This window comes from Amborella trichopoda, chromosome 13, assembly GCF_054954075.1.
Source record: "Amborella trichopoda isolate Santa Cruz 75 chromosome 13, AtrichopodaSantaCruz75HAP2 v2.0, whole genome shotgun sequence".
Taxonomy (NCBI): domain Eukaryota; kingdom Viridiplantae; phylum Streptophyta; class Magnoliopsida; order Amborellales; family Amborellaceae; genus Amborella; species Amborella trichopoda.
The window spans coordinates 35,834,407-35,906,495 of record NC_142348.1 but is presented as its reverse complement, the minus strand read 5'-3'; the positions used below and the strand labels follow the sequence as shown (position 1 = coordinate 35,906,495).

The following is a 72,089-nucleotide window of genomic DNA, read 5'->3' as shown; positions in this document are numbered from 1 at the left end:
TTTTATAGGTGCGTCCCTATGAGAAGATGCCTCATAACAAATTTCATATTCATATAATTTGTATAAAAAAAAACTAAAAATAAAATACTTTGAGATGTCGATCAAACGGTGAGTGGCTCTCTTGATCAAAATTGGACGGCTGGATGGTAGGGGAAGCATATATCGTCCATGCTGTAGGGGAAGTATAGAAACCTTTTCCTTTTAATATATGTCTTCTTTTTTGTAATAAAAAATTGACACCTTGTATAAACTTTTTACTTCTTTGAAAAAAAAAATATTTTTGATCATTTTAATACCTCACCAAGTGAGGTTTGTTTTTACATTCATACCTCACCAAGTGAGGTTTCTTTGAGGTTTGACAACATTAATACCTCACCAAGTGAGGTTTCTTTTTACATGTTAACTATTGGCATCCGTTTGACTACAGCCGGGGGTTAAAAAAAATTTATTTTTATGACACTTTCTAACATCAAACTGCATAACCAAACACTAGTTATACCAAACCATTAATTAAAAAGAAAATATGTGAGTCTTTTTTATAAACATAATAACTACATTAAATAAGGTAGAGAAATTATCATAAATGACAAATATACTTTAATTTTTATCTAATTAGAAGAAAAAAAAAATCCTCAACTTTCATTAACCTCACCCACATCTTTTTTCTTTAATTTTGAACGTTTTTTTTACCAAAATAATATTCATGGAATACTATTACGGTACTTTAAGTACCGTAAAAACTACCCTATATTATATATTATATGGTATTTTATATCCCTCAAGGAGTTGAAGTAATAGTATGTTGGTATTTATCTCTCATTTTACCCTATAAATTTTACCTGAAACTCTTTTTTCTTTACGATTATATTTATATTTATCTCTCATTTCTCTCTCTAAGTCTTTTTAATCTCTCTATAAATATTTCTCTCTCCGGCTATTTAGAGAGAGAAAGAAGAGATAAATATTAAAAAGAATTACAGAGAAGAAAAAGAGATAAATATAAAAAAAAATTAACAAGATAAAGAAGAGATAAATACAAACAGAAACGTAAATGAGAAAATGGTTTCGGGTAGGGTTTATAGGGTGTCATACTATTACCGCATTTTGAGTGCCGTAATAATACTTAAACTCCTTACTGCAATTAAAATGTTGTATAACATATGTGAGTTTGGGTATTTAAAGTACCATAATGGTGTTTCACGGTCATACGACTATCGTGAAGGTTTTTTTGGTAAAAAACATTCAAAATGTTTTTTTTAAAAAAATGGTGTGGATGAGGTTTATAAAAATTAAAGTTTTTTTTTTTTAAATAGACTAAAATTAAAACATATTTGTGATAATTTATCAATAAAGTATGGAAAAAGTTTATATAAGGATGCCCCTCAAAAATCCATCGGAAAATATAGTTTTAATGTTGAAAAACCCTTTGATTGATCATCTCGATATCGAGATGTATGACTATGAAAAATAAAAAGATTTTAAGTCTCAAAAACAGTGCATTTTACAACATATTATCTACACCGTCTATTTTCAAGATTTTCATATGTTTATAGACTACTTGATTTTATCCATTGTTGAAGTTTAAAATTTTATAATTAGATATAAAAATAGATTTTGAAATAATTCTAATAATATTTTACATCAAAATTATATACCATGATAAACTTTGAAGGGCACCGTACCTCTACACATACGGAAGCGTCCGTATGCCAACTGCACCCATAAAGTATCGTGTTGCTTATATTTGGGAGTAGATTAACTCCGATTTGAAACTTGCCGTGTGATGAAGCCCAAATTTAAGCCCAATTCCTAATTTGAGACATGCTGAACCAAACCACTGAGGAAAATGTACTATTTATCCAAAGATATTTTTATGCGTGAATGCCACGTCACTGTTAGCACGTTCTAGGGTCAAAGGTCTAGTGTTTTGCCTTCTATGGGGAAATAGACTGAGGTAGGTCGGGATTATATTATTGGAAAAGGTTTATATATAGCCGAGGATCTAAACAATCAAATTAGAGCACACTACAAAAATTAAACCAGGACATATTATTTTGATGCCTAGATATCATCAAATTGATCATCTCGACATCAAGATGCATGGATATGAGAAAAAAAACGGGTTTCAAGTTTTGGAAATAGTGCATCTTGTAATGCATTTTTGGGCCATCAATTTTTAAGATTTTCAAGTTTCCATAGATATGCTCAATATACACTATTTTTTAAGCTTTAAATTTTTTGAAAATATATTTTAAGGCTATCACAAAGATTTCCAGTATTGAAACCGCATTTCTCAACACTATTTGAAGGTGTGCTCTACTTTGATTATTTAGAGCCTTAGCTCTACAAACAGGGCCCCTATATTGTTTATTCTGTCCCAACACCTCATTAAGGTGGCAATGAGAGACAACCCAGCGTCGTGTGATTGGCCAAACCCGGAAAAGATAGGGCTTCGACTGCAAAATATAGTTTAATTGAAGCTTCAAGCATCAAATACTATCTAATTGTTGTTGGTGTCAAAAAAAAAAAAAAAGTTAGATAAGATGGCCTGGACTGAGCTAGGCCATACAAGTTGAGGGCCGAGCCGAACTTGGGCCAGGGTCATGGCAAGGCCAGCCCCTGTATTTCCCCTTAGGTTTTCCTCTCCATTTTTTAAGAATCAATTAGGACCCGCCAGACCTCACAATGTTAGGCATGGCCCTAGGCCATGGCTCCTTCACCCCAATTTGGGTTGGACTGAGCTCAAGGTAGGGCTGGCTCAACCTAAGGCCAAATTGTTGCCGAGCCTTGTTAAGGGATTTGATTGTTAGGAATTTGATCAACACTAAGTACCTTCATATTTTGTTAGCAATGTAAGAACTATTTCAAGAAATGAATATAGAGCTAAAAAAAGGGTCACAAATCAAAATCCACTTCAAAATGTGGATCGGTCATCAAATCTATGAATTTTGAGCTAAAATCCTTCCTTTTTAGATAAAGGGTTCTATGCTTTCATAGAAGATACATACTCTCCCCCCCTCCCTCCCCCATCCACCCATCCAATTTAGATCAAGTGAGCCACTCATCGTTTGATCTAGATCTGACACTTCAGAATATTTTATTTTTATTTTTTCTAAAAATTGTATGAATATGAAATATGGTATGTGTCATCTTCTCAATTGAGTGCACCTAAAAAAAATATTAAAAATATTTTTTCAATAAAATATAATGACCAAAATACCTCCTGAAAATTTTAGGGGTATTTTGGATATTTTATTTTATTGAGAATATTGTTTTTATATTTTTTACATTTGTGAGTTTAAGAGAGGTGTGGATGCCCAAAATTTGGTGTCAAAATATTTTCTAGAAAAAAAATTTAAAATAAAATAGTGTATAGATGCCACATTGTGATTGGGGCTATCTCAGCCGTCCATTCAGAATGAACGAATGGATAAGAAGAAGTATATAAGTTTTATGCTAGAGTAAGCATAAAAGCTGCCCTTCATTTCATATGTAATCTTAGGATGCATTAAGTTTAGAGAAAGTATTATTATGCGAAAAATGGCAGCAATTTTTTTTTATGCGAAAAATATCATCACCCAATGCAATGGAAAACAAAGGGTACTGTGGAGATAACCTCTTTTTTACCAAACAAGAGACAACACGGGATAACGAGTACACCCATATTTATAGAGAGAGTTGGTCATGGAGCCATATTTTTTTCACTTTAGAATGACTATTGTTTTCAGAAGAGTCCTATTATATATATATATATATATATATATATATATGGAAAATGATACTAAACACCCATTCGTGTATGCCTTTGTTGTGCGCTCAACGGCAAGGATAAGACCTGCCTATTTCAACGGTGATGCATTTATAGGAAGCCCGACATCAACCTGTCATTCTTGCAGGCTATGGGAAATAGACAGCAGGCCCCTATCACAAGGCTCTCTCTCTAGGATAACAATGTAGTGAACTTTCTCTCTACTAGACATTGATCGCAGCGTAGCGAACACTCTCTCTACTGGAAATCGATCGCCGCTTTCTCTCTACTGGATGCAGTCCTCTATCTCTCTCTCTACTGGACGCAAACCATATGTACTCTTCTCTCAACTTGAGCTCCTTTTATAATGAGGGTAAAGCATGCAATAGGGATTCTTTCTCTATGACCAGGCTTGAAGGGGATTCTATCTCTAAAACGCCCGGCAAGTAAAATAAGTAGTGAAAATTTCCCTGACTTTCTCTCTCTATCAGGCAATTTCTCTCTTTTCTCTCTTAATCCCTCTTTCTTCTCTCTCCTCTCCCATCCATCTTGTTATTTTCCCGATTTTCTGTCTCTACCCATCTACTGATCTCTATCCTCATCCAACCACCAATTTTTTCAAACCCTAAAATCCTCTCTTTCTCATATCGAAAGCAACATGAGAGTGCATCTTCATCATCATCATTAGGGTCATTGACAAGAGTCACAAGACAAAAAAAAATGGTACACCGCATAAATTTCTTTTAGAATATTCATTAAGGTTTTCTAACATCACCAGATGGAGTAACTCATTAGGCATACATTCTTTGTTTGGGCGCTACAGTTTGATATTTATGGTCACCATCTATTTTTTCTAAGGTTTTGTGATTTTAATTTTTTATTTGGCTTTTGACAAAATGATATTTAACTAGTTTTTTTTTGGAAACGTTTTTCTGCTTTCCTCGTTTATCCATTTATATATTAATTCCTGAAGGTTAGCAAAATTTCGAGATTTTTTTATTATTCTTTTGATTTTGCTCTTTCCTGGCTCGACATAGCCTCATGAAAATTGATTAGCAGTTTGGGACTTGTCAGGGTAACAAAGCCAAGTTGGTTGCCGAGTTTTGCGACCAAGCAATCTAAAACCTCGGTTACCATTGTCCTATTGGTGCTCTAGGTAAGATTCCTATGATTGCATATGTTCTTCCTCTTATTTTGATTTATTATTGTTATTAGTGTTTTTGGCATTACATTTCAATTATTTTAGAGAAATTTAGGGTTCTAATAATTTTAATACGTTGTATGATTTTTGTGATATGTGATATGCTCTTATTGTCTCTCTATAACATGTTCGTTGACTTATGTAAAATGTTTAATAGGTTTAATCCACTGTGATATGTGATATGGTTCCTCAAGTAGTATGATTTCTTATTATTATTAGTGTCTTTGGCATTACATTTCAATTTTTTTGTAGAATTTTAGGGCTCTAAGAATTTTAATATGTTGTATGATTTCTGTGATCTGTGATATGGTTTCTGCTCTTATTGCCTCTCTCTATAACATGTTCGATGAGTTATGTAAAATGTTTAATAAGTTTAATCCACTGTAATTTGTGATATGGTTCCTCAAGTAGTGTGATTTATTATTGTCATTAGTGTCTGTGGCATTACATTTCAATTTTTTTGGAGAATTTTAGGATTCTAAGAATTTTAATACGTTGTATGATTTCTGTGATCTGTGATAATGTTTCTGCTCTTATTGTCTCTCTCTATAACAGGTTCGTTGAGTTATGTGAAATGTTTAATAGGTTTTATGATTTATGTGATTTGTATTATGGTTCCTCAAGTGGTGTGATTTATCATTGTTATTAGTGTCTTGGGCATTATATTTCAATTTTTTTGGAGAATTTTAGGGTTCTAAGAATTTTAATACCTTGTATGATTTCTATGATATGTGATATGGTTCTTGCTCTTATTGCTTGTCTCTATAACAAGTTAGTTGAGTTATGTGAAATGTTTAATAGTAGAAATCCACTTCTCCCCACTAAATCATCTTTGAAAATCACTGCACCAACCACCACAATCTGATATGGTTCTTATTCTTATTCTTATTTTCTTTTTATAACAAGTTTCGTGATGTGATGCTTGAATAGTGATACTCTGCTCATAATCATGTCTCCTAATATATTATTAGCTATGTTCAAACTTCGAATATCGTTACACTACTACCCACTCAAGCAATTTTGTATAAAATTGTCAAATTTTTTTTTTTCCACCATGTATTTTGTATAAAATGCATGAATTCAACATATTTCAACTAGTTGCGCTCTTTATACAATTTTGTATAAAATTGTCAAATTTAGCTTTGTATTTGCAATTTGTCATGATCTTTCCATTTTCAATGTACTCTGTTCATTGACATATTTCCAATATGTTATGATGTGCTTGAAGTGCATAGTTGTGTAGTTCTTCACAATATGTTTATGATGCGATTATTGTAGACCCTAACAATGTCATCTCATTCTATAAGTAATCGAGGATGTACAGCTCGGCAATGTTCTAAGTGTAATATAGATTGTGCTATGAAAGCATCGGCAAGCCCAAATATCCTCAACAGGATGCACTACAAGTGTCTACTATGTGGGTTCTTCCAATGGTATGATGAATATGTTACCGCCGTGTAAAATGTCAAATTAAAGCATCGCAATACACAACAATAGAATCCAATGGATGAATCAGAAGAACGTGTCATGGTCAATCAAGAAAGAAGTGTTGGCGATGATACAATACTCGGTGCCATAGGGCGTTTGTAACAATTCTTATTATGTGCCTTTGGGCTTTTGAAACAATTATCGTATATTTTGTGTATAATAAATGTGTACTTGCTTGCGCTCATCTTTTTTATTTTTGTAGTGCTTATTCGAAACATGTGACAGTTTTTTGGGGTTGCCTTTTTACTAATGTAATTATTCCCATTGTAGAATTCAAGTCGTTCATATATTATGGTTCATGTTATAGTTGTGGAATTCAACTCTCTCCCTCTCTCTCTCTCTCTCTCTGTATTACTCACTTTTGAAAATTGTGCGTGTGATGATTCCAAATATCTTCGCGAGAGAGAGAGATAGAGAGAGAGAGAGAGAGTGATGAGTCCAAGTGCAGCATTTGTGTGAACCTATTAATGAACTTATAAGGATGCAGGGAAGATGCATATTTCTTTCCAAGAACGTATTTGCACACTTCTACCAAAAGAACAAAAACAATAAAAACTTAAGAAGAAAATAGAGAAGGCACAACAATTTTGCTATAATTTTTAGCATGTTTGAAATATGAATTTTTCGAAAACAAGAGAACCCCAGAATCTAAATGCCAATGTTCCAACAACTGTCTTGAGCCATTTTACACAACTGCAAGTATAATGATGTACCGCCAAGTTATAACAAACAAACTTAGACACATACAACTAATTTGAAATGAAAGAATCTAGCAAGTCAATAAACCTTGAACAACCTTCGTCCATGAGCTATAATGATACAATCTTATCACCAAAAAGAGCTAACCATGACTTTTGACATAAGCCACAGAGTTTCCCAGCGCACTTCTAATTGCACATGAGTGCACAACGTTGTCTAATCTCCAATGCTTGTCACAATTCCTGCACTAGATCAACAAGTGTCTGTCGCCAAATTGCTACAAACAGGCCCAAGAAGTAGTTAGCATGTTCACAATGGGGTCATTGTCCAAACCTGTTAAAAGAAAACAAGGAAAACGTATCAAAACCAAGAAGCAACAAATGTAAAACCAGTAAGCAACAAATGTAACTTAAATGATTCACTATAACCCATTCTGACTGTTACAAGGAAAGAATGGCACATCTCTCTCTCTCTCTCACTCACTCACTCACACACACACACACAGGTGTTTGCTGGGCTAACTCTTCTAACATTAAACACATCTTTGTGATTTCTTGTTGTGCTCTACCACCAACTATAAAGGCATTAACCATGCCATCCACTATGAAAAAACTATACTCTGGTGTCATTCTAATTCGTCTCTTTCTAAATACACATCGATTTTTAGAACAAACAACAAATTTGTTTATTGACATCGAGATACACACTTACTTCAACTGCATATCATGTAAAGATATGAACCACCAAATTGATGCAATTTCATATATAAGGAATGCTATCACAAAAGGAATAAGTGATTGCAACAAAAGAAATGCATTATGTTAAGAGAATGATCTAATACAATATTATTCCAAATTTTAAATAGGCTTAATTCCACCAAGAAATTAAAAATAAAAAAAAAAAAAAATACGCTTAAATTGAAAAACAGGTGTTGAAATCAATACTGGATGTAAGTTTAAAGTGCACCAAGATGGAACTTACATCCTGCAAATCCACTTTACACTGCATCAAGTGACCAAATTGGCTTTGCATTAAAAATTATGTACCACTAATCAATACTATACAAGGATTTTATTATAATGATCAATTGCAATGTCTAGTTTCATCAAAATTTAAAATCCACTTTACACTACATCAAATGACCAAATTGGCTTGGCATCAAATATTATGTACGACTGATCAATACTATACGAGGATTTTATTCTAATGATCAATTGCAATGTCTGGTTTCATCAAAATTTAAAATCCACTTTACACTACATCAAGTGACCAAATTAGCTTTGCATTAGAAATTATGTACCACTGATCAATACTATACAAGGATTTTATTCTAATGATCAATTACAATGTCTGGTTTCATCAAAATTTAAAAAACCGATCAATTACAATGTTTGGATTTTATTTTAATGATCAATTACAATGTCTGGATTTTAATCTAATGATCATAAAACCTAATGGCAAACAATTTGAACAAGAACTGAGCAAATACTCATAAAAGCAAGCCTCTCAAAACAAACCGAACCATTTCAAATTCAATGCAACAAATACTTGTTTACTGATTACAATGCAAATGACTATAATTTCTTACCATTACTCATCGTATTCCCCATTCTCACTTGACCCATTCGTGCATCTTATATTGACATTTAACCTAAATGAAGAAAACCCATTTCAAATATTTATAATTAAGGAATTCATATTACCATCACAAAAAGTATGAAAGATGGAGCAATAGTTCAATCATACTTTAAACGTGCGACAGCTGGACAATTCCTTCTGTCATGTCCACTCCCTGTGTAAACTGCGCACTTTCGGGTAACTTCTTTCTCTTTTGCTTTCGCTTTCACTTTTTCTACCTCTATCTCAACACAAGGTACATATCTATCATTGGTAGGTCTCCTATTTGTTCTTGCCCGGAGGGGCTCATGGATGTTATGGCGTACATGTCCCTCAACCTTAGCGCGGTTGCTACTTTCAGCATTTATATTCTCAATGCAATTGCTGCAAGGGGTCTAGCACTAGGTGGTAATACCAGACCCCCAAACTTGGCCTCAACCTTTGCAATTGTAATTGTTATCTCAGACATTATAAATGCAAGAAGTTCTACTCTTCTGAAGCACGCTCTGCTAGTACTCTAGTTGTTTGACAAACCTCATTAAAATGAATGGAACGGGTAGATTAGAAGTACCTTGAATTTGTTTCCCGTTCGCATCAACTACAACACCTTGCATCACATTTTTCCTCCAACTTTGCATTATGTAATGCGATGGGATTTCAAAAATATTTCTTACCATCAACGCCCTAATCTCATGCCTACAAATAACACCTAGCCTTTCATATATGTGGCAAGTACAAGAAAAAGTTTGGTCTTGACTATTGAACTCTACAGTACAGGCCCTTGTTTCAGTTTCACGTTTTGATATCTTAAAGGTTGTAACTGTGTCATTCTCTTCAATAATGTCACTCATGTAATTGATGCCTTTTGCAACTTTTTCCCCAAACAACTTCATAACTTTGTATGTATATATCTTCGAAGCGTGAGCCTCGATATCACACATGGTCCTCAAAAAAAGCGTAGATGTAATGTTCTTTAAGTCATTTTCTCTCACCTTAAGTAATTTTTTATCATACACTTTTAGACTAGTTTTCAACAATGTGCACAAGCTTGTATTGGAAGTCCCATAATTTTTGAAGTACTTATTCATTTCTTCACTTCTCTGAGTCGATGACATACCGGCTGTGAATGCATCTGTCACGTATGCATCGATCCACTGCTCTCAATATTTGTACAATCTATTGAGTCATTCATTCTGTTGAATATCATATTTTTCAATTAGAGATTTCCATTCTGACTCAAATTCTTCCTTAGTTTCACTCATTATACAGTTCTTGAAGTGGTCTGAAAAAGATGGGCTCCTTTGCAAGACATGGCATAATTTTTCTTTGACCTTTGAAAGTATGCAACTTATAATAATGATGTCTGCTTTTATTTATAACTTGTCTCACTGCAGCGGTCATTGCAGAATCATGATCGATGATAATGACTGCCGATTGTCGTCCACCTATTACCTCAAGCCAATTTTCAAATACCCATACAAAAGACTCCACTTTCTCATCAAATATAAGTGCAACCCAAAAAATGTTGTACTAAGGTGGTGATTCACTCCAAGTATGGGCCAAAAGAGTTTGTCTTATATATAGTATCAAAGTTGACTACATTCGAGAAGTGGTTGTAGAACACCCTTGACATGGCATGCACCCATAATAGGCTGATAATATGATCTGCTTCATCTAATTTCACCTTATAGAAAAAAGATGGATTCAATCTTTTCATATCGATTAATCATTCCATCCCACGGTTTCCATCTTCCCCTTTGAATTTTCTTATCTTCTTTCCTAATTAGTTTTCGATGTCTTTTTGTAAGCAAGGGATATTATCAATCCCTCCAGCCTGCTCTAAAAAGATATCATAAATATTCCGAGACTTTACCAAAACAGAGGTCATGGAGTTTATCATTCTCTTTGTAGCATCCGATATTATTCGGTGCGATCAGATGAGTCGAGCTTTCCTTGGAGATACAAGGTCGTGATTGTGATCCTTAACAAACCTTGTGACAACCCACTTATTGTTGTCATTCATACTTACACACATCTTTGTTGCACATCCACACCTTGACTGAGGGATTTTTTTTGTAGGTAACACTTATTTTACTCTACGAAATCCTTCCTTGAAACATAAAAAATCCCTAACGGTTCTCTTTCCATCCTTAGTGTTGTGAGTAGTTCTCTTTCTGACATCAAACCCATTCATCAATGCAAAAGTCTTGTAAAACTCAAATGCATCATGTTCAGCACTGAATTTCATTCTTATGTAGGGTTCCTCTATTTCTGCCACCCTGGATGGCCATGCATGTTCCCTATTTTCGGGATTTGTGAACTTATTGGGGGTGGGGTTGCAACTAAGGGATCTTGCTCCATGGGCTCTACAATATCTCCCATATTGTGCTTCTCTAACCATGTGGGGGATGCCACACTTTTTGAAATGGTGAGGTCCACCTCAGGTACTAAAATTACCCTACACAAAACACATTTTATTTGTCAATTAATGACTTCAACACTTCACATATTTTTAAATAAATGATTTGACAATTTGCATATATTTTCTTTTGTTCGTTAAGTTTAGTTGGTTATCAAGCCTTATTATAGACACCTATCACATTCCATTTTAGTTCCATTTTAAGGGACTTTATCATAGTTTAGTTGTGTATATTATGTGCAAGGAGATGTTTCATTCTATTAACATAACTCAGTTGATGTTCCAAACACTTATATAAGTCAACAACCTGACAAAAGAACAACAACTCCTTTGCCTCTTTATGGTGAAGAATGTGATGTGATAAAAAACAAAGAACAGACTAAATGAATTTGTTCATTCTACACTACAAAGCTCAATTTTTTTAATTTGTTTTGATCATGTTTGTACAATAAACTCTAGGAATAACATCTAATTTAACCAAAACATGGGTGCTACAATGAAAGCCCATACAATAACTTTTTGTTAAAACTCTAAAACACACTATCTTTGGGGAAAAAAATTTTTACAATTTTATACAAAATTGTACCTGAGTGAGTAGCACTGAAACGATAAACGAAGTTTCAACATAGCTAATAATACATTAGGAGACATGATTATGGTCAGAGTATCACACTTTTCATGCACCAAATTTATCAACTATCAAATGAGAATAAAGGGTTTGCTTCTACTTTTCCATTATATAAAAATGAAGGAACTATGAGAAAAATGAACTCTTATGTAGAATATCACTACAGCCTCTTGTATAAAACGAATGCTTAAATTCCAAATTCTCAGACTTGCAGCCTCTTTTCTACAAGATTACAGATTGACATCACATTTTTGTTTTTTCTATACTGCACTTAGGGCATTACCGAGTTATATATCCTTAATTACTTGTAAAATGAGATGACATTGTTAGGACCTACAATAATCGCATCATAAACACATTGTGAAGGACTACATATCTATGTACTTCAGGCACATCATAATATATTGGATATATGTCGATGAACAGAGTATATTGAAAATGCAAAGATCACGACAAATTGCAAATACAAAGCTAAATTTGACAATTTTATACAAAATTGTATAAAGAGCATAGTTAGTTGAAACATGTTGAATTCATGTGTTTTATACAAAATACATGGTGGAAAAAAAAAATTGATAATTTTATACAAAATTGTACTTGAGTGGGTAGCACAGTAACGATAACCAAAGTTTGAACATAGCTAATAATACATTAGGAGACAGCAAAAAGAATAAATTGGAAATGGATAGATGAGGAAAGAATAATAAAAAAATCTAGAAATTTTGCTAAACTTCAAGAAAAAATATAGAAATGGATAGAGAAGAAAAGCAAAAAAAACTTTCTCAAAAAACAAAAACTAGTTAAATATCATTTTGTCAAAAACCAAATAAAAATTAAAATAACAAAACCTTAGAAAAAGTAGATGGTGACCACGAACATCAAACTGCGGTGCCTAAACAAAGAATGCATGACTAATGAGCTACTCCATCTGGTGATGCTAGAAAACCTTAATGAACATTCTAATATAAAATTTATGTGGTGTACATTTTTTTTTTTCTCTTGTCAATGACCCTAGTGGTGATGATGAAGATGTACTCTTGTATTGCTTCTGGTGTGAGAAAGAGAGGATTTTGGGGCTTGAAAAAATTGGTGGTTGGGTGAGAAGAGAGATCAGTAAATGGGTAGAGAGAGAAAATCGAGGAAATAACAAGAGGGATAGGAGAGGAGAGAAGAAAAACGGATTAAAAGAGAGAAGAGATAAATTACATGATAGAGAGAGAAAATCAGGAATATTTTCACTTGCCGAGCGTTTTAGAGACAGAATCCCCTTCAAGCCTGGTCATAGAGAAAGAATCCCTATTGAATATTTTGCCCTCATTGTAAAATGAGCTCAAGTTGAGAGATGAGTACCTATGGTTTGCTTCCCGTAGAGAAAGAGAGAGGACTGTGTCTTGTAGAGAGAGAGCAGCGACCGCTTTTCAGTAAAGAGAGAGAGAGTTCACAGTGTTGTTATCCTAGAGAGAGACATGCGATAGGGGCCTGCTGCCTATTTCCTATAGCCTACGCGAATGACAGGTTGATGTCAGGCTTCCTATAAACACATTACCGTTGAAATAGGCAGGTCTTATCCCTACCGTTGAGCACACAACAAAGGCATATGTGAATGGGCGTTTAGTATTAATTTCCTCTATATATATATATATATATGGGCAATAATTTCATGCAACCGTTGTATAATAATATGATGCAACAACCTTAAAAAACCATCTTATGGCTATTTGTTTGATCCAAATTTTGAAATATATACTCTTTTCATTCTAATGAACAATCACAAAGAAAGAAAAAATTGAAAACACAACTTAGAAATTATTTGTTTAGCCCAATTAACATAGGCCGTTTATTTTGGTGAGATGCTTAGATCTAGACCTTAGAAGGATTTTTTCATTTCCAATTTTTTTGGATGGCTTTATTATCATTAGATGAACCATTTTAAAAATGAAAAAAATGATTTTGTATTTATAAAGGCAAAGATCTTGAAATTCACAAAATGAATGGTCTAGATTCGTTTTTAGAGGGGACTCATTTTGACCATATCTAAGGTTCAAATTGAATTTTTTTCTTTTGAGGGATTGATTATTGAGATAAAGAAAATATGTGTGTAAAATTTGAGGTCATACAAATACTACAAACATGGTTTTCTAGAAGTGTCGTTACATGATACTATGACACAAGCGTTGCATTGGATCATTGCTATATATATATATATATATATATATATATATATATATATATATATTGTAGATATGGCATTTGAAATTGGTTAATTCTCCATATTCCTAAACTCTAAATTCTTTAAAACCTATAACCTTGTACCCTAGTCACCTTCTCAGGCCTAAAACTGTAATTACCTAATGACACAAACTTACCCTTTAGCTTAATAAACATGGAAGACTAACCTAAATATCAATCATACACCAGGAAACCCGAAACCAATGCCCTAAAGTTCTAGCCTTCTAAACCCCTTAAAACTCACTCAAATTAGTGCAAACTTAAATTCAAATCGTAGATGAGGTCATAAGCTTTCCTACAGTAAAGTGTTGCTCAAATGTGACATATAATTTGGAAGTTATGGCCTACACATGTTTGTTTATAGACATTCCATTTTAGCCCTTGTGATGTAGAGGGCATCACTAGGCTGCCGCTCCTTTGACCCAATACGCATCGTTGCCTATTCTAGGCCTCCAAAATTCTTGGTGATTCTTGGAGGATGAATCTTTGACCGTTTAGATGCATCTGGAACCTTCTAGGTGCAGTTTTGACCACAGATTTGACCCAATCTAAACTCCTTGAAACCTTATGTAATCCTGAATGAAAAACTTAAACAATTTCTAATGCTATTAGATTTACCTAAACTGAGTCACATATAAACCTCTAGCCTTTCATAATTCATCACTCAAAATTCATAGAAAAATCTTTGGAAATCCTTGGAAATTAAAGAAACTAGAAAATATGAGAAAATCATAGGAAAATATGAGAAAATCCTTTAGGCATGCCTAAACCCTATAAAGCCTAGCCTATACCCTAGAGCTAGGAAATCCTAAAAAAAACCTTAGCCTATTCTCTACTAGCTGATCTCTAATTCTAAATTCAAAAACCTTAATATAAATATGAACTAGGTGAAGCGAAGCTCTGGGATTAAACACAAAGGCACTTCAACTACCTGTATAATCCAAGTCACCAACTCCAGGTGTTGGGCTAGACTACATTCAAAGTAATTTCTCATTAATTCTTAATTTATTTATTTTCTTTTGTGTTTTCTTTATTTCTTTATAGATTTTGCATGATTTTCAGCCTACTCTATTGCCGTTCTCAAAGAAAATTGATTGTTTGAAATTAGAATTCTACTTGAACCGCAATTTGAAGGCCCACAAGATTCTCTAATGGAATTTAATTTTTTAGTCTAAATCACAAATTTGGTGGTATTTCATCTGAGATCTCATAAGATTTGTGCTTTAAATAGTTTATCCCCGACCATGGAATTCTCCTCTAGAGCTGTTTTTGACCGATCAAAAACCTACTGTACAAAAAAAATTGGATTTTTGGAACAACCAAGAGAGAAACGATGGGACCTGCATAAAGACTCTTTGACAATGCACTGTACATCGTTAGAAGTTTTTAGGCTTGCCAGGCCTCCAACAATGCGCTCTGCATTGCAGGAGATAGCCTGGTAAAAAATAAAACTAAAAGAAGAAAATAAAATAATAAGCATTTATTCCTAGAAAATACCCATGTGTTGTTTTCTAGACCTTTGCACACACTTCTCTCAAAATCAAATTTTCCATTTTTTGAAAATCTGTGAAGACTGCAGTGCCGCTGAGAGGGCCACCTAGCTTTTGGGAGTCGGAATGGTTGGCCGCACAACTTTAATTATGAGAAACCCTCCGCAATTCCTTATCCACAAAGCAGCCCACATATAGTAAGAGTTGGCTGATCCCTTTAATAGGTGCACAAGATTAAAATCGGTACTTATTCAAACCTAACCGCATTTCAAATTTTCATAATAGACATTTAATGGCTATTGCTTAGTAAAGAAGAATTGATACAGAGGGTAGCCGAAAAGAAATTTTCAAAATTTGACGGTAAATTAGGATATCATTGTATCAAGATTTCGAAAGAAGATATTCATAAGAACATTTTCTATCCTAATGGTCTATTCGAATGGCTAGTAATGCACTGAAAAATGCTCCCTTACTGTTCCAAATGGGAACGGATGCCATCTCCAAACCATATGTAAATTTCTTTGTAAATCATAAAGATGGCTATTTGGGTTTTTTTTTTTTTTTTTATAATGTGCAGGATCGTTTATCACATATAAATATATTTGTTCAGCTAGTGACAGACCATGGTATTGGACTTTCTTCGTCCCAAGAGATATTTCATTTCGCAGTTAATTTTGCCAGATGATAAGAGAGATATTTCTATGCAATAATTACCCGAATTTAGATATTTTTCTTGTATCTTCTAGAAGAATCAGTGCTATTGTTAATAATCTGAAATGGACTTCCATTCAATATTATCTCTGATATACAATTTAGCTCATGTTTTCCAAGTTTTAGGGATGGTATGTAATCTTAAACATAATTTTCACATCCCAAAAATTTCTATTATCATTGCAATTTGTCATGCAGCTAGTCTCAGAACTCATCGATCTTTTGGAGGAACATGAAAAATTCAGATCTACTATTTTGGAGGAACATGAGAGCCAAGTTTCGTCCTGAACATGTCTTGTACAAAGAAAGTCCAATACCATGGTCTTTCCCGAGCTGAACAAAAATATTTACATATAAGAAAAAACCAGAAAGCCATCCATGTATTTTGCAATAAAATTTACCTATAGTTTGAAGATGGAACCTATCCTCATTTGGGACTATGATGTGAGAATTCTTCAGCCCAAATGGCATTACCAATCATTCCAATAGATTATTAGAGGTAGAAGGCTATCCTATGAATATATGATATTATGATTTAAAGTCAAATGTTGGAGAAAAGAAAGAAAAAAAGTCGTTTTGGCTACCCTTTATATCAATTCTTCTTTTTCAGGCAATATTTATTTAATGTCCATTGTGATATTATTTAGAGTGATATAATTTATCACCATTCGGCTTTTCTTCTTTTCTCCTCAATGTGATTCATAGCTATAAATGCAGCAAATGAATAATTATAATTAGATTGTGGTAGACATGTGAACCCCTTTTCTAGACCTTTTTCGTTTACTTCTATAAGATGTCATTTCCATAAGGCCCTGGCCTTAGGAAGAAAAGTAAAGCTTCCCATCGAAACCTCGTCTAGAAAACACTTCGAGCATGGAAAATCACTATATTATAAAATTTATAGCTCAAAAAATGTAAAGATCTTGCATATCCATGAGCACTTAAAAGCAGATAGTCTAGATAATTTAATACAATATACGTTATTTTTGGAGCTTCAAATTCTATTTTTTCACAACCATAATGGCCAAAGCCGATATGATTGACTTGAAGGTTTTTCAATGCTGGAACTGAAGTGAGGCCCTTATATTCTCCTTTTTCTAATTATGCTTCATCATCTTTGTTCATTCGAATGGGCTTACTTTGAACTGGTATAACATTTATAGTCTGGATATGGCCTTATGAGAATACTTATCCGATTTTTCTAGAGGATGTTTTGCACAACAATTTTTTAATTCTTCTAGTATTTCTTTTATTATAGTCATTAATTGTGATCCAGCTTCTAAGGTAATTTGCTTAACTCATATTTTTCTTGTTCTTCTGCAATCTTTAGCATGTTTTTCATGATTTTGGTAAGAGGGGCTTCCTGGAATCTTATTAGGTTCACTCTGAAGGATCGTAAGTTCCTGTGTGCTATTTTTTCACCTTCAATGGTAAATATTTACATGTTCTCAAAAATTGTTTGAGGATTAATTTCGTCAAGAGTCATAGTACCTAATCCACCCTCGTAACCACCACTATATTTCGTCACAAAATTTACCAAAACAATTTTTTTCTCCAATTTTTAATAGGACATTAAAGCAAATTCAGTTAGCTTCCTTTGCCCATTCATCGTTTCAACAAATCCTCCTTGAGAATATTTGATCCAATTTTCCAATAAATTTTTTGTAAAAATTTTTAGGGAAAATTTCATATAGAACCCTAATTCCTCATCTTATTTCATAGTAGACCTTCTTTTCTTTTTTCTTTCAAGCGGCATAAGAAAACCTCTAAATATTTCACTATACCCTGTCATCTATTATCTTTCTATTTATTTGACTTTTGATCATAAAAATTAACCCTAAAAAATCTTTTTATACAATTTCAACCCAAAAACTTTTTTTAATGCGTAGAAAGGTAAAGAGCGTTAAAAAAGTTTATGGGTTGAAATAGTTTGAGGCTAATTTCTATTATCAAAAGTCAAAAAAAGATGGAGATAAGAGATGAGGGGGTGCGGTGAAATCTTTAGGAGTTTTCTTATACAGAAAAAACGGAAAGAGGATTTACCATGAAATAATATGAGAAATGAGAGTTCTATATGAAATTTTCTCAAAATTTTATAGTTGCTCCACTGTCTAAACCAAATCCACTGCTAATTTTGTTGGAATTGACAAACATTTCAAGCTTTTATTTTGTTGATTAGATAAATCTGTTGTTTTGGTTGTTTTTTTTTTCAAGAGGTTTATCAAATAATCTTCAAAAATCTCCCATATAAATCCTTTCGAAACTTTGCCTTATCTCCTAGATTTGTAGTTCCTCAAAAAAATACAAGTGAGACATCATCTGATGTAGAGGGTGAGGGGGAACTCGTACCTTCTACTACTTGAAATGAACAAGAAGGACCGTCACATTTTTCTTTACGCATTTCTCCTCTGCTCGATGGAAGGCTCATATTTTTCTTTCTGATTATCCGAACATTCTTCGTTCGTTTTCACGCCTTTCTATTAGGGAATAAAAATTGGACAAAGGTGTTTATAGTTTTTAATTTTTTTTAGGGAATGAAAATTGGACAAGGTGTCTATAATTTTTATTTTTATTTTTTTCTCATCGACTAAAACACTTATAAATGTCCAAATACAATAAAATTTTAACACTTATAAATGTCCAAATACAATAAAATTTTAACACTTACAAATATCCAAATACAATAAAACTTACCTGAAATAAACAAATAAATCATCAAAAATAGTTCTCACTTGCTACTACTAATTACAATTTCTTTTATTCAATAAATAAAACTTACAAGTTTATGGGATAATAAAGCATAAAAGATAAAATACTACAAACCACAAATCAAGATGTTGGAAGATTATCTCAATCGGACTTAGTACACCCCACAATAGGTCTCCTCCTATATAGAGCCTGGGATGAGTGGTATATCTTGTGTGTGTGTGGTGTGCCCCCTCTTTACTCCTAAGTTGGGGTGTGCCCCTATTTCTAACTCAACAAATATTTTTTCTCGTAGCTTGGGGTGGGCCTGTATTTCTAACTCAAGAAATATTTTTTTCCTAGCTTGGGGTGTGCCCCTATTTCCAACTCAAGAAATATTTTTTCTTTTTCTCCTAGCTTGGGGTGTGCCCCTATTTCTAACTCAAGAAATATTTTTTCTCTTAGCTTGGGGTGTGCCCTTATTTCTAATTCAAGAAATATTTTTTATTTTTCTCCTAACTTGGGGCATGCCTAATTTCTAACTCAAGAAATATTTTTTCTCCTAGCTTAGGGTGTGCCCCTATTTCTAACTCAAAAAATGTTTTTTCTAAGGGATAGAGATATCTTAGAGAGAAGAGAGAGAGAGAGAGAGACGAGAGGTATAGAGTATGAGAGAAGAGAGATGCCCTGTATATAAAGTTTTTAGAAGGTTCAACTTCTGTAGGGATAACCATCCTTGTGCAAACTAGATTCAGACCATTGATCATAAGATACCAATGATGTGAGATATTTGAGTCATTCAATTGGTAGATCAGTCATCATGTTTCAAAAGATAATGCTGAATCTTATCCTTTAGTGTCTTAAACATTTATCTCATCAAATATAAAATATGAAAAATATCAGATAATATCTGTATTTATATAAATATTTTTATTTATACATATTCCTTTTAGAAGTCCAATCTTCTTAGGATTCCATAAAATATATCATGTTAATTGTTTCCATGCCTTGCTCATCAAGGCATATCAAAACAAAAAAGGACTACCCACTTTAAGTGGGGCGTGCCACCCATGTAGATCGTCGGTGGCTCCCACTCACATCCACATAATAATTTATTGTGGGGTCCAACATTTTTAAAATTATAAAGCTGATTTTTAGAAAATAGAAAATAAACTTTATTTTTCTCCAAATATTTAAACAGTAAAATTTGAATATATCTTAATTTACAGAATCATTTTGTAAAAATAAATTATCTAGAGACTATAAAAATTCAAATAATCAATCTAAAAATTATATAGCATCAAAGTAATTAAAACATAATTTTGATGGGAATCAGATCCGTTTAAGTCTAGAAATTTATAATATCATTAAAGCATTTCATCTTCTACTGTAGACTATAATCCACACATGTTTTATCAAACTGACCCAGCAGTTCCCATGACCCGTAGGCTACTGCAGAGATTCATGTCTGAGCTACCAAAGTCAACCAATAGGCAATAGAACACAATCTCAATCTACGGATTACAGTTTCTCCCTTAGAGATGAACCCATGGTCATCTTGACCGGATGCAAGCATAGTTCTATAGTACATAGGGATAATCTCTCGCACATGTACACGCTTTATATTCAATGATGGTTCATTTTTCCGATACGGCTATTATATATACATGTCGTGTAATAGTTCAGTGATGAGGCTTTCACCTTCGTCTCTAGAGGCCAACCATCATACAGGGATAAGAGACATAAGGGTGAAGAGAGAGCCAAAAAATGATCTTTCGTGTATAGTCTTGCATACTCCCGAATGTTATCAGTTCTGGTACGTGGATCAAATAATACAATGGGAGCAAAAGTTCCTAGATTCATGTAGATATAGAATATCATATACGTCGTCATGCTTGTATATCCATCATTTGAATCTCCAACAATTATTCCGATAATTGCATATCCGATTTGACCTATGGACAAATATGCAAGCATCTATCATAAGTACATGTCATGTGATACTTCAGTGATGAGGCCTTGGCCATCATCTCTAGAGGCCAACCATCACACATAAGGTCGTACAGCCCTTAGCTCATTCTTCTTGATAACTTCAACCTCATCAAGGGATAACTCATAAACCCTCGTTGATTTTGTTCTATGCTCAGGTAATATGGGTTTTCCAACTCAATTGACCTAGTACATAGCTAAGTCTCGGTCCCTCTAGACCATAATCTCTTGGTCTCTCTGTGTAGAAACGAAAAGCAATCCACGAAAACAAAAAAGAAGAAACTAACACAAAAGAAAGAGAAAACCAACCACAACGCAAAGATATACGTGGTTCGACAACGTGCCTACGTCCACGAGAGATGAGAATTTCTTTACTGGCAATGGAAGATAGGGTTACAATAGCTCTCTTCCTCATGTATCTATGTTCTCTCTTATTACAAAGAGATTTGCGTCTTTCCCTTAACCCTAAACGCCCCCCATCACAACACTATATATCGAGTCTCAGATAGATTGTACAAATTACCAAAATACCCCATATACATATATATATCGAATCCCCATGTATTGATATCCGAATTTTGCCCATGTACGGTTATCTTTCGGGCCTCAAGCCCTTTGAGCTTTTAATGGCCTTCCGGAATCGTCCTCTTGACCTCACCTTGGCATATCTATTTCCTCATAATACAAGACATCAATCATCAACACTATGGACAACATTCCCACGGGAGTTCTATTCTTCTACTATATCACCTATTAACTATATGCTCTCATAAAGTCTTTAATGGCCACGGATACCCAACAGGGAATATTCTTTTTCTTGTCCATTTTCATAAAAATTTAGGCCTTTTTCAAGATCAAATTCAATAAAGAGTTCACTTTAGGTAGGCTCTAACTTTCCTTTTTAGGAAAATGGTTTGATAGAGCTGCAAACCTATCAACATAAGTAAATCCTCACCTCATAACTCGTCGAAAATTGCAATTCAAGCATTGGATCATCTCGGGTTGAACATTATGGTTATGAAAAAAATTAGGATTTCAAGCTTTAAAAGTTGAGTATATTGTAATAAATAATTTAGATCGTCATTTCGTCCTAAAAATAAGTGTTCACAATTCCACAAGTTTTGTGCCTTTATTTGAGTTTCAAAATTTATTGTCAGTGTTGGAAATTGAATTTAGAGCCACCATGGAGATTTCTATTGCCAAAATACTTTCCGGAAGAGGATTTGAAGTGAGGCTCTATTTTACTTTCATAAAGCCTAGGCCTTATAGAAACTTCATCCTTCTTTTTATTTATGTAGTACTCATTTTTTTTCTTTTGAGATTATAAAAAATGTAGGAATACAAACCATCTTTTAGGATAAGTTGCCATTGACATAAGATATAAAATAGCTATAGAAAATTGGGGTATTAAAAATCTATCTTTTGAGTAGCTATAGAAAACTGTACCCCATTTTTGGACACCTGCAAATGAATCTGTTGTCTGATACCCACCAATTTTGCCACTCTCTAGGAAGAAATTTAAATTTAAAAACGTCTTGGACATTTAAAGGCATAATTTTATCCTCGTTCACTTTAATCTCCTACTGAGTATCTGAAATTTTGACGCTTTCTAGGAATCAGATAATAGGAATGTGTTCATTGCCACAACAAACTGGCCTATAAGTAAGCCTCTGAACAAGCTTTCGCAATCACGAGAGACAGATACAGATTAGGAACAATTCTAAACGAGAAAGTAAGACGTGCAGACAATGGAGCCGGAGAACACGAAAGTACATGAAAAGAACACGGGAAACACAAGAGAACCTGTACCAGAAGAGAAATTTGAAATGAGAGCCATGAGGATCAACTTAGTGTTATCAGTCATAGTTATGCAAAAGTTTTTAACGGAATTGGGAAAAACTGTCCAAGTTTATTTGGGAAGCCTTTAAACAAACTTTCAGCAAATAATCGGAAGTTGGGGAGGCTGCAAAGACGACAGGAAAAGGTATGTGTGCAGCCAAGTCGGTTCCTGACATGGACAAGACTGGTGATATTCCATTGCATACAGCTCCAAAAAGATGCATTTTAGGAGAGCAATGAGATGTTTTCTTATGATGACTGAACACATGTTTTCCTTTCATGAAATAGAGAGCAATGACAAATTATCCTCTAAAAAAGTGGTCTGTAAAAAAAGAAATTCCTTCTAACAAAATGACATGTAAAATAAACTATTGGTTGTGCAAACCATTTTGATCGGTGAATAGATATACGGTAGGTTTGTATAAGGTGTCAACCTTGTAGTATTGAAGTAAGGTGTACCTCAAAACTATGCCGAAAATGCAATTTTGGCGCCGCAAAGTCTTGCAATGATATAAAAATCTATTGTATCCCCCAATTATAAATTTTAAAGTTCCTGAAATGGTGACAATCTATAAACACTTGAAAGTCTTGAAAATGGATGGTCCCAATAATGTGTTAGAAGATGAACTATTTTTAAGACTAGAAATCCCCTCTTTTTCATATCTATTAATATCAAGGTTGAGATGACCAATTTGAGGGTTTAGTGGGTTTTTAAGTGCACCTTATTTCTATGGTATAATGTCGAGAACTTATATAAACTTTTTCGATAGTGTAACACCTTTCCTTCGAGCGTGTAAGGGCAAAAGGGATCTAAAGGTACAAAAACAGAAAGACTTGGTGCTCCATAATCTTTTGCTTCATAATTCATATCATTCCATAACCTATATTTTCATATAATGATACAATCATACAACAATATTTCTATATAATGATACAACCACAAAGGCATAGATGTAAAAGTAGATAGTATAAACAAGAAACTAGAAAATACGAAAAAGAAAATATAAAACACCAAAAGTTAAGTGTTTTCGGTCATCATAAGAAAAATCAAGGTAAGCCACATTATATGCTTCATAATAGATGCCATCATCATTATAGTCATCTCCCTCTTTAAGATAGCACTCGTCCTCCTCTGTTTTTTCTGAATATGCCTCTTTTTCATTCTTTTCCCTTCTTCTTCTACCTTCATCTTACTCTGTAGATGAAGCCCTAAGAGTTTTAATTGCTCTTATGCCAATGAGGCCCTAAAAGCATTGGTTGTTCGGGTGCGTTTTCACCTTTTTCATGCTTTTTGTGCTTATTGGGCTCAAACATTGCTTAATCTCTTCCTTTCTGGTAGCTTAAGCCAATGAATACCCCTATTAGTGTCATTTATACAATAATTACATCTTATACTTTTGTCATTAAGATTCACATTATGAATCTACTTTCAACTTAGATCACCACTTCTCGAAGAACCATAAATGGACTTATCCAAATGACAAGACTTTTGTTTCTATTTGTTTTCAAAAACATTTGTTTGTTTAAAAACATTTTTACAAGAGCCAACATTTGAATTTAGGTTATATCCATAATTCCAACCCAACAAGAACCCTTCCTAATATAAATACTTCCTAAAAACCCTCTAATAAGCTTAAAAATTTATCAAAAATCCAATAAAACATCATCAAAATCAAATACATATAAAAAAAATCAAGTTTGGATTAATTTTTTGAAACTCTAAAATACCACATCGAAAGATATTGTTTTTATTTTATTTTTTTTCACTCTAACAAAGGGGTTTAAGTGTCACAATAACCTCAACAAGGGGCCATTATTTTCATCCCTAAGCAAGGCATATTCGAACCTATTTAATTACATTAACTTAAAAAAAGGAGATCCCTTTCCCGAACCCATACATGTTTCCCCTTGTTTAATTACATAAACCCAATTTTCAAGAGGTCCCTTTCCCAAACCCATACATGTTTAAGTAAGTCTTACTGTAACAAGTTTGTTAGGGAATATATTTTACACATTTTTCTGCCACGACAAGCGTATCATTTCATTACTTATCTACCCACTTCAATTTGTCTAGATGTGATTCATCTACCCACGTCAATATTTCATTACTCATCTACCCACTTCAATTTGTCGAGATGTGATTCATCTACCCACTTCAATTTTGTCTAGATGTGGTTCAAGCGCGTTCAAGTGTATGAAGGTCGCATCCACCAAAAACAAATATGATTGCACCGAGAAGATACTCTTGATTGATCTCAATGAAAGTTGGAAACCGGGCGTGTATAGATTCTTGGCTTGCACGACCTCATCGAATGACAATGTTCCCATTTCCCTTTTAGTTCTGCAGCACAATCGTGTGGAAAATAGGTTGCCTGGGCCATACCACGGAACTCACCATTGCGATTGAAGCAAGGTGTACTTAAATGGCACCTGATAACTAGTAACCGTGACTAGCATACAGAAGCAAGAGGCATCCAAATATATTCATTCATGGCAGTGATTGGAGACTCGACACCTCAGTTGTTTGGACCTGGCAGAGTGCCAGGCTTCGCTCACAATTCAGACTCCCGAGATTACCATGTTAGATTTCAGATACTGGACGAGTCTTGTAGAGACCATGCCGATCTTAAACTGGCTGATTCACAGGCTGAGTGCCGCGCACAGTTTCAATCAGTAATTCATAGAGTTAAGGCTAAAGCTTATGGAATCACAGAAAGATCTAGCGAGTTGTAGAGGTACAGATAGTGTTAAAAATATAAAGTTAATATACTTCGCTAGATGAAATCTTCCAGCCTCTTTCTTAAGACTGCAACTTTTTGAACTGTTCTATATTTCCTTCATTTGAATCGAACTATTGAAGTATTCTACAAAACTGAGTATGACCCCCTAACCATGCATTAACCATATAACCATATGGTTGTGATCAATCTAAATTATACTTTTTCCTCTTACCCAGCTCTAGTATTGCTAATGCTATCCTAGCAAGTACAAAGTCAGAAATAGGATATCTTAACCAACACATCTAACTCCACCAACTCACATTCGACCTGGTAACATCTGAAAATAATACCACTAAACATAATTTGAAATAAAGTGAGGATCCCTATAAGAATGACAGTTAATACATGGTCAAAAGAGTACACAAATGTCAAAAACACTAGCAGAAAATAAAGAAGAGTAATACAAGACGCTTTAGTGGCTTCACTGTCAGCACTGCTAGTGTAAACTTCGAAAAGTATAAAACTTCAAAACCTAATCATGAAAACCAGAGAACGATCTTAAACCTATATACGATTCACAAGATGATTGTGAGATGCAAAAAAACTAAAATTGTAAGACTGACAAAATTATCCACATACATCACTCAGAGACACTGATAAAAATCAAGCTACAATCTACACAAGAGGTCAAGGATGTATGAGGGCTATGCAAGGGTGCTAACATCAACCACATCACAGTTCAGAGTTAAGCTCTAACACATACACTGACATGCAAATATAACATAGCACCTTTAAGTATCTTAAGTGTGTGATCAAATAATTGTCATTCCACTTTCCAAATATGACATGCATAGATATACGGCAAACTTTCAACTTCTTCTTCATTAGGCAAAGCTACAAATTTTATTGAAATAAACACATCAATTAACGAATAGGACAGTTGCAGGAAGTATTAAAGAATGAGAATGACTTAAAATGTAGCTCAAAGGCATAGCCAGTTGATAATGCAAGTTCTTCTGCACTAAACAAACAACAGTTCACATGAATATAAATGGATTGGAGAAACACGCAAGAAATGATCATCACAAAATGTGAAATAAAAAAAACAGCAAAGAAGATATAACCATCACAGCACTATCAACACCTTATCTTCAATAATAGAATAGTAGAGCTATATAAAAAGGCTACTTCACATACAATAGTATACAAACAAGAGATAATAACATATAACTTATTCACCACATACAAGACAAATGACACAACTTGGTTAGCATATACAATAGCTACCAATACCATCAAGTTGAATTTTCTTCTTAATTAGGACTCCTGGAAGCCACTAAATATTGCAATCTGTACTCTATTCCTCATATTTTAGCTAGGGGATATGTTCTACTCCAAAAGTCTCCCTTGATCCATAACCCTAGTTTAGCACCGGTTGACCTATTCTACCATATAAGACCACCTATAATGCCTACGCTTAGTTCTCTAATGTCATCCTTACTAGTTAGATTTTATAATAGAAGTGATTCCATCAGGAGATAATACTCAGCAGTAAAGATTTTCCAAGGGAACATCAGTTGAAGAAATGCTTCAAGAAATATATATCAAATCTGAACACCTATTAAGAACAGAGAAGAAAAAGATTGTGTATTGCCTCTAATATAACCTGACTAAATACAGTGAACAATTCTTCTTATCATATATTGTCACCGATTGCCCAAGTATGTCTACACCCAGTGGCATTGATCCAGAATAGCAAGTCGACCATAACTATGGAACTATTAATAGAATGATGCTTTATGAGTATCCTCAAACGGGAGGCATTTGAGCAGTAACCATTCTACATTACTTGAAGTTCTTCTTGATCATTATCAACCACATAACCTTCTTCCACAAGTATTGCTTTTCAAAATTTTCATGTCAAAAAACAAAACTCCTTCAATATTTCATCCTATTCTGTTATAGTTTTTCCCCCAAGCACTTATTTCTAAATTTATTAAACCTAGTATTAAAGGAAAAATTTAGGTGAGCCAGCTGACCGGTGAACATCCATCTTTAAGGTGGATGTTGCATAAAGTGCACGGCTGTGTAAAGTGCACAGGAGCAAAATAACATATGGACGATGCAAAAAAATTCCCCCAAAAAAAGCACATTTTAAATTTTGATTTTTTTTCATATTCATGATCACCTAGGCTTAGATCATGAAGCCCTAAAAAATTGGACAAACAATCCATCTTTAGGATGGATTTTAGAGGCGGAACACGTGTACATATGAATCCGTTGACTCATAGAAAACCTATCCATTAGTAAATGAAGCAGAAGGACAATCCAATGATGATGAACATATCAAATGTCTAATGAAATCAGCATACTAAGTGACAATGGAACTCTTGCCTACCAATGAACAAATTGGCAGATTATACTTCCAATTAAACAACAAGGATACAACCCCTTAAAATCGTCAGAGGTAACATAGAATTGAGGATTAAATAGGATATGAAAATCACAGCATATAAGAATAAATTCAAATTTGGATGAATTTCAATGTGATACATTAAATCACATTCTTATTGATAGATGCATGAAAACCAGAGTACCAAAAGGAAAAAGTAGGATTGACAGTGACTCCATAGAGGAAACAATAAGGCCTCTGGATACATTAAGCATCATAGTTTAGATTGCAATTGATTAAAGATTTAGCATCTGGAGAAGGTAAGGCTTCTTTCTTTGACTATGGAAATAGTGGATCTCAAATTTGACAACACATTTTTCTAATGGTGCTCAATTTCAACAGAACAGGTTTACACATGACATTTCGTCAATAGAACAACCTGAAATAAACATCAAACACACACAGAACTGAGACATGAAGTTATCAATCTAAAAACTTTTGCAAGTAGCAAGGAAGAAAGAATTTCCACTGGTTTGGATTCATTGACTACTCAGTTCATTAAATCAAATAGTCATGTCATGAATAACGAGCTTGCAAGGCATCAAATATTCTTGAACCTATATGTACCAATCTACAAGCACCCATTACAAAAAAATTGAATCCATGGGAAAATAAAATTGAATCCATGGGAAAATCATATGCACTCCTAGAATATAACGAATATAAATCCACCCCATGTCCATCAGATGGTCATTTCAATAGGCGAAACAACAGAAAAGAAAGTAAGAACTGCAATAGCCTAACCTAGATTTCACTACATGGCCATTCATATTTTCTTAGAAGTAAACCAAACAAGAAATTTGAAAAACTCATGAATAGTCCATACATTTCTTGATAACAAAAATAAAAAACCACTAAATTCAACTAGGTTTGTCAGCCACCCAGTACAAAAACCTAGTCAGAAACAAAACAAGTTTCAACTAATATCCAATAACATCCATCCTAAAACAAAAATTACTCTTCAGAAAGCAATAATAGATAACAGGAACCAAAACAATGCAGCGTTCTCCATGCATTCTCTCTCCTCCATTTCTCTCTCTAACGATACGACTTCTGAAAACGAGCACGAGCACCACGACCTCCAAATTTCTTAGGCTCACAACGACGAGGATCAGCAACAAGTAGGGTCCGATCATACCTCACCAACAGATCTTTGATTTCCTTCTTCGATTGCTCGTCAACGTATTTCTGGTAGAAAGCAACCAGAGCCTTAGCAATGCTCTGCCTAATGGCATAGATGCGAGAGGTTTGACCTCCTCCCTTAACCCTAATCCTCATGTCGACGCCTGCAAACCGATGGCGACCAAGAACTAAGATAGGTTCATAAGCCTTGTAACGAAGGATGTCAGAGCTCATAAGCTCGATAGGACAGCCATTGATCTTGATGAGACCTCGGCCTCTTTTGCAGTAAGTCACTGCGACTGCTGTTTTCTTTCGTCCGAAGCATTGGACGGACTCAACAGCCTGCACTGCTTCGGTCGCCATTGATGAACCTTCAAGCTCTCTCCCTCTCCCTCTCCCTCTCCCTCTCTCTCTCTGGGGGCGAAATTAGGGTTTGCTTGTGAATCACAAAACCTCACAGTCGTATATATTTGGGTTTTAGTGTTGGACTTGCAATCCAACGGCTCAGATTGTTTCTCACTGGGGCAATCCGATAGCTAATTCTTAAGTTCCGTCGAAAGTGGAAAAAAGACACAATGAACTCACGTGTCCCTCGAATGGGAGCGCATCTATCATGCTCCCGCGGGGGTACGATGTACACTTACACTCTCAGTGTAGAAATTTGATTGGTGGAAGAGGGGCCTCTTTCACAAATCATAGAAGTCGATCTTAAACCTATTGGAAGTTGCGAGTTTCAAACCGTAGGGATAGAGATTAAAATTTGGTGAAACTAAAGTCTCCTACTTTCAAATATTTCCATCAAACAAACACATACCAGGCGTGTTGGTAGAGTTCTTTTTTTTCTTTTTTCTTTTTTTTTCTTTTTTTCTTTTTTTCTTTTTTTTTTTTTTTTTTAAGTGGAAGGGAGTCACCCACAAATTACGGAAAACCCCTTTCTTTATTTTTGATAAGAGGGTGGTCTTCTAAAATGGACCCATTTTGATATTAAAAAAATGTTGCCAGGAAGGCCGACCTTCCACTTTACAACTTCCACATTGTGATATCAAACGTGGATGTGTCCCGCAAAACAAAAATCAAATGTGGATGTGGATCGGTCAACTTCACCGTCTAGAAACTTCCACTTCTGAAACACAATTATAAAGATATTTTTTTGGAGAAATTTGGGATCCACTTTAGGATGAATAATAAGTATTTTTAAAAAATAAAATTGGGCAGTGATCTAATGCAACGATTGTATCATAGTATAATATAGCCATACTTCTAGAAAACCATGTTTGTGATATTTATATGATCCAAAATTTTGTGCATACATTCTTTTCATCTCAATAATCAATCCAAAAAAAAAAAAAGGTTCAATTTGAACCCTAAATATGATCAAAATGAGTCCTCTGTGATAACAAATCTAGACCATTTATTTGGTGAATTTCAATATCTTAACTTTTAGAAACTCAAAATAATTTTTTTTCTTTCTTAATGTTGTTCATCTAATGATAATAAAACCAGCTAAAACAAACTGAAAAATAAATAAATAAATCTTTCTAAAGCCTTAGATCTAAGCATCTAATCAAAATGGAAGGTTTATATTAATTGGGTTAAAAATTTACTTTCTAGTATTTTCAAATGTTTTTTATTTTTTGTGATTGTTCAACAGAAGGACAAGCGTGCATATTTCAAGATTGGGAGAAGTTTATATAGTGTTGATACTCTAAACAATCAAATTAGAGCCCATCTTAAAAATTTTACTAGAAGAGGTTGTTTTGATGCCCAAATATCCTCAAATTTATCATCTCAACATCAAGATGCATGGACATGAGAAAAAAATGGATTTCAAGTGTTGGAAATAGTACATCTTGTGTAGACCATCAATCTTCAAGATTTTCAAGTTTTCATAGATTTGCTCGATCCACACTATTTTTTAGGCTTTAAATTTTATAATTAATGATGAAAACATATTTTAAGGCTATCACAAATATTTCCAATATAAAAACCACATTACTCGATACTATTTGAAGGTGGGCTTTACTTTGACTGCTTAGAGCCTTGGCTCTATACGAAGCCCCCCCTTTTAAAAATTTTAACAAACAAATAGCGTGAACATGGTTTTTGAAGATTATACATTATATTACTATACAACGATTGCATGAAATTACTGCTCAATAAAATTAGGTTTTTCACATCAATGTATACATATTTTGAGAAAATAAACTAAAGTGTGAGTTACTAAACACTTATTTGAATAGTCCCTAAGGTGAATTTTTTTATTTTGCACTTAAATAGATAAGTATTTAAAAACAAATTAGATTTGAAAAATTGTTTCATGTGGGTTGGACCGCATTTCTACAATATGCGATCCAAGGTATAAAGCATTCATCTTAAAGATGAATGTAAATCGGTGGTCCATCTAAAAACAATTGAAACTAAGGGTTCAAATGTTTTCTTCATAAAATCATTATCTTTATTTCTTAAAATTTATTTATTTTTTATATTTAGTCATGATCTCCATGTTAAAGATTACATGTCCTTAAAAATTAGGTCCGAAAGTCCATCTCAAAAATAGATTTTTAAGAGTCCACTCATTTCTATGGACTCATAGAGAAACCGTTTCCTTTAAATTTTGAGTACTAAACATAACTTATCTAGCCAAATAGTGAACGAAATCTATTCTTATTTTATTCATAAGAGAGTCTTTTGTAGGTACTTAAAAAGTGATTTTTAAAATTTAAAATTTAAGTATTTAGGGATTAAAGTTTTTAAATTTAAAAATGTGTAAAAATTTGAATCCAGAAAATCCTTCTTTACTCTAAGGGCTCCCTCAGGAGCATTCCATACAAATCCTTCTCACAAACATATTTTACTGCAAATTATTTTCAAGGACTTACTACTTCTTTCCATTCCTGATTAGCCAGCAACCAAGAGATCAATACAATTGAAAATCCATGAATTTACTGTCCAGAATGAAGTAGACAGTTGGTGCTCTTACCTATAGGGATTTTTCTGACCTCACATTTGTGCACACACTAGTTAAAAAAAAAAAAAGAAAAAAAAAAAAAAAAAATTTCCTTTGGAAGGTGAAAATAGATTGAACTTAGCTAGACATTTTAGATATAAGGCTTTAAGAGCCTAAAATCTTCCCCTTTTTTTTTTTTTTCCGCCTTAATTGGATTGTTTAAGGGTGCAACCTTATGCAAACCATACCCAAAGACAAAAAGGTATTAGCTTGGGGTGAGGTTTGTATAGAGCCTACCTTCAAATAGTGTCGAGAAATGTGGTTTCAATACTGAAAATCATTTTGATAGCTTTAAAATATATTTTCATATTTATTTATAAAGTTTAAAGCTTCAAAAATAGTATAGATTGAGATATCTATAAAAACTTGAAAATCTTTAAAATTGACGTTCCAAATATGCGGGTACAAAATTTACTATTTCCAGAACTTGAAATCTATTTTTTTCTCATGTCCATGCTTCTTGATGTCGAGATGATCAATTTGAGGATATTTGGGCATCAAAATAACCTCTTCTAGTGAAAGTTTTGAGGTAGGCTCGAATTTGATTGTTTAGAGCCTCGGCTCTATATAAACTTTTCCCATTAGATTGAGACCTTTGTTTAATCTCAGATTTTGTATTTGTTCATGCTATCACCAGATGAATAATTTAAAATTTATCGTAAATGTAATTTTGATATAAAAAGTCCTTACGATGGCTTGAGAATCTAATTTAATCTCTAATTATAAAATTTTAAACTCTAAAAATAGTTCAAATCAAGTATCTATAAATACATGAAAATCTTGAAAATGGAAGATCAAGATAATGTGTTGTAAGATACAGTATTTTGCCTACACGGAATCTTTTTTTCTTTTCATAGTCATACATCTCGATGTTGAGATGATCAATTAGAGGGTTTTTCAACATTTAAAAATAACTTCTTATTATAGATTTTTGAGGGACAACTTTAATTCCATATTTTAAGATTGCAACCTAATATAAACTTTTTATTTTATCTGTACTGGAGCTTAAATTCGCTATATTTCTCTCTTAAATAAAAATCATTTTCTAGGTGTCTTTTTTTTATTCTTAATTGAGATAAATGTGGGTCTCACACAAACTTTGGCGTCAAGCAAATTCCCTAAACCCTGTTTGGTTCCCAGGAGATGGGTTTTCTAGGGAGATATCCCACCTAGAATTTATATCTTGTGGACTTGGAATCCCCAAGAATATAGGTGTTTTATGTTTGGATAGCATCGATGTTCATCTACTATTTGGATTGCCCGGAGGAACTGTGTCCTAGAAATAATATAGTATAATATTATAATAGTATGTATATATAAATTAGGGAAAATATCTTCATATCCCTTATTTTTAGGTTTTATTTCATAATAGACCCAAGGTTTTAAAATATATCTTGGGGCATAAAAATTGTAGATTTTATTTCTTCTAACGCCCTGAACTAATTTATGTTGGGTTTATTTGGCCTTTAAGGGCATTATGAATGTGTATTGAAATACTTTTATTATAGTGAAACATAAACTCAATGGGAGTGTGGTCTCTCGAGAACCATACTAAGCGAACGATGTTTGCTTATACCGGACTGTGCTTATCGATATAGGCCAGTTAGTTGTAAAACCCAAGGTACCTGTGCATAAAGAATTAACCGATGAGGGTTTTGGGTTAGCCCTTGATGAGGTCAGAGCTTATGCCTAGATGAGAGAGCCGGGGACTGTGTGACCCTTGTGTGTGATGGTAGGCCTACTGAGACGGGGGCCAAAACCTCATCCATGTTCAATCACACGGTATGCATATTGATAGATCGTTCGGGAAAGCCAGATATCCACCTTTGGGTGAAGCGTATGCATGTGCAAGAGATACCCTTATGCACCATAGAGTTGTGGTCGCATCAGGTCGTGGTGACCTTAACTCGTATCTAGGGGAGGACCTGTAATCCACAGACTGGGATTGCGACCCCTTGATGCATTGACCTAACTTTAGTGACCCGCTAATGAACCCCTGCTTGGACTGTGGGTCACGGGAAACACTGGGTCGGTTCGATAAAGCTAGTGTGGTCTGTAGTCCACAATTGAAGGTGGAATACCCCATTATTACAAATTGAATTCCTAAAACCATATGGATTATTTTCCCATCATATAATTTAATTGTATTTATTTTATTATTGAAATGATTTTAGTTTTATTATTTGAATTTTTATTAATCTCTCAATAATTTAATTATGATTTTTGAACTTATTAAAATACAGTTATTGAGTTTACAAAGTTGCAAAAATTCAAATATATATTAATTCGTTTTATTTAATTTTAAAATTTTTCTTTATACAATTTCATGGGGGCCCAAAGTGCACATGGGCCCACCATGTGGCATGTGGGTGGGGGCCCACATGAGCCACAAAGGGTTGGTACGCCCCACCCTTTGGATTCCTCATGTTTCTTTGTGATCAAGGTCTTTAATATTATGGTAATTTTGATTTGAGGCATGTGGTCCAATCTTGGAAAGAATATAGCGCCCGTGGCATATTTTGTAATATGATAAGTATGCTTTAAAAGGGATATGGTCCATTTGAATAGATGGTAAACATTGACCTTATCTTGTTTAAAATTTTTGGTAAGTATTTATTTACTTGATAATGTTTGACATATATCCTTATGGAATATGTGATATAATAATGCTATTTTTATGGAATACATTATACCTATTTTATCTAAATATATTTATGGGAAAATTATTTAAGGAAAGGAGGATAATGGTCCAAGCACCTTTCATAATGTTGATGGCTCATCTATGGAATGGATGGCTCAGATCTCTCATCACAAGTCACATTGATCAACGGTACAGATTCAATCTTATGAAAGAGGTAAACTATAAAGAAACCCTAGATCTTATTTTCTCTATAAATAGGAGAGTTCTTTCCTATCTCTAAAATAATAACAATATCTCTCTCTCCAATTCTCTCTCTCTTTGAGGGGCATGCTCCGCTCTCTCTCCTCTGAGTTTCTCTCTCTAACCCTCTCCATCCCAAAGTTTCAAAGGGGGGCCACGCCCCAACTCTAGCTACTACTCTTTTTCTCCCTAGACCTAAGAAGAAACTAAGGGTTGTATAAATTAGAGGGAAGCTTAAATTATTTTTGAAGGTTAGGGTTTTGTAAAAAATAAATGGTGGTTACATAGTTTGGCCAAAATCCGCTTTCTCGATTCGAGATTGAAGCTAGACCGCAGATCCCGTGCCATTAGATGTGGTGACTCGGTGTGGGGTGTAAGAAACCCGGTTGAGTTAATATCCGTCATAGTTATCTTATACTTATTTGTTCTTTATTTCATATTCTCAAGCACAATATTCGGTTGTATGAATGGCATCAAGTAGTTGAGATTTATTTTATTGATGTGTTTTTTATTTTTGAAATTTCTATTGTTTGTAATAAGATCATCTGTGAGTGATTTTGTTGCCAAAATTATAAGGGGTGATTATTACTATTAAAAAAAAATTGTATTTTCCCGGTAAAAAATCACATAGGTCTTTTGTTTCAATTTAAACCTATTTTTTTAGGCCAAACAAATCTAAAAAGATATACATTTTCTAAAAGTTATCCGCCCAAACTTCTAACTTCTAGTGAGAGAAGGTGAGAGGTTACCGGGACGAGAGAGAGATGTGTTTGGAGAAACACATGAGGAGAGAGAGTGAGCAAGACACATGAAGAGAGGGAAATAGAGAAGTTTGGAGCATATAAGTGAAGAGAGAAATGTTTGAGTTTAAAAATAGCATATCTTTATCACATTTGTTTAAGTTAAAAAATAGGTTTAAATTGACCATGGGTTAGAAGATATCTTTTGAAACCTTTAGTTTATCGAGAAATGAAACCTAAAAATAGAGGATAGGGAGATATTTTCTCCATAAATTATATAGCATAATATTATATATTTATTACAGTATACAAATTATGTATAGCAATATGTAATTAATTATATATAAATATTATATACTATAATAAATATTATATTATATATTGTAATATAATGTTTTTATTATAAAATATAAATTAATTATACATATCATAACATATAATTAATTATAATAACAATATATAATTTTCTAATTATAATAACTATATATAATTATTGCATTTAATTAATATCTTATTTTATAAGATATATTAATTAATATTATATATAAATTATATATTATAATAATATATATCTAATATAATATACACATTATATATAGCAATATATAATTAATTATGATTACAATATTATAATATTACATATATAGAAATTATATTATTAATAAATATTATATTATAATATTATAATATTATAATATGATATTTTTACTATAAAATATAAATTAATTATACATATCATAACATATAATTAATTAGAATCATATATAATTGTATAATTATAATAACTATATAATTATTGCATAAAATTAATACATTATTTTATAATATATATTAATTAATAGAATGTATAGTTAATAAATGAAGATACGAAAGGCTTTTGAATCGGATAATATTCCGATGGAAGTTTGGAAGTGCATGAGGGAGGTTGACATTGGCTGACTGACCAAGTTGTTTAACAATGTGATGAGAACAAAGAAAATGCCACATGAATGGAGGAAACGTAGTGTGGTACCTATTTATAAGAACAAATTAGACTTCTAGGTTGTGCAAAGGGATCAAACTTATTAGCCACATTGTGAAGCTGTGGGAGAGAGTGATTGAGCAACGACTAATGCATCAGAAAATCAATTCGGTTTAATGCTAGGGAGGTCAACAACTGAGGTTATTGTCCTATTTAAGCAACTGATTGAGAAGTTTAGGACAAAGGGAAAAGACATCCACATGGTATTTATTGATCTAGAAAAAGCTTTGGATAGAATACGTAGAGATTTGATTTTGTGGTGTTGAAAAAGAAATGAGTATTTAGATACTGCATCGACTTGTTGAGAGATACATATGAGGGGGTGCTAACTAATGTACGAACAACTAGTGAAAAGATTAGTGAGTTTTCAGCAATAAAAAGTCTACATCAATGGTCAACATTGAGCCCATACCTGTTTGTCTTAATTATGAACAACTTAACTAAGCACCTACAAGTTGACGTACTGGGGTGCATGTTGTTCGTGGATGACATTGTTTTGATCGATGAGACCTAAAATGGTGTCAACACGAAATTAGAACTTTGAAGGTATGCTCTAGAATCTAAAGGTTTTAAAATTATTTAAACAAAGACAAGGTATATAGAATGCAAGTTTAGTAATAATAATAGAGACGATGAAATAGTTAAGATTGATGACTAAAAAGTATAAAAAAAAAGCACACTTTTGATATATTAGGTCGATAATCATAGAAAATGGAAAGATTAAGGAAGATGTCGCACATATAATTAAAGCTGAAGCTGAGTGGGCAAAATGGAGATGTACAACTGAAGTTTTATGTGACCACCGCGTACCAAAAAAATTGAGGGGAAAGTTCTATAAAACAGCGGTGAGACCAACTTGACTTTATGGGGTAAAATGTTTGGCGGTCAAAACAACAACATACTCATAGATTGAGTATAGTTGAGATAAAAATGTTGAAATGGTTAGAGTGACAAGATAAAAAGAGATAGAATCCAAAATAAATACATCGCAACTGGCTGCACGAACGGTTTTGCTAAGACTAAGATCATAAAATGGGTCTTATTACTCAATAACCCATAAAAACAACGCAACTCGCTGCGAAGGGGTTTGCAACGGCAGAGTTGGGAAGTAACAAATTTCAAGTCTCAAATTCTCATGGCTCTTTACATGAATCTAAATAGAGTAGAAATGCTCATGCTATGCATCCACCACACGAAAAGATATTTTCTGACCGTCACATTTTCACTATTATATACATACATGAAATTCATATGCACCTTTATTACATGTTTAGGGTGTTCATAGTCTGATATAGGGACATTTGAGGAAGCAATAACATCAGCAAAAAACAGAGCCAAACACACGTACAAGTCAAAGAAACATAGGATTTATTCTCCACACCCCAAGGTAAGGTTCCAAAAATTTAAACTTTTTTCTCTTTCAAATTTTAAAAATCATGTGGAATATCAACCCCTTAGGGCTCCATATACCTCTTATATTATTTAATATTTCAAGTACAAAAAATGCCCAACAAATAATACATTGACCCATATATCTTAATTTAAACTTAAAATTTATAATGATAATTTTACCCCTATGAACAATACTCATACTTATAAATAGTATTCATAAAATAAATAAATAAAATGAGAACCCTAGAATTCCTAAATAACTAAAAACCTATAGAAATAAACCTTGAAACTACAAGTATACTATACATAATTTGAAATTGAATAAAAATAAAAAATAAAAAATAAAAATAATTTTGCCCGTTATCATTCTCCTCTAGTTGGAGAAAACTCATCATCGAGTTTTGAAGTGTGCTATGATGAATTCATCTTCAACACCACTTTCTTTAAGCATTTTCTTTGTTAGCTCAAAGATTATTTGTTGTAAAAATAATTCTTCAAAAATTGATATTAATCTGTGTATTGAGGAATTGATGTAGATTTATCAAATTCAATTATTCTTAAATTCTCATTAAAAATCATGTAAGATACTCCAAACTTAATTTTCTGGTCTTTAGAGGATTTTTCTCATTAATTCTATTATTCTTTGAAATCAACGCCACAATTTGCTGATTCTGAATCTAATATGCTTCCATTGCACCATTCTGATTCCAATGCTCTGAATCTCATAAATGTTCCCCCTTATGATATCTTTTAAGGTTTTCATCTTTTACTTTGTCAAAGATTGATTCACCCATAAAATTTTTCTTTATCATAAATCATATCTCCCAAAAGATCTTGTTGTTCATCTGTGTATATAACGAAGATTGGGGGTGAATCTCAATACATAACTTGTTGATTTTCGATGCAATCTATGTTAAAAGCAAGAATATCATCTTTCAAATAAAAAATCCTAGAATGGTGTTCCCCACATCTAGGTCCTCTGTCACTATCCTCATCACTCGACTCCCCATACGGAGCCCAAAAGTGAAAATCCTTGTACTTGAGATCTTCGTGGGCTAAAAGATCAACGTCTTGCCTACTATTGAGGTTCGCAAATTGCTATATTAGCTGTTGAAGTTGCCTTTTACGTTCCTCAATTTCGCCATTTATGGAATCACGTAGCGGATCTATCAAATTCTCCTTTTACGACCCCTTCTTGCTGCCATGGGGGCATCGCAATCACAAACCCTAAGTAAATAATCAGCAAAAACAATTGTTCCAATCAACAAGATCTAGGTTGTTTGGCAAAACTTTGGGAAAAATAAGCAAACCTTAGACCCCACTGTAAGTATTGTCTGTACAGTGCTACAATAACTTCTATACAATGCTTTAGTACCTTTCGTGATACCAATTTGATATAGGAAAATTTAAAAAAATAGTAAAATCCGCAAGAAACAAAATCAAATACAAGCACAGGTCAAAGAAACCTAGAATTTCTTTCCGTTATCCCAAGCTAGAGTTCCAAAAGCCTAGCCTTTTTTCTCTTTTAATCTCTTAAAATCATGTGAAATATGACCCCCTCAAGGCTCCACATACCTCTTATATAATTTAATGTTTCAATTATAAAAAATGTCCAAACAAATATTACAATGACCCATATATCCTAATTTAAATTTAAAATTTATAATGACAATGTTACCCCTATAAACAGTATTCATGAAATCAATAAATAAATTTAAAAACTCTAAAAATCCTAAAAAGCTAAAAACCCCTAGAAATAAACCTTCAAACTAAAACTATAATATACATCTTTATAAATTGAATAAAAATAAAAAATAAGAATAATTTTGCCCACCATCATAGTCCCTTCAATCTTATGAATTTATTTTCACTGGTTCTAGCAGTAAGCTACGACATGAATGTGCTCATGTACTACCATGTAATATGCTTATGACAAACATTACATCATTCCATAAAGGAAAAAAAAAAAAAATCTATACAAGTAGTAATATTCAAGTGCATAACCTTTATTTACAGCATACAGCAATCAATACAGTGATATCCAGTCAGGCGACTGCCCAAAGTGGAAGTTTGCGCACATTCAAATGCATATCCCCAGGTTTTATTTGGAGAGCGGGGCTGATGGCTAGCAACCCAATGTAACTTTCTAGGGAGACTCTCAGCCCCCATACGTTGATGGATTCGAGTTTGCGACAATTACTCACAAGTGCAGTGAGTCCCCTCTCCGTGATATGGCGGCAGCTCCAAAGAACAATTGCCTGTTCCACAGGCAACACAATTGATCAAGACCGCCCTCATTTTGAAAAAAGAAAATGTAGCAAAATTACCACCATCAAGAACAGCAACCAACGTGAAATAAAGACTAGGATATAAAAACAGTTTTTAAGTAATTTGGGATCAGAAGTTCATCTTGTGCACAAATCATTGCATAAACAATCGTGACATACACAGGCGCTCAACCATTATATAAAGTTCAGGAAACTTGCACCTTTTTCATGTTACCTAATTTGAAATTCGGCCTTCTTAGATACCAATGTTAAAGCACAGGAATATAGATCTAAGCCAAAGAGTTCATATATTTTGGATTGATATCCTTAAGGGAAGCGAGTTCCTCACAGGTTGGGGGACTGCATTCTTGAATGAATGGGAACATGCTCCAGCTAATTGTACTCCATAAATTTGAGAAATCACTCTCAAGGAGGATAATCACCTTAGGCAGGTTTTTCCTGCAACTAAGTTCTAAAGTAGCTTTGTCACCCATTAGATCAAGCCATCTAGATCCCTTTATCATCACATTTTTGTTTACATTCTTAATCTTTTGCCATTAGTCACTTTTTGAGATATGTATACCAATAAAAAGTTTTTGAGAAAATGAATTTTAGTTTCCCAATCAAAGGTGCAGAACAAGATCTACTGAAAGGGATAACAATAATATGGGGCCAAATAATGGAAAACTATGCACCTCTACATGGGATTGGAATTCTCAACTACATGTAATTTCTCTTTTTCAAATGGTGAAGACGAGTCATCCAATACATTATTGATTCTTCGTTATCAATTTTAGGTTGTCCTAGTTTTAGATGGGTTGAAATCTATTTCTTTGTCTAACATTCCTAACTTGTAAGACTCTTCGAACTGTCACACCTGACACTGATAGTAAGAGATATACATTTGGGAGACTTTGTTAATTGTAATTGTAGAAGCACTAAACCTTTTGAATTGGTTTACTGGAGTGCAGGGAGTGAACCAAATTTTATTCAAGTCCAGCACTTTTTATACCCTTCAAATGAATCGGAACAATAGTTCAAACAAGCAAACTCATGACCGAATAGGTCACTATCTAACCAAATCAACTTGCAGAGTCAAATAGTTATACTTGAAAAGATCAAGAAGTTCTCCAAATCATTTTGTGAAGATTTTCAAGAAAAAAGACATCTATAATGGGATTCAAACCCACCTCTTCACCAACATCTTAGGCATTACTACCATAGTGGAATAGACCAAGTGTTTGTAAATCAACTTCAAAAATATTTAAACAGATTATCAGAGATCAATAGTCCTACTCCATAGATCACCGGAGATAAGTGGTCCAGATTGAATCCCAAATAAGATGGCAGACCCTAGCCCAAATACCCCTATAAATAGGGGGTCCTATCCCAGGTTTAGAGCACACTTCAGAGAAGCCTCTCTTTCTCTCTCCCACTCTCACACGCTCCTCTCTTCTCTCTCTCCTCTTACCTTTTTGGCCTCCTATGGTGGCACACACCACCTGGATCCGCCTAGGGTGTCATGCACTACCTAAGACATTGTAGGGTGGCACCCTCCACCTAAGATCAGACAAGGGTAGGATGCCCACCTAGATCTTGATCTTCTTGGTTATGCTCTCCTGCCCCTATTTTGACGTTTGCCATAAGTGCTTCCTATCTTAAGGGGATTCATCAGGGATCGAGATAAGTGCACCCTCAAATTAGGTGATCTAATGTATGTAAGTCCTTTGGAGGTGATCCTAAGGCAACTATTTCCAGTAAAAAGGCTTCCTTTGTTCTTGATCCCCTTTGTTGTTGAAGAAAAGGTTTGTTTTAATGGCAGTAACGGACGATCCTTAGACTGTAGTAGGGCTTTTTCTTGTTTATAAAATTGAAAGTGGCTTATGAAAGTAGTACTTGCCGGTATAATTACAGAATTTTTTTTGAATACATATCCTGTGCTTGATCTACATTGCCACATTTCACGTAACAACGGCATCTGTACAGTTCCCCACAAGACTTCCCATCATCATTACCAGTGTTACATGGACAACAACACTGAACTTGGTGTTCAACACATGTCAAAGTTGTATAGTAGTTCAGCCTAAATGCATACATTTTCTATATAAAACAATAATGTCTTTAAGTACGTAAAAGTCGTTCGCAAAGTGCTACATCATACATATTCTACATAAGAGGTCGTGAGTTCAAATCCAGGCTTGAGCAATATATACCTTCTTATCAAGCCCCATTTCTACAGGTATCAATACATGTTAAAATCTCAACAAGTGAGTGTCAGGGTATTGTTGATCAATATCTGATAAGATTCGTCATTTGCGAGTTATCCCATATGTGCAGGAACATCCTCCATGGTTCTGTCAATCACTTCTAATGATTGCATATCCACCAAAGACTCCATGCCAAGTGCAATGTTATGAAGTTATGAGGCAGGACAACATCATTCTTGCTTTTAATTTTAATTTCAAAGGTTATATATTTCAATTCTCAATTTTAGGGTTTATTTGTAGGGCCCTTTAAGTTTTTTATAAATTGTAGGGTTCTTTATTTTTTAGGATTTTATGAACCATTTGGAGAAGTAGTTAGTGTCCTTATGGAATTACCTATTTTATCGGGGGTAAAAATATCATCATGATTGTTTAATTAGGAATTTTGTTACAATTAGTGTATTATAAATTGAGAGTCTATACAGAGGATTTAGAAGAGAATAAGAATTATTATTGAGAATAAGAATTATTATTTGGAATTCTCAAAAAATAAAAAGAATTATTATTTAGAAACATTGTTTCCTTGAATTCTTGTGTAATATGCAGAGCCATTGAAGCTAGGCTTGACAGTTTCCTTTTAATTTCAAATCAATTGATTAGTTTTTCTTTTAGAAATCCTTTTTTTTTCCTGGTACGAATCTACATCATCTAGTATCAGAGCAGGGTTCTTGCTAAAGTATCCTAGGATCCACCGCAAATTTTTGCAATTGGCTGCTAGAGGAGGTCGAGTTTGTGGTTGTGCTAGTGGTAAAGTTACATGAGAGGAATTCAATCATCGCAAGAGGAAAATTGAGAAATTGGAGTATGAGATACATCAAAATTGTTCTAATTGAAGAGGTTCGAGGAGATGGCATCAGAGGTGCACCCAACCCGCTTTGAACAATCTCTGGTCGACGTTAGCGGATCTAAGTCCAATCATAGTGGTGAGTGAGGTTCAATGGATATTTAAACTCACAACAAAGGGGAGAGATAATCTCGACACTTGTGAAGACATTTTGATTCGTGATCTTGAAGAGACGAACTATGAAAAATCTTTGTTCTCGTAAAATCAGCAAGTCACAAATTGGGATCCGCTTTCAATGAAGAATGCGATCTCGTAGGTGAACCAATTTATAATGAAAAAAGATATTTTGTGGATGAACCAATCTTTGATAAAGATAAAGCAGAACAGTATAAAGTTTTCATGACCTACGTCCTAGGATAATGTGTGCAATCTTTGGAATGAAGGAGATTTGGTATCAATAATTTAATACACGTATCTAGAGCATTTTCTTAAGGGGTTCTCCATATTGCCCATACTCTTAGAGCTAGCAAAAGTTGAAGATCATCAGCGTGGTAAAATTCATCTTAGCCTACTATAAACTTGAAGACGAGTTTCTGTAAGTAGGGGACTCTGATGCATGACAAGATGCTTCTTATTTTTGAATTTTTCTTATTAAACTTTATGGCTGTATTTTTTGGGATTTTTAGGGTCTTGAATATTTTTTTGGATCTTAGGGATTTTTTTTTTTTAAAAGATTTTATGTTCAAAGTGGAAATATTTGTTCTATCAGAATAAAAATGTCAATTTTGCTTTAATTCAGACTTCTATTTCAATTGGAATTAGGAATTCTTGGGTTCTAAGTAAGGTCCTTTATTATAATTGGGGGGTTATATTAGGGTTTCCCATTCTGAATCGAGTTTTGAGAAGTTATTTCTGCTTGAGCAAGTGCAGAGCTTTGGACACCTGGTTTGTAGGTTTCCTCTTTAATTTCCCAAACAATATGTTACTTGATTTCGTCCTAACAAAATTTGTTTCTATATTAGTTGGTAATAGCGCACGTCGTCTCTCCTAAACCACCCGTAGATCCGCTGCAGTTTTGCACGATGGCCACTAGAGGAAAACGTGGTGGTTGTTGCCAAGGTGGGTTGAGCTGTGTCGACAAATAAAATTTTTAGGCCTAATGAGAGAGTCGAAGAATTGGCGTTTCGACTGGAGACTCCCACCAGCTCTGAACGAGGGGATTACGCTATTCATGGTAGTGATGAATTTGAGGTGAGAAGGTAAACTCATTCTTTATCCAGGCGAGAGAAAACATTCCATAAGAAGATCATTTGAGTTGAGATCTAAAAGAATCAGATCGGCGTACATTTTTTATTTTCAGATTAAATTACCCCTTCTTGATCTTGTAGGTGATCCTATTATAGGAAGAGCTGCATGAGAAAACCTTGATTGTAGATGAGCCAATTTATGATGAAGAACCTTTGGAAGGAGTTGAAGAAATTGGACTTTCTCTTAGGGATAGTGATAAGAAATTAGATTCTAAAAAGGAGCCGGAACCCTAGATGGTGACATGAACTAGGAAACCCTAGATGGTGAAGTGAACTAGAAAAACTTGATTCCTCTATCTGTAGTGGGAGCCATGGACAAAAGCCTGGGGTTTGATGCAAGCTTGAAGGCCATGGGTAATTTTGATTTTTACAAGGAACAAGTTGTGAAAAGAGGGGTGTTCAAGATGGATTAGAACTCCTAAAATAGCAAAGGTCAAAGGTATAATTTAGATATAATTGAATTTGATATGTTTGCATCAATTTTTCAAAATACATATTAAGATTTCTACCTAGAGGACTTTTCCCTACTGCCCATAACCTACCTACAAGAGGATCAAGCCTGAATGTAAATTTGCAATGTTTGGGTGGAAAAAGACTATGGGTGTAACAGAGGATTCACATTAGTCCACTACTCCACGTCAAAACTCGAGGAAGAGTTTTCTCCAACCAAGGGAGTCTAATGCAGGACAAATCATTCTCACCATAAGTTTTGTCTAATTTCAAAAGATGACTATTTTAATTTTAATTTTAATTTGGACTTTATTTTCAGGGCATTTTAAGTATTTTAACGCATTTTAAGGTATATTTAGTTTTTTAAGATTTGTAGAAGCACTTTGGAAAAGTAGTTAGCATCTTTGTGGAATTACTTATTCTATCAGGGGTAAAAATATCGTCACAAATACTATCTTAATTAAGACTTCTAATTCAATTGGAATTAGGATATCTTGAGTTCTAAGTAAGGTCTTTTACTAAAAATGGTAGTCTGTACAGAGAATTTAGAAAAGAGACTTGATTTAATATTTGGAATCATTGTTTCCTTAAATTCTTATGAATTCTGCAGAACCATTGAAGCTAAGTTTGCTAGATTCCTTTTAATTTCAAATCAATTCATCACTTTTTCCAGAAATCTTCATGCTTATCTTTTCTATATGAATCTGCATCAGAATACAACATACATCTCTACTCACTGACTTGTTTTACATCTCATGACCCTTTTTATGCATGATCGTATTATTTTATTATTATTATTATTATTATTGTTGTTGTTGTTATTATTATTGTTATTATTATTGTTGTTATTATTATTATTATTATTATTATTATTATTATTATTATTATTATTATTATTATTATTATTATTATTATTATTATTATTATTATTATTATTATTATTATTATTATTATTATTATTATTATTATTATTATTCTTATTATTATCATCATCATCATCATCAACATCATCATCATTATCATTATCATCATCATCATCATCATCATCATCATCATCATCATCATCATCATTATTATCATTATTATCATCATTATCATCATTATCATTATCATTATCATTATCATTATCATTATCATTATCATTATCATTATCATTATCATTATTATTATTATTATTATTGTTATTATTATTGCTACTACTATAAAATTTCTCCACTCCATAGTTCTGCCAATTCCTTGCCTCACAAAGTGTTTACAAATGCAATACAATAAATGCTTCGAAAACAAAACCATAATAGCACAAGGGAATTTGCTCATGTTCTCATGGCAAGGGAGCCACTGGTTGTAAGTGCATCGATAGGATCTAGAATCAGTATAACAAGTTTCTTTAAGTATAGATGAGACCAAAAGTGGCTACTTATTTAAATTATCGTAGTCTAAGATATAAACTTCAGAAGGCCATCAGCAATTGTTGATTTGAGAAATATTGGTATCTAAGACAGTTAATCTAAAGCCCTTACTAGCTTTGTAAATTCCCCTAGTATGTAGCCCTGATTATATATGGCAACTCTTATTTACATGTGGGGATGATCAGAAAGCCATGATTTGTGATATTTCTTAAAGCACAAATTCGTCAACTCATCAAGCATTTATGTGATATATGCACAATGAGCATGAGTGAACACAATGAGAAGTACTCTATGATGATGGGTTCTGGATTCCACTGCTCATCAGTACAATGTAGGTTCTTTGATATATCTAACTACAACCTGAGATTTGCCCATACCATTTATTTTCAATGTGGACTTATATCTTTCCATGGTTTTTGCACTAAATTATTTTCTCAAATATTTCTTGGAAGACTTTTTTTAGATTTTAATTGCATATTTCAGTTTTATATAGAATAAACAGTATATCATGAAATACTATCTAATTCATCAGCTCCTAGTTTTTGGCTGTGGATAGACCAACATGGTCATCTTTGCTATGATTTATAAAATTTGGTTGCCAATGACCTCGGTTATGCACTGTAATTTGGTCCGAATCTTTGCATTTTTCAGAAAAACTTAGAAACAAAAGGAAAATAAAAGAATTTAAAAGGAGATACACACTACTCAAAAATCATGCACATACAAATTACTTGCTAGATATATTACTAAACCCTTAAACAACCCCCAAAAAAAAGAAAAAAATAACTTCCATTCAAAACAACTTGCTTTTCTTTAGTTATAATAGCAATGCATAAATTAGCCTATACACAAATAAGTTTGTTGATCCTGCCAGAAGCTTCACTCTAACCTAAATTCACGAACAATTGGTGAAAGAATGAAACTGCATATGACATCTTAGAAAAAATGCCTCTTGATGGTTTTAGAACTTGTTGAGGTTGAAAAGGCCAAAGACAATGACCAAGGAATTTCAGACATTGCATCACTTCAGTCAGTCCAAATTCTATCAATGCCTAAAGAAGATGAAAACATCAAAGCAAACAACCATCCAGATTATTGTATCCTTATTTTCAGGGATTGGAGTGTCATTTACACTTTAACATGTCAGATACAGCCACCCATCCATGCCACACTGTAACCAAGGGAAACTCATTTCACTGAGAGGTATATTCGTACATTTTTAGTTCATGCCTCGACATTATCTTCTCTTTATGTGGATAATTTAGTTCTTCTAAGGGGTATTTAACCTCATGTCTTTAGAAGACTTCACATGTGCGCATATGAAGGCTATCATATCAATATGATTCATTGGGATATGGAATTATTATCTGTTTCTCACATGTCAATACATATTGCTACAGTGGGAGGGGTTTACTGCTAGCCATCACTGATGAAATCTTACTGACAATGAGATTTCGGTTATATTTGCTTACCTTCAAATTTTGGCAGCTCCTTGCAATTGCAAACAGAGATTCATCTGTGATGAATGTCCCACCAATGTTTAGATGTTGTAAAGAAACAGCTCTTGAAACCTGAACAAACAAAATCGGTTGAGAAAGCTATGAAATAAAAGAGAAAGGTAGCATACCACCATATCATAGCTGTTTAAATTCCAAGATGATGAAACTCAATATACGCAAGTGATAACATATAATCCAACATAATAAAAATATACATTCAAACATAAACCCATGAGAAGCATGTCGTATGAGTGTGTCATCTTGCTAGCACATTAACCCAGTCATTTTAATTGACATCCACAAATAACAGAAATTACTGCCATAAAATTCCTTGCAAGATAACATATTCGTGTGTCAAACATGAGGAAACAAACAAATGCCATTTCGTCCACTGCAAGATGGCTCCAGATATGATCAAGCGTCTTAAAACTCTTTGACATTCCTTTGGTATTCCACATAGCAGTTGAGAACATCTTAGAACAGTAGATGTCACCTCCCCTATCAGCAGCCAGCCAAAACTTGGGGCGCCTAATGAAACCTGGCAGTCATCTGGTCCATATGGTTAGAAAGAAATCATCAGGTCTCCCAAAATAGAGTTTTGAGAGTGACTACAACCAAAGAATGAATTAAGAGCCTCACAAAATCATGTTGACTCTTAATAGGAAGGGTTCAAGGGGCTCCATAGACTCTCAGCAACAGACCTCCACTGTTAATGCTACACCAATTACCACACCTACTCCTGCAAAACAGCCCCATACAGAAACCATGGAAGCCAGATCCTCTTAACATACTCAGGACCAGTTGCCCATAAAGATTTCAATACAGGCCAAAACCATTAGCATTAACTAATAGGGCTACATAATTTTGATAGAAATCGGGGCAATATGGAGTGTGGCGCAGCTAACACCCTCACATGGTCAAAAAGAATCTCAGAGGGCCTGCGGACACTAGACATGTGTTTGATGAAATACGATATCCCGTTGGCAGCTCCATATATGGTTCTTTTAGGTCTCCATGTAGAAACGCATTCTAAATATTCATCTGGAATATCTACCAATCATAGGCAAGTGCAAGGATAAAATAACTCCAATCATGTCCAATTCCACCATAGGACTAAATGTTTCATCATAGTCTAGCCTGATTTCTTGATTCTTATCCATCTGCAACTAGCTTTGCATTGAATTGCTCAATTGATCCATCTGCCATATACTTTATTTTATAAACCCATTTCAAGCCCATAACATTTTTTTGGCTTGTTCTATCATGTAATAAGCTCAAATTAGATTTCATAGCATAAGTGCATGGGGAAGAATCAATTTGAGTTTTTGGGCAGCAACCTGAATGTCTTCTTCAATTTTTGGAAGTTTTAGAGGGGAATACATTCGTTTTCATCAAAGGTCAAATGTTGATAAATCAAAATTCTCTTGGTTTTTGAACAATAATAGGGATATCCTTTGCGCATATTATTGTAGCGTATGAATACGCATATCTCAGCTTTCTGCATCAACTTATCCCTTTGACTTCCATCCACATGAACATAACAATAGCATCCAAAAAAAATCACACATCATGCTATTATCTGGGTGTCTTCCAAGAAGAGAAGTATGTCGACTGTCTACCAGTAATCATGGAAGCCAAGAAATCAACAACATGTACCGTAGTGTGAAAAACATCACTCCATATAAATTTGAGTACTCCACTAGCCTCACACACAGGACTGGCCTTGTGGTCTATAAGAGGAAAACTCTTCCTCGGTTTTGTTGTTGGAAATGACATCCCTGAATTTTTCATATTTATACTCTCTCCTTCATCACTTTGGAATCAAGCAATGCAGAATTGAAAATATGACTCAACAAAGGAGCAATTTCAACAAACACATCAAGAACATTAGATTTTTGCTTCAGGAGAAGATCAAAGTGAATCCACCATGATCATCAATGAAAAGAATATACCACAATATTTAGATTGAGATTTAGATTCCATGGAGAAAGGCCCCAAAATTAGCATGTATTAACTGTAAAGGAAAAGTGACAATATTATTATTAACATTGAAAGGAAGCTCACAAGGTTGGCCAAGTTGACAACTTGAACATAAAAAGTGGCTCCTTTTATTATTTGAAATACATGAAATGAAACAGACACTCTTTAGACTCTACAAAAGACTTTGACCACAAATGAGCAAATTGCTGATGCGCTATAAACTCGTCGGCTTTATTACGAAGGAAAACTGAGGAAGACAGATTCACAATGACTCGAAACTCCTTTTCTTGACTATGACCATCCTTGATAGAATTTCTAGATGATGATATAGATTTCCTTTCATATTCCTTCAAGAAATGTGGTTTTCATGCTAAGATCATTTGGGAACAAAGAGTTAGGGCTAAATATCGAGAAGCTCTTCAAATCATTTGATAACTCTAACACAAAAATAAAATTTAACTTAATTTTAGGAACTAACAAGGTATTAGGCAAAGAAAATGAAGGAAAGGACGACGAGATAGCGGCATTTTCAACGCCAGTGACGGAAAGCTGAGTACGATACCCTGTAATGACTTTCCTTTTTACCAACATACAAAACAAAGGAAGAAAACTTATTTGCATCAGATGTGACAAGATTGGCAGCCCCTGTAACCATAACCACCCCAGAATCATCTGAGGGTGGTACTGAAGAAGTCATTCAGGGGTGCAATATGTTCAAATTGGCAATTGAGTGCATTAGGGCAAGAGCACTTCGAAAAACTGGATCGTACTTATGGAAACACTGGGAATACTTTCTTTTTCCACAAAGCTGATATATAATGGTATAGTTGATAGGGATATACTGTTTACCCCGGAATGTGGTTGCTTGTAATGACTAATATATCCATGATTTCCATAATGCTGGGCTAGGTGGATTTAATCACCATCATTCATGAACAAAGGCTTATTTTATTCCTCTCCCTCGGCTTCTAGCAAACATGTTGGATTTATAAGAATCAACATTTAAACATCATGAATCTCTTTCTTTTGCTTCAACTATTTTCTTGAACAAGTCTTCATGTTAGTGCCAGAGTGGGAAAAATTCATTGAAACCGCGTGTAGATAGTATAGACATGACCAATCCTCCAAGCAGGTAGAGTACTTCATCACCATTGCTAACCTCATGGCTAATAGCGGCTAGTTGATCTCAAAATCCTTTCACCTTATTAACATGCCAATGGAAGAACTCTCTCTTTTGCAGTATTGGAGTTGATGAATATGCATTAGGCTTGGCGTAGATGATTGAGAGTAAAGCTCATAAAGAAGATCCCACAACTTGAGACAAATTGTCTTGAGAAAGATTGAAATTTAGCAGCATGTTAAGGACTAGGCTAATACCAAACCAGCTCTCAAAATCAAGGTTGGAAACTAGTATCATCTCTTTCATGCCATCTTTCAGAATAACCTCTTTCGCAGTGACTGCTAGAGGATAAGAGAAGGTTCCATCAGTCTTAAGCCCATGTAAGAGTGGAACAATTTGACTCTTCCATATCAAGAAGTTGGTGAAGTCTAATTTAATAGACACCATATATGGAAGACTTTAGGGGGAGAAAAAACAATTTCAAATGAGGAAGTCATATTTGAGATGAAATGATAAGAAACCTCGGGGTTTAGAAAAACCAATAAGGAAGATTAGGGTTTGAATTCGGAGTTGAGAAGAAGTAAGACTTCAAGCTTCTAAAAGAAGAATCGAGGAGTAGAATAAGCCTTGAGGTTTCTAGAATTAGGGTTTTCTCAGAACTGGGGTTTTTGTTAAGTGATGGAGTAGAAGAGGAGTGGAGTCCAGGTTTCTAGTGCTTCCCTATATTTTGGATGGCACTAAGGTTCAAGAGGTAATTTTTATTTATTTATTTTGAGAGAAACAAGTAATGTATTCGGGGAAAAAAAAAGGGGGGGGACAATGAAAGCAGTACGAAGGACGAAAGAGAATATTGAAAGAAATTGTATGAGAAGTTGGGATGAAGAAAAATATATGAAGTCACCAGATCTGATCCGGGACTCTCGGATCTCATTGAGAGACAACGGACGGCATTGGGATTCATAAGATCTGAAGTAGAAAGGAAATTTCATATCTATTTCAAGAGAAGAATGAATCAGGTGAAATAATATTCATTGAAAGTGGAAAGAAATTGAGATGACATAGAGGGGGTTGGGGTTTTTAGAAATAAAATTTGAGATGAGAATGAAATTAGTATCCAGGAAAGTGGATAGAATTAGGAACTGATGAGATGGATAATAGGGTTTGAGACAAAAAAAAAGAGCTAGAATCAAGAAAGGGAAAAAACTGAATTAGGGTTTGACACTCAAGAAGGCAAAGAAATAGAGTTAGGGTTAGATGCCACCTTTCAACGAAATCCTCTTGAATTGATTTGCAACCTTAGCTTTGATATGATGAAAATTATTCAAGAAGGAAAGAAGAATAAAAGACCAATTCCTCCTGATGATTTGAATCTTTTTGGACAAAATGGGATAGATTCAAACACAGAAAGAGGATTACACGGTAAAAGAAAACTGAGAATATAGAGACAGGGAAAACATGGACAGAAATTAGACAGATATTTTAAAAGCAACAAGCAATCATGAGACTTTAGAGATAACAAGGTAGGATAGTGAATCTCCATTTTTCTCGTGCTTTTGATGTAAATCCTTTCTATATCTTCATGTATTTTGAGAATAAGACATTTTCTTGGTTAAATAAATTGTAACAAAATGTAAATAACAAAGCATTCGCAAGTGATCAAGGAAAAATGTACCCAATTTATATTAATGAATAGCCCCAAAAGAGTGAATTACAGTTTATCATTTTTGTTCTTTCTTATTTCTTGAAGGTTAGAAATGCAATTTTGAAGCAAACAATCCATGGCTAGAGAGGGAGCCCGCAAACCTTCCCTTTTTACTAGAGCAGCAGAAATACCCATCACACAAACCTAGTGTAAAGTGCCCACTGCACAATTTTGAACATAGTTTTTCTCCATTTGGAATTTTTTGTGACTCCAATAGCTCATACGCCATACAATTTTGTATACTCCTAATTTTTTTGGTTGCTAAAAATGTTGGTACACACAATATTCAAAAAATTATGCAACACATACATAACCTTTTTCTCATTAATGATTAAAAGAGGAAAATTATGATCATCAAATGCAAAAAAGAGTGATAAACTCAGTGTTCAAAAAAGCGGACCTCCCATGTCACACCCCAAGATTTATAACACTGAAATCCCTGAGATGTAACAGTCTATCTTTAACAAAACGAAATTTTTCTACTTCACCATTAATTGCACTAAAACAGATTTTTCCATTTCTAAGAGTCTGTACAAAGTTTACTCATAACTAGTATTAACATGAAGGTTTAGATATACATCTGTTGATAGGACAAAATTTACAATAGTGAATTTGAACAAAAGTCACAAAGAGAAAATTTCATCATAACTATGACTTCTTCCAAAGTTGGTCTTGTTGTGCCTTCAACTAGGGAGGCTGCAATTACCCTGAAAATTTTTTACCATAGTTTGATGAGTTTGGCTACTTAGTAAGTGATCATCATAGTCCTAAAAAATAATCATAGTTGGAAGCTGTAAGCATTTTCAAAAAGGGAAGTCGATTAGAAACAATGCGAGCCAAAAAGCATTTATGGATAACAATTTCGCTTTCAGAAATGCACAATTAAACATAATCCAAATGATTGAAATGCATATAAATATTTTAACAGCTCAAAGGATTTCACAAAATACCCTACTGGCGTCTCAAGTAGGTCACCTATATACCCCACCAGCATCCTGGATGGGTCCAAACAATCCCTGCAGGTCCAAACATACCTCACCGGCATCCCGGATGAGTCCAAATAGTCCCTACCGGCATAACTAGATAGGTCCAAACAATCCCTGCAGGTCCAAACATACCTCACCGGCGTCCCGATGAGTCCAAATAGTCCCTAGCGGCATAACCGGATAGGTCCAAACAATCCCTGCAGGTCCAAACGTACCTCACCGGCGTACCGGATGAGTCCAAATAGTCCCTATCGGCGTCCCGGATAGGTCCACACATACTTAAATTATCTCATAAACTCTTTAACATCAGAAAGCATCAACATCGTATATTCAAAGTATCATTAAAATCATTAACAGGAATTCACTTGAAGCAACTTAAACAATTACTTTCATTGAAATATTTGTAAGTAACCAATCAAACAATTTGGATAAAAATTGCAGAAAGGTAGCAGATCGAACAGGTATATTTGAAATGGAATCCAATAGGCAGTCGATTATCAATTTAAGAGCTTTTATAGAAATCCAAGGTTAAACACATAAATATCACAATTTTATGGAATATAATTTCATAATTAATTATTTTACAGGAATAGGTAAAACTTATAGTATCTAAAATTCATAGACAAACAAAAATACAATTAAATGCAGAAATGCGTAAATCTCACAGTATTGGCAGTATTATAATTAACTGCAGAAATATCAATTTTTCACATAATGATTTTACCAGAAATGACATCACTTACACATAAATTTTACAGTGTCTAAAAGTCATAATAATAGGCAGAAATTTTATTTTTAATAATTTACAATGTCTAAATTTCTAATAATAATAATTTTAACAGAAAAAAAATGATACCATATGCGCATAAAATTACAGTATAAAAATGGTGAACAGACTATTTTTCAGGATAATGAGATCATTTACCTATAATATTTGAGAGGGAACTTTCGGTAAAATTCGGCTAGAGAGAAGGAGTTCACTGCGTTCTTTAATTCACAAAGAGGGCTCAACGTTACTGAGAGGAAGGGGCGTAAGAGAGACTGTTTTGCAGAGAGAGAATCCAACTCGTTCTCCTCTTTTTAAACACAAAAAATATATTATTAATCCACCTCATACATGAGGTGTTTAGAAGGTGTTACATTAACACTTAAAGCCCACATCCTTAGAGGACGTGGCACAAGAAACAAAAGGTGAAGGTAAAAAGAGAAAAAAAAAAATGGTAGTCCCTATGGACCAAATTATTTGTATGGACCATCAAAGGTAAAAAGTTTTGTTTTTTTTTTTTTATTATTTAAGTTTAGGATTGTTACAACCCAACTCCTAGGTGGTCCAGAAGACCTGGGCGCATCGCCCGGGCTCAGGTGGTCAAATTGTGCGGCAATCCCTAGGCGGTCGCCCAATGCTTGCGCCCCTTCAAGGGGCGGAAATTTTATTTTTTATTTTGTTATGTTGTTTTTTTTTTTACATAAAGGGTTTTAAGGCTGGGTTTTAGGTTCATTTGAAACCTAAACCCACAAGAACCCATTTTAGAGACAAAGAAACTTCAAAGAAACTAAATTTAGTGATTTTCATTGGATCGAAATGTTTCTTAAAGTTACGAAAGACGGATCCAAACATCACTCAGGTAGATTAGATTTAGTTTTGGAGTTCTATAATCCTATTACAGGGCGTTTTTTATTATTTTAGCACTTGAAAAACATCTTAGAGGTGGGAGTTTGGAGTTCAAGCAATCAAAGTAAGTGCAAAACTTTATTTTTTAAACTGCTTGCTTTATTTTGAGATGTCTTCTTCAGGATCTAGTCGAAGTGGAGATTCAATTTGCAAATATACATATAACCCGAATCCAAATGACAAAAATTTCATTAGATGCAATTATTGTAAAAAAGATACAAAAGGGGGCATAAACCGGTTTACGAACCATCTTGCCGGTATTAAGGGAGATGTTGCCCCTTGTAAAAATGTTCCTAAAGCTATCAAAGAGGAGATTAAGCAATATATGAGTTCTGTAAAATAAAAACAGGAATAAAATCCTTGTCATTTCAATATATCTATTTATGCTTCTTCTAGAAGAAGTAATCCGGGTTGGAAGTATGGTTATAACCCAACACCAAACGATAAAAATTGTATAAGGTGTAATTTTTGTGAAAAAAATACCAATGGGGTACTAACCGATTCAAGAAATGCCTTGTTGGTATTAAAGAGAATATTGCTTCTTGTAAAAAGGTTCCTGAAGCTATTCGGGATGAAATTAGACAATTTTTTAATTTAAAACAACCAGAAAATGATGAAAATGAGCCTTGTTCTATGAAAATATCTTCTCCAGGTTCTTCTAGAAATAGTGATCCAGGTTGGAAGTATGGTTATAACCCGAATCCGAATGACAAAAATCGTATTAAATGTAATTATTGTGGAAAAGATACTAATGGGGGCATTTACCGGTTTAAAAAAGAACTTGCCCGCATTAAGGGGGATGTTGCCCTATGTAAAAATGTTCCTGAGGCTACCAGGGAAGAGATTATACAATATTTGAGTCCAGGGAAGCACAAAAAGATAAAAAAGGGTAGAGAAGCCAAGACTCCTAGGTCTCATCTACACATACTAGTAAGAGGGAGGTAGAAGAAGAGGAGGAAGATGCAGATTCAGAAAAAGCAGAGGAGGACGAGCGTTACATTGAAGAGGGAGATGACTCTGATGATGATGGCCTCGAATCTGATGCATATGATAAGGCTTACCCTATTCCTTATGATGATGATGATGACTGAAGACTCTTGGTGTTGAGTGTTGACTGTTGACTATTGTGTCCTAGACTTCAAATTTTCTGAATTTCTATATATTTTCTTTTTCTTATTTTTAGTTTCTACTTTCTAGTTTCTAGTTTCTAGTTTTACTATCTAACTTTTGTGTGTGCAGTCTACATTGTATCAAACTATCAGTGTATGCTTGTATGGTTTTACTGTTTTAGCATTGTATGAAAATATGGATTATGGTCATATGGATTATCAAAATTCTCTTCTCGACTTCTATCTTTTTTTTTTTCAACTGGGATTATGGTCTTATGGATTATCAAAATTCTTATGGATTATCAAAATTCTTATAGATTATCAGAATCAGACTATCCTTTTTTTTTTTTTCAACTGGGCCGCTCAGGTTCTGGGCGCTCACCTAGGCGCTGGGCGGCCTGGACCCCCAGGGCCGCTTGGGTGCCGCCTAGCGCTTTTTGAAACTACTGATAAACTCCTAATTAAAAAATTCAATTATCTCATCAAATCCATATATATAATAGCAAGAAACAATCATAAACCAAAGGGGAAAAAAGGAAAATTAGTCGGGACCTAACACCAACCTAAAGACACGAAATTCTCATGCGACATATATATAGAGCATGAATGGTGATAATCCTAGAACAAATTAATCTTTTACCATGAGCCTGAAGGGTGTATATATTTGCCCCAGCATACCATCATTTCAACAATATTTGAAGGTAAAGGAAAATGGTTGTTGAGTTCACCCCAAAAAAAAAATTTGAATGTTTGTTTTATTCATTCAGTGTAAATTATTCAACTAATTCATAACATGCTAGGGAATAATGTTCACAAAGAAAATTGCAATACCATGTCAAATTATTCTAAGATTAATTCAGAAAATTGCAATAGCATGTCAAATTATTCTAAGATTAATTCATTGACAATATGGCGATTCAAAATTTCCTAAAGCCCAAAGGTATGCTTCCGATGTGAAATGAATAAGCCTTTCTCATCACATGAAGTATATTCCTTTTCCTCAGATACTTGCGTCCTAGCAAGTATCATCATGAATATTTTGTTTTCTGATAATATTTAGCACATACCAGCCGAACAACACCTTCATCTGTGATCCCAGCCATTCCCCATAGGGATATTGATGTAAGACTACTACAACAATTTGCCAAAGAGATTTTGTAGAGTCCCTCATCTGTTATCTGGCAGCCCCAGCAACTCCTTGAACTACACAAGCACCATAGAAGTTAGCCATGATCAAGAAATTATGCACATGCAGCCAATGTAACATTAAGAATTGATACAATTAGTAAACAGATCCCGTACATGATGCAACATATAAATAATTTTGATAGAAATACTCAACACTGGCCCTATGTGATGATACTTATAAGGTGAAATGTACGACTATGAACATCTACCTGTCACACAGTATAGTTTCATATACCATCTAAAAGTTGAAAGAGAAAACCTGTTCATGAATCAATGGTGCCAAAAAAAAGAGAAAAAAAAAAAGAATTTACATTCAACAGAACACTGGCATGGAGATTGAGGGAAGAGAAAGGAAAAAATGTGTCAGATGGGAAGGTGAAATGATTGGAAAGATAACATTCATGCAAACATTCAAGGTAACCAGTATCTTGTGTTGATTTGTACTCATTACACAAACATAGCATACACTGGAATAGTAATTAGTCACAAGGGCACTATGGTCATCTAAAAGAGCATTGACCTTTATATCATTTGTCCTTGCATGTAGTTAAATATAAGTGAAATGTCACTCCCACAACCCTTAACTAGAAAGTTGTACCAAGAAACACAAATAAGATACAGATAGGAAGAACATAATTAAAGAAATTCTATGGGTATGTAGATCAGATATAAAGTCCTTGATCATGGCCTACTCCAATACCATGTTAAGAAAGAGAATGTCAAGAAGAGGAATATGATTTGGTGACAATGAATTTAAATGGTGTATAAAGTAATAGAAAAAGGCAAATAACAGTTACTCCTTATGGGCTACAAACTCTAAAACTGACATACTAACATTCAATGAAAAAAGATAAAACAACAAAAGACTAAATGACAAAATACAATTTCACGTAAGACTTTTCCTATAAAATATAAAAACAAATTAGGGATACATCCCTTGCGTTAAGGAACAAGAAAGGTGCATGAAATGTGACAAAGTTGGTTGGCAGCTCTAAGAACATGAAAGTGAAGGAATGGGGTTGGTCAACACACATACATGTAGAACAGGCCAATTTTTTCGCTTTAACTATAGGTTGTCATGCTGTGGTATGGGAAGGGGCATTTTCTACAACAATCTGGGCAATTGACTAGAAGGACCTATGACATATAATTTAAAACTAGAGAACTACTGTGTGAGCTACTAGTGCCAATTTATCATCCGATCAGCCACTCTCATTCTTTATCTAAATATATAAATTACACACCAATCAACACCAAAAAATATATACCTAGACTTTCAGAGGATCCTATTCAATCCTGTCAAAACGGATTATAGAAACACAAAACCACAATTCCACCACGATTTTCACTCAGTTCTCCACCACCAGCTCTAGTCAAAAGTGTTTGAAGGGAGATCCACAGGTATTCAATTAGTAGCACCTCATAAATTTTTCCCCAATGACAGACATGATGTGGATGGAACTTCCATATTACCTAATTACTAACCAGTGTAGAAACATGAGGCCAATGTCAACTGTTGATTGAACTATAACCAGCTATTAGTTAGTTATAGGCTCTCAACATTCCAAAGAAGCTTAAGAAACATCAAGGCAGCATGATTAACTTAGCTCTACACATAAGCAACCCAGCATGGAGATCAAGAAACTTCAATTGTTGTTTGGCCATCCCTCCAACCCAATAAACAGACATATTTCTAATTATTTGATTTTCCAAAGCTAGCAAACTTACACTCAATCATTGATTATACAACATGTCAATTAGCCGGGTATTGTAAGGTAACACTCAGTACAACATAGAATATTAACAAAATAAAAGAATAAAAGAGGAGAGAGGAGAGTAACTAGCAGAAAGAAGAGGCTCTGTGGGGAGTCTCTTACGACGAAAAACAAAAACAAGAAAAAGAGAGATCAATATAAAAAAAAGAGCATAGGGATATAACAAAGATTTTTTTTTTTTGACGAGGAGAGATAGAACAACAGGTGATTAGAAGATATAGAGTCACCTGGAAGGAGTTATGCCAGGGGACTGGCACCCGAACTGGCTTCTCTACGACCAAATAAGTGATGACTTCGGGAAACCATCCATGTCCATCAGGAGAGTCCCTGATGCAGATCAGCTTCTGGAACAGTGTACACCGTCTTAAACCCAAAATAAAAAAGACAATAAATACCCAGATTTACACATAGGTATAGGGTTAGGCGAGTTCATTTGAGAACCGTTGGATATAGAATACCCACATTGCTTAAACAAGCATTTCAATTTTTTCAACTCTTGCATTTCTTGCATTCTCAAATGAATGAGTACATATCTAGAGCCTTCAAAATAAGTGAAAAAGGTGCCAAATACCACTTGTACAAAATTTAAGTCGTTTACAATTCCATGGGCAAAAACTATGTGCTAAAAGTAAAACTACACACTATTATAAAATCATGGGTAGAAAGTAAAATCATGGACCAAATTTTACAAAATCATGATTAAAACAAAAGTAGACTATTCTATGACAAAAACATTTTCGTTTTCAAAGGCTTTGTCTAACTTTCCAAGTGTCTCTATTATAAACCAATCTTCTTGGATTTCTGTCTACATGAATAAGGCTCATATCTATTTTGGATCTTTCTGAGGACATTGGGTAGCAAGATGTGCTTCCTCTCTACAGGTAAAACATGGACCTTTATTCTTCATTTTAATTCCTTGACTCTTGGAACAAAATTTGTAGGGCTTGAAAAGACCTCCTTTTGTGAATTATTTGAAATTTTGGAATACTATAAGTGTCAGCTACTTCTATAGTATCATGGAGTTCTCGTCCAATCATTTATACAAGATTTTCCTGAATTTGCTTTATAAAAAAGCTTCTTGATATCTGCTCTTGCATAGCAAACCACATTAGATAAAACCAAAGATTCTAACTGCACATCCCTTGCAATAATTATTTCAATAAACAAATTTGGTATGTTACCTACCATGGCTGCAAGATATATGGCATTGCAAGTTGGGGTATTGTGTAGCCTTAGCCTGTAGCTTTCTTTAACAAAACTTTCTTAAAAAATTTCAAAATCATCAGTATTTCCGATCCTTCTTTTAAGCAAGCACTATATCAATAGCTTTTTGATGTGTATTCCCCAACAAATTCTATAATCACTGTAGAGCATAGTTTGGAGAAGCTAATTCTGCAATTGGGTTTTGTTCAATCATCAGAAAAATGCTCCCACCATCATCTAGTCTTCCCCTACAGTAATCCTGTCGCTTGATTGACCATATCATTATTAGCCCATTTTTTCGCTTCTTGAACTATAAGGCATCTATATATCAAAGAAATGATCCCTTGCCTTGCTTTACTAGGAGATAATTAATAGATACTCAAACTAGGAATATCAACCCCAATATCCCTTATTCCACTATTTCCCAAAGCAGATATTCTCATCATCTTTGTTTGCCCAATTTCTGACAATCCATCCATCATTTCTCTTTCTTGAGCATTTTTGTTTAAGAACGAAAGAATACTTGAAGACTGAAGATAAAATAATTCTAAGGATTCATTCGGCTGTCTCTTTTTGTATGCTTCTTTGACATCAAATTATTTTTTGACAAGGTTACATAGGAATGGAACTTGAGACTCTTAATATTTTCTCTTATTCTTTCTTTCTTTCTTTTGTTTCTTCTTTTTTCTTTTAGCCAATATTTCTAAATTTATCTTTATTTATCTTATTTGAGCGTCTATGGATGAAATATGTTTCTCAGCAAAAGCTGGTTCAATGGAATAAATAATAAATAATTTAACTACATTAACTCATTTTTTGGGTCTTTTCTGAATTCACATCATGCATGACAAGGTAGTTCTCATCTGCTTACAGTTTAGAACCAACTTGTTCCTCCATTTGAAAAGGCAGAATTGTTGAGCAGGACATTTTTGGTGGCCAATCTCCATCAATTAAATTGTCTGCCACTGCTGGTTTCTTCTTGTGCCTTGAAAATGTTCATCATTCGGCTTAGGGCAATATGAGCAACGACTATGTTAGAAGAGTCTAAGACTTTTCTTGGAGAAGGTTCTCTTTCGATTGTGGGAAGAATTGCGGGTAGAGAATTTGTGTAACTGGATGTAGGTAGATTTTTATTCACAAGTTTTAAAGAAATGCTGGAAAACTGAATAGGTTTTCTATAAGAACTTTTTGGAAAAAGTTTAAATTCTAGTTTTTGTCTTTTGAAATTTGTGGGATTCTAAATATCAAAAATAGCTGGAAATCTTGTTATGAAATTTTTATTTACAATGGTTCCTACTTCTAACACATAATTTGGATATTTTGCAAACTTAACTCCATAGTGTAATTTTGAACATGTAATGGCTGAACTAGTTAAGTGGAATATACATCGGGATGCAATAGTTACATATACAGAACTAGAGAGTAGTTCTATACCTTTAATTTCTATACAAATCATGAAAGCTTTTATAATAAACTCATCATCTACACTCAACAAACATAGGGAGGACTGAATGGATACCATCTTTATCCAAGAATCCTTAAAATTGACACAACAAGGCTTTATCCCACTCATAGTGCCTAATATCTAATAAAGACACGAAATTTTCTGCATCTAAATTATAATTGAAAGGTAGATGTACTCAGATGTCAATTTGTCCAATATGAACATAATGAACATATTACTAATTCTTAGACTTCCATTTGTCAACTTCTGATCTTTCAAAAAATGGCAAGAATGAAAGAAGTTGTTATATGGAACTCAAGGTATTAAATTCAATTTTTTTTTATTCAATATACCTAAATTCCACTTACATGAGCCACTAAATATTACGGTGAATAAAAAATAATACCTTAGATACAACCTAGAATATTTATTTTCACTACCAAAAGAAATAGAAATTATCCAACAGCTTTAAACTAATTTTAGTACAAAACAAGTTCCTTAAAATTCACATAAAATAATAAATAATATTGAAAATTAATTAAAATTACGGAGAAGACTTATTGAAAGATGCTTGGAGTTATCCTCCCAGGTCTTGGTACACCCCACACCCGATTTCCTGACCGATGACGCACTTTTACTCCTTTAGGTATTGTTGGAAATTCTGAGATAGGGAAGCTTTGTACGCAATACTTTTTTTCTATGGTTTTTAGAGAGCTCAAAAATCATATAGGACTAATAGAAACCCTATGGAAATAAAATAGGGCCGAACTTGCGAGTTGATCTCTCTCTAGGTTGGTTGTCTCTCTTCTTTTCTCCAAAATACAGCAAGTCTTTCTTTTAAATTTTAAAGGCCCTCCTTTTCTTTTTCAATGATTTAAAAAGCGGACCGTTAAGCGGTCTAGAAAGCCTGGGCGCATCGCCTAAGCCTAGGCGACCAAAGTAGGTGGGATATCCCTAGGTGCCCACCTAGGCTCCCGGGAACCCACCTAAGCGGGAGCTAGCCTAAGGGGCCTGTGCCCTGCCCAAATGCAGAAATGGCCCTCGTTGAGAACATTTTTTTGTTATTTTTTAATACTAAAGGGGAAAATTTGTGGGTTCTAGGTTCTTTTGAAACCTAAAACCCAATAGAGCCTATCTTAGAGAGTGAAAAACCCCAAAAAACTAGTTTTTGGTGATTCCATAGGATCGAAGGATTGATGGTTATGGAGCATCGATGAGTGTGTGCTATGTGGACTTATGTACTATACATTTGATGTGCCTTAAACACTAATTCTTATGTGTTATACAGTTATACTTATATTGTTAGACTATAGAGACTTTTTTTTTCTATGAGGCCACCCAGGTTCTGGGCGCCTAGGCACTGGGCGGCCTGGATCCCCCGGCCGCCTAGGCGCCACCTAGTGCTTTTTGAAACATTGTGTTTCTTTTAATAGAAGCTACTCAAATAAGGAGAGAGTAGCATGTTTCTCTCTAAAAGGAGAGAGAGTGAAATGGAAAATAAGAGAGCGTGCCGTGAAACAGAGAGGGTGGCATGAGAGAGAGAGAATCTTGTTGTGTAGAGAGAGGGGGTTCAAAACTTCTTTAAATAGAAACAAGATCTATTTCCTATTTTGAATCCGATTCCAATCTAAGTATGCCTTATCCAATTTCCAGCTAGATCTTTAGGATAATTAAAAAATTTGTAGGGTCAGAGAGATTTAATCAGAATCATCCATCCCACAAATCAGCCATCATCATTTTGGGTAAAAAAATAGGAACCTTATCCCTTTAGATTTTGACCCATATCCAACTTCTATTTAAATTTAAAATATAATCAATTTTATCATTATCTAGATCTCCCATAATCTAAGATAATATATATTTTAAAACTCTCACAGGATAAGAAACCAAATCTAATTTAAATCAAAAGATTTTCTATTTAAAATAAAATTTGAAACACAAAGTGGGGATGTGCCCCCTTTTTCCTAAAAACGTGACGTGCCCCGTTTAGGATAAAAGTGGTGTGCCCCCTTTTGCATGAAAAGTGGATGTCATGTGTGGCCCACATGGGTGGCACACATATGTGGGGGCTGGATCCTTGGTCCCCACATGTCCCTTATCAAGTTCTGAAAATTTCAAAAATACTCTTTTGATAAAAATTATAGCAGAAATAATATTTTAAAACTCTGAAAACTATTTAAAATCATAAAAAAATTCTAATACCAAAATAAAAGATTCTAAGAGTGGACTGGTATTAATGGATCAAAAATAGCGACAATAAGGATACTACACTCACCCCATAAAACATAATCCACTACTATTTTCTTATCCTTCCCAAAAAAACTCATGACCCACAATCTCATTTCAGAGGCTCATGATTGGCTTGTCAAAGTTGGATAATGAATAGTAGGATCATGATCCTAGAATGTGGATTTCAATTCTCCCCTTTAAGAGCAAGTCTAGCACTTGTCACAACAGTACAAATGGACTCTCTCAATGCACATGTACATATGTCCCTCTATAGAACTGCTTCCCAGTAATGCGGTTGTCGTGTGTACATGTCGTGCGGAAGTTTGTTGAGGGTTTGGCTCTTTCTCTCACAGGCCCACAACCGAACATAGGAGACCACACAGTTCTCCTAGCCTACAAACATCATCCCTAGGCATATCTCTGGCCTCAACAAGGGATAACCTATTGCAAACCCTTCTCGGTAGTGCCACATGCCCAAGGGTAAAGATTTTGGACATGGCCAGGGCTATAAACCGTCCAGTTATTGGCCAGTCTACACACACACTCCCACTAGAGTGCATATTTCACTATAAATATCATCTTTATAAGCTCTCTTGACCTTTAAAGGCAACAAAACCCAACAAAGAAAGGACAAATACCTTTTTTTTACATGTAAATTGACTTCAATCCGTCTGACTTATTTAAAAATCTAGACTCAAAAAGAGAGAGGTCATACTGATCTTGCTTTTTTAACTTTTGGGACTTTTAATATTACCCAAGTGATCTCAGTCTCCTTCCTGCTCTAACCTATTTAAAGAATTTGGATTATTTGGGAGAGATTTTGAGATATCTAAAGATGAAGCAGAAGAATGCCTAGGTCTCATCATTTTCATTGGAGAAATTGACTCTTCTTGAGAGATTGGCTCTTCTTGCTTATTTTCGTCTTCTCCATCATATCCATCAAACCTAGGAGTTTGGCACCAGTCTATTTCCTCATCAATATCATCCAAGTCAGACGAAAATTCATTTGAGGACTTTTCTGTTACTAGAGCTGGCATCTTAAGATATTTCCTATTTTTCCATTTTCATCTTTACGGATCTCAAAAGGAACTAGGTAGATTGGCCTAAGAACTGGAATGTACCATTTAAACTGCTACAATTCTTCTATAAGAACCAACTTCTAATATTTGTCATTTTCGTTTAGATCATAGACCACATTCAACTATTTAATCAAAGGAAATGGACCTCCTTTCCATATTGATGATCCTTTGGTTTCTTGATCAAGAAATTATTTTTCAATGGATTTATCAGGAAGCAAATATCTTCCTTCATTATCACCAAAGCAAATTTATCTAGCTCATATTCAAAATGATTAATTCCTTTCCATCTTAAGCTTCTTAGTTATGATCATTAAAATGCTTTTTTTGCCTCTAATTACATCGAATGGAGTCTAAATCATTAAGTTCCTTTTTCTCAAGCCTATTCTTTTGCATGTTATCACTTGTGGAAAATGCATGAACTTGAACTCGAAAAAACCTAAATGCCCACAACCAAATCAGCTACATGCCAAGATCATTATGTAGATGGCCATCTTTTGTAAGTTGGGGACACAACTCCCATTTTGGCTCCACCATTGGCCTGCATTAGCATCATTTAAATTTTAAAATTATAACTGACAAGTCTGTAACAGTAACTAATAAAAATAGGTAGAAATTATATAAGAAACTATGCAAGTTGAAAGAAAAATTATTTGGGATGTAGTCCTTTGATACACAATCATTTCCTTCTCAAATGATCTTAATGCAAATATATAGGATCAAATCTTCAAAAGATATCTAGAATGTAGATATCCTTATTGGGAATGGGCCCCTCAAGACATTTGTTAAAGTCATACATAGTTGCATCCTTCCTCTCAATATCCATGTCGGCATTAAAGAACTTTCGGATCAAATAGCAACCAACTGCATGTAAATGCTGATGAAGGGGTTTAACCCACTTTCTGTATAATCTCCCATATTAGACCATACATGCTCTCATGATGATCATTGCCCAATGCCCCGACTGTCTCTCTCTCTCTATTGGCTCTCTCTATAGCCCATAGTTATCAACTAAGCGCAAAACTTTGAACAATTGTAGGGATACGTCAAGTGAGTATACTACCCACTCTAGAAAGACTCAGACAAAAGAATCCCACATACACTAAAGTGAACATAGATCAGAATTGGTTTCTCTTATGCATTATGCTCTATAGAGCTGGGAAAGAGGTGACAGATCTCATGACCCCCGGCCTCACTTTATCTTTCTTCTCAATGAAATTTTGCCTTGCTTTTCCCTCTCTCTCTATCATGTACTGCATGCCCTCGTGTTCCGGGGGGAAAAGACATTCATAGGACCCCTTCATATTTGGCTTCTTAGACCCTATTCATCTCTTAGTACTTTGAGAGCAGCCCATTTCTCTTCATCATCATCGTTATTACACCAGATATATTAATCCCATCCTTAAACTCTGCCATGCCTGCCTCATTTGCCACCTTCTTCCTTTTTCTCGGCATCTAAATACTCAATGAACTCCATCATAATATCTGCCTAGGGCCTGGCCACCTAGGCCTAGGCAAGGTGCTAAGAGGCGCCACCTAGGCACTGGGGGTCGCCACCTTTTAATCACAATGAGCCAGAAAATTTCAAAGCTAATGTCTTGAAATTCCCATGTTGAGGTTCATACACTTAGATGTCCAATTTCATCAACTTATGTTGTTTCAAGGATGCAACTGCAAACTATGAGTCTATGTAGTTCAATGAAACGGCACATGATCCATATCCATGCACTGCTACATGGTTAACCACTAAAGAGTATGTATATTTGCACAGTGAATAGGCAAGTTCCATCACTCGTGTGGTAATTAGTATTTGACTATCACATTACCTTCAACACTTATAGCCTTCATAGATCACATAATGAAAAACACCATGGCAAGTTATGTTAGAAGCATAATCATTTGTATATCACAAATTCAATTCACTTTTCATGGGGCAGGGGCGGTAATTGGAGAGGCACTAGTAGGAGAATGGAAAGGATTAAGTAATTGATGCAAACATGTTCATAACTGGATGATCATTTCAGTGTGTTGCCAAATCAGAAACGAACAAAAGAAGTTGTTGAACTGGTTTCATTAACTTCCTTGATAATGTATCATTCCCTTGGGGTAGTAAAGAGAAAAGAATTACTTGAAACTCATTAAAAGCTGATCAAAGAGCCATTCGAAATATTCACAAAGCTAAAATTGATCATAGGTTTACCAATTGTAGGACAGGCACAATTTTGAGTACTTGAAGTGAACACATTGAAGGCAGAGTCGTTCAGACAACCATCACATGGTTTAATCGTGCACGAGACCCAGCGAGAACCTTTGAATTGGTATAAATACATGAGAATGGATGCCTAGAAACTGTAAGGAGTGAATAGAATTAATGATTCATCGGAACAATAACAAACACAAGTGATTCACTAATTGCAAATAGACCAAAAAGAAAAGCCTAATAACATGCAAATACTGCAAAAATGGAATAGGATTTCTTTATTCATTCGAAATAAACAACAATGCCTGCAATTCCCGAAATCGAAGAAAGAGTAAAAGAAAGCAAGGAAGTGCCGAATCATGAAAAGGTGAAGCATATATATACATGTCAAGCTCCTTGAGACCGTAGGCATCATGAACAAGCCTCGCAGTGGAGTCATCATCCATCTTCCAACCAGAAAAACTCAGTTTCTCTCTCCTCGCAGTCGATCTCTTCACGCCTTCTCTCCATTTCCTGCACACAAGGCTTGCCCTGCAATCATGCACCCCACTTCCTCAAAATCAAAATTCCACAAAAACAAAACAACACAGGAACTTCCACCCAAAAAAAGAGACCCCTAGAGAGATAGCGAGAGAGAGAGGGTTTACTGGGCCAAGTCCTTGAACGAAGAGATGAGGAAGAAGCAGTGGGCGAGGAGGTCAACAGGAAGGCGGTCGATTTCAGGTTCCTCTCCCTCCATGGTTGTGGAAGCATGAACAATTGGGTTCATGAGAGACGAAACGAGCACGAGATGGAGTTGGGGATCAAGAGAGAGAAAGCTGCTTCATCTTCCTTCTCTCTCTTCATGGGGAGAAGAAAGAGAGAGGAGAAAGATTGATCTGCATGTTTGGCGTGGTCCATTTTAGTTCCACAGGAGAGGGTAAATATGGTCATCATGTCGTCATTTCTTACAAAGCACTGGAGGCCAAAGCCCAGCTGCGGTTTTTCCTTTGAATGTTTGTAGGTGGTCGCGCGGGAAGCAATTGTCGATTCCAATTGAACGGGCAAAACTAGTCTTCTAAAACGTAATTTTCGGCCACGGATCTATTTGAGATCATTGGATCCGTCCTGTATCGAGCGGTCCGAAATGATCTGAAAAATATAAAAACAGTAAATTAAATAAAATAAAAAATTATAAGGTGGGGGATTTGATAAAAATATTAGATAAAGTTAAAATATATGTATATAGTCTATATAATTTTTTTTTTTTTTTTTTTGAAGAACACTTATGAAGGTCCAATTACAGTAAAATTCAATTAAAATAAACAAATAAATAATCAAAAGTGGTTCTCACTTACAGCCATTAATAATAACTTCTTTTTATTCAATTAACAAAACCAACACATGCTGAAAGATTACCTCAACTAAACTTAATATATCTCACATCGGGTCTCATGCTCCAACGGCATATGGGATCAAATGCATATCTCATAGCATAGCCTAGACACCAACGTCTAATAGAAGTAGGGCGTGCCCCCCTCTTGCACCTTGGGGCGTGCCCCCTACTTTGCTATGCTAATGGAGAGAGATGAGAGAACTAGCTTAGAGAGATGAGAGAGAAAGAAACCCTAGGGGTAGCATGCCACCCTAGGAGAGAGAGGATAGAGAAAATATGAAACGTAAAAATATATGGGAGAAAGGCCTATATTTATAGAGTTTTCATAGGATTAGAGTTTCATTGGGGTTAGTCATCTTTAATTAGATTAAATCCATATCATTGGTCACAGGAGACCTGTGACGTGGAATATCTTAATCATCTAATCCTTAGATAAGCCATTATGATTCAAATGAAGATGTTAGAACCTTATCATTCAGCTTCCTATACTTAGTCCCATCAAATAATGAAATATGAAAAATATTGTCATTCATACTTTAATTTCTATAATCTTCTCACTCATAATGTATTAATTAAAATCAAACCTCCTTAATTTAAAAACCTTCTATATTATTTTATCTTGGTTTGCAAGCCTCAGTGGCTTGAACAAACTTTACCAAGTAAAAAGCAAAATCTAAGTAAAGCCTGCCGCCCTGTATGGCCTCATGTGGGCCCACCAATTTCTCCATGTGATTTATTTTGTTGGGCCCCTAGTTTATAATGGACCCCCATATGTTTTAGTGAACTATAAAATTTATAAATTGAATTTTAGAAGTTGGAAGAAAATATTATTTCTCTTTGCTTATTTAACTACTAAAAATTGAATATTTATTAATTTATAAAATTAATTTTGTAAAAATAAAATGTCCAGTGACTAGTAAAAATTTAAATAATCAAACTAAAAATCATTTAACATCAAAATAATTAATATCAAATAATTTTGATGAGAACTGGATCCAACTCAGTTTAGGAATTATAATATCACTGAGGCACTCAAACTTTTACTATGGACTATAATCCAAACATGCTTTCTAAAACTGACCCAGCAGTTCTTATGACCCACAAACTAATGCAGGGGTTTATAATTGAGCTACCAAAGTCAGCCAATATACAAGGGGACATAATTTCAATCTATATATTACAAGTTTTTCCCTAGAAACAAGTCCAATCCACACAAATCTAATACAACCACAGCTCTATGATGTATAGAGGTAATCTTTCACATATATACATGATTTACTCTCAATAGTGACTCACTTTCCTAAAACATTATCATATGTACATGCCATGTGACAATTCAGTAATGAGGTTTTGGCCTTCGTATCTAAAAGTCAATCATCACACACAAGGGTCACAGTCTTTTGGCTCACTTTAATGGGTAACTCTGACCTCATCAAGGGATATCCCTTCAAATCCTCATTGATTTTGTTCCATGCTTAGGCAATATGGATTTTTCAACTCGACTAGCCTAGCACGTCAAGCCAAGTCTGCGTATCGGCAAATAACATTTGTCTATCTTGGTCCACAAAGGACCATACTCCCATTGCGTTTATATTTCACTATATCAAATATTTGAATACATGCTCTCAGAAGGCCTTTAATAGCCACAGAAACCCTACAATCCTAATATTGATTTTGTCCTTATTGATTTTTATCTAGATCAACGAAAATTGTCAGGTTTTAAAACATTGGGCAAAACATAACATTTGGGTTGTTTTTAAGTATTTTTACATAAAATTTGGGTTGTTTTTAAGTATTTACATGGAAAAAGCAGGCATACCAGTGGAAGTAAGTTTCTAGTAAGGAACAAGTTTATATAAGATTGACGCCCTAAACAATCACACTAAGCTCAACTCCAATATTCACTAGAAGAAGAAGTTTCAATGCCAAAAAAATCCTCAAACATCTTGACCTTGAGATATATGGACATAAAAAAAAGGTTATAGTCATGAAAATAGTGTATCTTATAATGCATTATCTATACCAGGGTTTGAAAAGTCAGCGATTTGAACCGAACTCGGGAATACCCCGTGCCGGTTCCACTTCAATACCGGGAATCGTCCGTGTCTAGATAGAACTGGGCGACTCCCAATAGTGAATCATTGAGTCTCACCATTGACTTGCCCAAGAGCACAGGCAGCACAGTGTTCTTCACGGATTTCATCTTTTTTTGTCATTTTCTTATCATTTTTCATCTTTTTCAGCCTTATAATCGAATATTGCAGGCTTTAATTCAAAATTTTCAGTCATTTCAGTCAATAAAAGGTAGTAAAAATCACTAATTTTGATCAAAAAAATTTGGATCGCAGAGTGAGCTTTAGTTTCCTCCATTTCACTGATTTCAACCAAAGGAGGGCATCATTTTTTGTAAAAATTCAGGGTGATTGATCGTAAGAGCGTTGTTCAGAAGTTTTTGTTCATAATTTGTGATTATTTTTGGAGGAATATATGTCAATTTTGAATTTGAAGGCATGGGTGCATTTAAAAAAAGGTAAGAACTGCGTTTTTTTTTTTTTTTTTGCCATGCTATCAAATTCACTCAATATTTTACAAATAATGTGTTAAATTTATAGGGTTTTGCTTCGTTATCGTATTGTTTATCATCACATATATTCAATTTTATTTTATTTATTCAATTCGAGCTTGATTTTTGAGAAAAAAAAAGACTGATGTCTGTGTGAGACAAAATGGACTGCTGTTTTTTTTTTCTTTCCACCATTCTATCAATTTTACTCAATAATTTACAAAGAATGTGTTAAATTTATAGGGTTTTGAATCCTTATAGTCTTGTTTATCATCACATGTATTCAATTTGATCTAATTTATTCAATTTGAGCTTGATTTTTGAGATTGAATGACTGATGTATGTGAAGAACTACATTTTTTTTTTTTTCCTCAATTCAATAGATTTTATTTAATTTTTTAATAATAAT

At 34.2% G+C, this 72,089-nt stretch overlaps 2 protein-coding genes across 6 annotated transcripts; both read right to left on the bottom strand.

Annotated features, from left to right (window-relative positions):
* Positions 1 to 28,686: 28,686 nt before the first annotated feature.
* On the bottom strand, positions 28,687 to 29,476 carry LOC18446304 (small ribosomal subunit protein uS9). The gene has a single exon (XM_006856426.4). It carries the CDS (start codon positions 29,398 to 29,400, stop codon positions 28,954 to 28,956), a length of 447 nt encoding a protein of 148 aa, XP_006856488.1. The 5' UTR covers positions 29,401 to 29,476; the 3' UTR covers positions 28,687 to 28,953.
* Positions 29,477 to 39,919: 10,443 nt separating this feature from the next.
* Positions 39,920 to 68,640, bottom strand: LOC18446303 (F-box/RNI-like superfamily protein). Of its 5 annotated transcripts, none has more exons than XM_088855252.1 (7): positions 68,390 to 68,640; positions 68,127 to 68,273; positions 67,743 to 67,891; positions 59,818 to 59,953; positions 57,695 to 57,830; positions 48,032 to 48,130; positions 39,920 to 40,336 (listed from the first exon to the last, which is right to left on the bottom strand). In XM_088855252.1, the coding sequence occupies exons 5-7, from the start codon at positions 57,728 to 57,730 to the stop codon at positions 40,124 to 40,126; spliced, it is 348 nt and encodes a 115-aa protein (XP_088711378.1). In that variant the 5' UTR covers positions 57,731 to 57,830; positions 59,818 to 59,953; positions 67,743 to 67,891; positions 68,127 to 68,273; positions 68,390 to 68,640; the 3' UTR covers positions 39,920 to 40,123. The 5 variants fall into 5 exon arrangements, 4 of the variants coding, with proteins under 4 accessions (XP_088711378.1, XP_088711379.1, XP_088711377.1 ...); XM_088855253.1 differs by having other exon boundaries at positions 59,818 to 59,934; XR_016047122.1 differs by lacking the exon at positions 67,743 to 67,891.
* Positions 68,641 to 72,089: the final 3,449 nt, after the last annotated feature.

Bases quoted from the DNA above. Each gene is read 5' to 3' on its own strand.
- LOC18446304 (XM_006856426.4), bottom strand. From the start codon at position 29,400: ATGGCGACCGAAGCAGTGCAGGCTGTTGAGTCCGTCCAATGCTTCGGA.
- LOC18446303 (XM_006856425.4), bottom strand. From the start codon at position 68,511: ATGAACCCAATTGTTCATGCTTCCACAACCATGGAGGGAGAGGAACCT. The intron at 68,274-68,389 runs GTAAACCCTCTC...GCATGATTGCAG, and splicing joins TCGTTCAAGGACTTGGCCCA to GGCAAGCCTTGTGTGCAGGA. The intron at 40,337-48,031 runs GTAAGCAAATAT...CCTGTGGAACAG, and splicing joins GGAGCTGCCAAAATTTGAAG to GCAATTGTTCTTTGGAGCTG.